The sequence below is a fragment of the Ostrea edulis genome, chromosome 5 (genome assembly GCF_947568905.1).
Source record: "Ostrea edulis chromosome 5, xbOstEdul1.1, whole genome shotgun sequence".
Lineage (NCBI taxonomy): Eukaryota > Metazoa > Mollusca > Bivalvia > Ostreida > Ostreidae > Ostrea > Ostrea edulis.
The window spans coordinates 31501321-31573409 of record NC_079168.1 but is presented as its reverse complement, the minus strand read 5'-3'; the positions used below and the strand labels follow the sequence as shown (position 1 = coordinate 31573409).

General features: G+C 35.3%; 1 protein-coding gene, 1 long non-coding RNA gene and 1 pseudogene across 2 annotated transcripts; 1 reads left to right on the top strand and 2 right to left on the bottom strand.

The window, feature by feature from the left end:
* The first annotated feature begins 46664 nt into the window (after positions 1-46664).
* Positions 46665-67991, top strand: LOC125651222 (uncharacterized). The gene is made up of 17 exons (XM_056165779.1): positions 46665-46895; positions 48010-48156; positions 49921-50117; positions 50534-50666; positions 52567-52746; positions 53456-53665; positions 54605-54865; positions 55274-55402; positions 55941-56152; positions 57009-57135; positions 58220-58387; positions 58989-59180; positions 59282-59458; positions 60702-60801; positions 61935-62098; positions 62553-62719; positions 65006-67991. Exons 1-17 carry the CDS (start codon positions 46691-46693, stop codon positions 65264-65266), a joined length of 3030 nt encoding a protein of 1009 aa, XP_056021754.1. The 5' UTR covers positions 46665-46690; the 3' UTR covers positions 65267-67991.
* On the bottom strand, positions 52681-59801 carry LOC130054843 (uncharacterized). The gene is made up of 3 exons (XR_008803177.1): positions 59540-59801; positions 57034-57122; positions 52681-52817 (listed from the first exon to the last, which is right to left on the bottom strand). It is a non-coding gene; the product is annotated as an uncharacterized LOC130054843 (long non-coding RNA).
* Positions 67992-71902: 3911 nt separating the features above from the next.
* The window catches only part of LOC125652811 (amine oxidase [flavin-containing] A-like), a 22630-nt pseudogene continuing 22443 nt past the window's right edge, over positions 71903-72089 (bottom strand).

Genomic DNA, 72089 nt, shown 5'->3' with positions numbered 1-72089 from the left:
TTGCAAGAAAGAGTTAAAAGGTAGTTTTATTTTCATTTTGAAAAATAAAGTCAATTATCAGACACACTCTGATAATTATAAACAACCTTAAACATTTTAAATTTTTAAATCTATATCTAATATTTTTAAAACTATATGTATATTGGGACTTTTGAGTATTAAAAGTTTTTCTGTGACCATCAAATTCTGTGCCATACATTTGGCTGAGATACTTAACCGAATAGTATGTATTTGGACTGTGTTGGACAAATGACACACATCTCTGTAAGCATGATGATGACACATTGGCACGGTTCAGCGATGTTTGACACATTGACACGGTTCAGTGATGTTTGACTTATTGGGAAAATCCTATACACACTACTTTCAATGGCAAGATTTGTTTTTACATCATACACGTGATACGGTCATCAACTTGATGAATGAAGTGATGGATGGTCAAGATCCCTGATGGTCAGACGTCAATCGCGATTGGTTGCACCCTGCAGGCTTCCTAAATTCTGATTGGTCTAAACCAGACCTGTGTCTGCCTACCGTTTTGTGGTGAATGGGTTATATTAAAGTTATATAATGCAGAAGCATCGTAAATATGTAATTCATATAAATTTTATCAGTTACTATAATTTTTAAATAATTCTTTGTATTTTAGACATATTTTCAAAGAAAGTTTTTTATCGATGGTACATGTAATTACATACTGCAATGCATTAGATCTATCAATGTGTCGAAACTTATCCAGCTGTCAGACATAAACTTGAAGGTATCATTATTGTGATGTTAATGATTATGTACAGAAATATTACACCTCTGTTATATTTATCGACAAATCATTTCGAATAAAACAGCAGTTACCTGGAGAAATCAATAACTGTAATTACCTATCTTAATTAAGGCGAACCTTTAATAAGGCGCTAAGAAACAGTTTCTGTTTCATCCAATATATCCTCCACTTCTATACTCCTATACGTGTATTTCAGTTTTATAATTCATGATACAAATAGTTGAGACTTTGAACTAATTCAAATGGTGTAATTTATTAAATTTGGTTGACATATTTATCCAAACAGAACACCGATTCTTCAAAAAGTCTAAATTACTTTACTCCAAATTTTGTATGAATATTCAGTATTTTCGCTAATAATTTAAAAATGTGATCTCCATTTCCCCCTTTTTTTTAGTTCAATTTTAAATTTTAAGACAAGACTTTGAAAATTAAGTGAAATTTTAGAAATTGACATTACTCCTAGTATGTCTTTTTAAACTCTCTAAGATATCATGAATATTGTTTTTCGCATATCAAGTGCAAAAACGTCATTATTTATTTCCATGACTTGTATCAAACATTTTTTTGTATCTGGTTTGTTAGAAAACATGATTATATGTCTATTTTATGTAATGATTGATTTATGTTGTGTTCACACAGCTGAAAAATCAAGTTTGATTCACAGGCAATTGCATCGCTTGGGGTCGAATTTACTATATAAAGAGTACTCTTTATATAGTAAATTCGACCCCAAGCGATGCAATTGCCTGTGGTTTGATTGAATAAATCTTGAGTCAATTTTAAGTGCAAAAAGGTCATGTTTAGAACACCAGCTATTGCGACCCGTTTTTCTTTTAAATTTCCTAATTCTCCTTCAATGTAGAAATCGAAAAACTGACATTACTCCAAATCTCAGACGCGAACCTCTTTAAACGCGCATACCTATTATTTTTAAAGGATTTATTCAAAGTTCAAAAGGTCAATTCAATGGCATCTTACCCACAAATCCTCCCTGATATTTTCAAAAATTCTTTTTGAATTTCTTAAATTGGATGCGTTTCAATTTCCCCCAAAAAATGACACAATTTGAAGCTTGATCTTTTTTTATCAATAAATTATAACATGCATGCCATAACAGCTAGGTGAAACCATGTGATTTTGCAAAAATAAATACAGATCTATAATTACAAGTATTAATATGCTAAAAACAATTTTTGCACAAAATCCATATAAAGCAAACAGGTGTAATAAACTAGTGGTATTTATGCGCATCAGACGAGATATAAGAACACACTAACACACTGCTGGGGGACCACATATGTATTTCTTTAATGCTATAACTAATGCATTCTGAGATACCGTTGCACAGCTTTAATGAAAACAACACCACCACAAGCAGTTTGTACTTGTATGCATGTATCTCGCAAACAATAAATGAGACTAAAATGGGTTGTTTTTTTTTATTTTAAAGACATGTAGAATTCAATATTTTCCGGAGGGGAGACCCTACTGAGGGGTTCTACTATATAACACCAGGGACTTCATCCCATGTCCCCAGCAGGGCTTAGCTTTGGACACACTAGATGCATAACGATAGACTCTTCAGACTCGTTGCCTCTAAGGTGTGGTTCGTTCACGCCCCCTTCCGTCTTAAGCTGTTCAAAACCTTGCATCCTTCGCCATGATAGAACATCAGATTCCTTTAATTAACTTTTGATCCTAAAGATTGGTTATGCCTAGCGAAACAGTTTTTAGCAAATAATGAAATAGAAAAACAGTAATACGACTAAATAGATGAACGAGTTCGTGAGCTTCTTTAAATAAAAAAAAAATATTATATGTAAACGCTTACTCTTTTACCAATTTGAATTTGATAGTTAAATTTGTTTATTTTCAGTTGTCTTTAAATTACAAACGGGACGTATTGTTGTTATCTATAAATGTTTGGTTTGAAATATAAAACAAGAGTTATGAGATTGATCACTGTTCGTTATCCTCACCTTTCACAGGGAAGCTAAAAGTGACGTCACACTGCACTGTTTGATTAGGCTGGCGTTGTATTCCCCCATAAATTCCCCCTTTAATATTTTAGATGTTACTGAGCCGTTTAGCACAAGGCAAATTTTATAGACAAGTCAATGGTTATTTCTAGTTCTAATATTTACCGTACTTAATTGTTTTATAGATAATTATCACTTGTCACGCCTACATGTACAAAATGACCCTCTTTAATATTACACCGGTCCTATAGACAGCCAGTTTGAAATTAGTCTGGATCATCTCTACTTTTGTGTATACGTCGACTGGGCGTGGTTGTTTTCCTGACAGATGCCCTCGCTGTATTACAAGCTTTGACAAATTACAAGCTATACCATTACTAGAACAGGTGTTATTCAACATCAAAAGCCATACAACCGTACTACTGTGGCCACCCTCTCAGAGTTTACGGTAATGAACAAGTTGACATTTTAGCTAAACATGGTGCCGGACAACAACAGGAGGAAAAACCAATGTGCCTATCAGAGATGAAAACGATCATCAAATTTCTGTACGGTCAACCCCAGCAACAAGACAGTTACCAACAGCTGTCAAGACCTGACCAAACTATCATCTTCAGACTGAGGACAGGGCACAACAGATTAAACCAACATCTAACCAGAGTGATGAAAGTTGTACCATCTCCAGTGTGTCCCTGCGGTGAAACAGAACAGTATACAACCCACATTCTACAGTCATGCAAGAACCACCAGACATTGAGACATGGTCATCCCCAACAACAATCCAGGCGAAACTATATGGAACAGTGGATGCCTTACAGAAGACCACCAGGTTCGTAGAGGAAGCACACATCCAAGTGTGAAGGCAAACGAGAAGAAGAGGATGACTCTAATATCATGTACATCGGTAAGTTCAAGACATTGAAGAATGCAAATACAAGCTGTGTCAAAGTCCAGATTAACTCATGTCTGTCAAAATACTTGTAAGTAATACAATACAACCTCGTGGACTGCATGTCTGTAAAATAGATATTAATTCTTCATCTTCATCATGTTCATAATACTAGTATATAGAGTTTTTGAATGGATGTCTTTAGCCTATATTTAAAAAAAACTACTGTTTAAAAAAAGACCGGGTTCATCATTAAACGTTTTGCTACTGAATAATTGTAGATAAAATAGTCAGAAACAAAGATAATCATTGATTATTTGAAAGCTCGAGTACTGTAAATGCAAAACATATCACGCTTGTGTGCACATCTGATATTTAGTGAATGTGTGAACGACCAGAAAATCATATCTTCCTCCTAGGCACCTGATCCTACCTCTAGTATACATGTAACCAGGGGTCCGTGTTTGTCCAACTCTCTATTTTGTATTGCTTGTAGGAGTTATGAGATTGATCACTGTTCCTTATCTTCACCTTTCATTTGACCATCGAGCTTGTATTTCTGCTGGTGGACAGTCTCTCCCCGAGGATACTTGTCGCTCGATTTAAGTTGTTTCATGAATATAAACAATATATAGCGATACAATACTAGCTGACACGTGGCCCAGTATACAAATGTGTCACTATGTGGAGTATGTAATGGGCACAGGGTCTAACAGATTGATTGGTGTCCCTCGGATTATCCTTTGAGATATCAAAGATTTGTCATGGACATCGTTCATATAAAATACCAAGTATAAATAATGACACGTTTGATTCACTTTTACGTTACGTAAACAGACAATTAGGTCCACATCATATTTGTACAATACTTTACTGTTTCATTGAGCATGGCGTATAAAACGTTGCTATATTCGATAAGCTTGTGATGTATGTTCTATGCAAGGCGAAGATAACGAACAGTGATCAATCTCATAACTCCTACAAGCAATACAAAATAGATAGTTGGGCAAACACGGACCCCTGGACAAACCAGAGGTGGGATCAGGTGCCTAGGAGGAGTAAGCATCCCCTGTTGACCGGTCACACCCGCCGTGAGCCCCATATCCTGATCAGGTAGACGGAGTTATCCGCAGTCAAAATCAGTGTACCAAGAACGGCTTAACAATCGGTATGAAACACATCAGACAGCATTTGACCCAATGCGAGGTCGTATTGACGAACTAGATCGTTATAACGACCATAGAATTTGCGAAATGCTGACTTCAATCGAGACTGTTGAAATCCTTGTACTATCAACTTGTTTGTCAGTAGCTTACCTCGATTTAAAAACTGACTATACCCAGAACAAGCTCTTGCATATCGAATCAGTTGAGATATAAAAACACCATATGCAGGTGATAATGGAATATTGCTACATAAATGTGGGAAGTTGACGATGTAGAAGCTGAAATCATCCCGTTTGTCATACAGTTGAGTTGTCAGTTTGCCGTTAATGTCTACTTTCAATAAAATATCTAAGTATGAAGCAGAAGTGGACGACTCTGTGGTGTCCTTTATTTCGAGCTCACAGGGATATATCAAATCGACATATGAATGAAAGCTATCATTGTTAATAGACAAAACGTCATCAATATATCTAAAAGTCGAATTGAAGGTCACAGCGAGAGATTTTTTCTTCTCATGTAGAAGTTTTTGAATAAATTCTGCTTCATATGAATATAAAAACAGGTCAGCTAACAAAGGAGCACAATTCGTGCCCATGGGAATTCCAACAGACTGTTGGAAGACCTGATCACCAAAGACCACGATGATATTGTCAATGAGGAACTCTAGCATATTTTTTATTTCAACTTCAGAGTACTTGTGCGTGGAATCAGAGTGGTGTTTAACAAAGTAAGTTTTTGAATGACTGATCACTAGATATGAATATTTCCGTTTTCCGTTTTTGTTGAAGAAGCAACTGTCTATGATATCAAAAAGTCTAGTCTTTAATTTATCGTGAGGAATGGCCGTGAAAAGTCATAGGTTATAATGCTATTGATTTGGGGAAAATTCTGTGATTTCAAGTTTACTAAAAGTTCTTTAGAATTTTTTGGAATCCACATTTGATTAACACCACTTCTGGCATATGTAGTCGCACAGTAAGTTTGAAGTTTCTCCTTCACAGCTGTTAACATTTTCGTGAGGAGCAGAGATAGGGGCTTGGTAGAGCACTTACTGGATCCAGCAATGTATCTTTGTTTTTAAGGGTTTTTATGTAGTTTAGGAATCCAGTATAGGTACGGTAACTCATATTCATTCGACCCATTGACTGGAATATTAAATGTGTCTAAAACTGAAGCATGGTTTTGAAGAATTTCGTCTTTTGAAAGGGCAGTTGGAGTATAAGTATGATTACCAAAAGTGGAATTAATGCCAAGTTCGTTTAAAATACAATTGTAATAATGAGTCTTACAAACAAAGACAATGTTGTTACTAGCTTTGTCAGCTGGAACTAAAACATATTCCTCATGTAACCTATCTAATTCTTTTATCACTTCTGGTTTACTGAACACAGAAGGATAGATGGTACGTACTTTTGTTTTCATGTGTCGAATGCGGGATTTTAATATCCCTCTTATGCTTTTAACCCATTCTGACAATGTATCAAGTTCATCTTTTTCATATTTAGCCCATCTATATTTTGTGATGTATATTCTATATCTTGTGATGTATGTTCAATATCTTGTGGTGTATATTCGATAATCTTGTGATGTATATTCAAAATCTTGTGATATATATTCTATAATCTTGTGATCTATGTTCGATAATCTTGTGATGTAATTGCAATAATTACATTATGGGTAATATGACACAACAGCGTTCTATTACAGTAAGGACGATTTTCATTGGTTGGAAATAACGAAAGTATCCGGTGATGCAAAAGTAACGTCTTCTTTAATATCAATGATATGAAATTGACACTGAATGAAGCAGAAAACCCTTTGCCAAAATCCTAAATTTCCTGATCGTAGAGTAGGACTTTTAAAATTGGTACCAGGGTGGGACCAAAATTGTCATAGTGATTAAATGTCTTTATCATTTGAAGGACTTCTTTAAATCTGATACTGTATAAAATTAAACAGACATATGAAACTTTGAAAAAAGCTAAATTTATGCATATATAGGAAAACAGAAAGGAATGAACCAGAATTTTGAATTTAACCCCCAGAGTTCTGACTCTGAACCACAGGCACCTGAAATATGGATACTAACCCCCCACCCCCTTTAAATAATTTCTTCTTTTTTTGGCGGTGATGATTTCTCTAGAATGTGTATACCGTTAGAAGGCCAATCTCTATAGCTTACAAAAAGCGTGAAACGATTACATAAATCGAAAGAGAGATGAGATAGGCAGGGAATCGCCGCAAAAATATCAAAAGGGAGGGGGGGTTAAGCAGTATCCATACTTCAGGTGCCTGGCCTAAAAAGTCATACAGTGTTATATTTAACATACTAGTGTATCATATTTTGCATCACCGGATACTTTCGTTATTTCCAACCAATGAAAATCGTCCTTACTTTAATAGTACGCTGTTGTGTCATATTACCCATAATGCAATTATTGCACATGCATCACAAGATTATCGAACATACATAACAAGATATAGAATATACATCACAAAATATTGAACATACATCACAATATTATTGAACATACATCACAAGATATTGAACATACATCACAAGATTATCGAATATACATCACAAGATATTGAATATACATCACAAGATTATCGAATATACATCACAAGATATTGAACATACATCACAAGATTTTGAATATACATCACAAGATTATCGAATATACATCACAAGATGTTGAACATATATGACAAGATATTGAATATACATCACAAGATTATCGAACATACATAACAAGATATTGAACACACATCACAAGATATTGAACATACATCACAAGATATTGAACATACATCACAAGATTATCGAATATAGCAACGTTTTACATGCCATAATTGAGAGTTTTACATACGTTTTTTGAAGAAGCCATACCTAGTCTATACTTGGATTTTTCAACACCTGAGTATAGACTGAACTCTATGATTATGGATGTTGCCTATCACACAGTCTCTTTAAACCACCGCGGGTCATGGATGATATTCCTTCCTACTCATGCGGCATGCGTTCCTAAAGCTCAAATTTACAATCAAAGGAATATATGTCGTCCACATAAGCAACATTCTTCGTTATAAATGTGTTCAGTCTTGAATTCCAACTTATTTCAAGTTCAAGTCTACACCCTGTATTTCTACGAATATACTTCTACTATTGCATCCAAACTTTTGTTTTAATTATAAACAAACTTTGCAGTGCCTAGATCTACACCATCTTAATATACTTAATCCACCTATGTGCTAATGTTCTTTGTCTTCTGTTAACTATAGTCCAGCTGGACATGTTATTACTGGTGATATTGATATTTGCCCAACTTTCTATTTTGTATTGCTTGTAGGATATATGAGATTGATCACTGTTCGTAATCTTCGCCTTTCATGCACTCAAACCAAATATAGGATGCGCAAAATTAGGTCAACGGTCAGAAGATACTTACAGAGACTGTATCCAAAGAAATACAGCGGGGTGCCCTGTTCCATCTCTGAGACACACAGCAGAGTGTCCGATTTTACTTACAGATGGATGTACATATAGCATACTACCCATAGTCTTCTGCTTCTCCGCACACAGAGATGTATTGGTTTGTGTGCAAACGACCTCCGGCGGAAGTTTGGTACATATAGCAGATTGACTAGTAAATGAAGCTCATAATATGGTAAAGGTTTAGCCCGTATACATCCTGGTTTGTTAATATCATGAGGGTGGAATGACTTTAGCCTGTGCATCCAGAATGTTTCCTTTTACTTTTTTGGTATCTGACCAACTTGGGTCATGGTCATTCACTATATTGCCCTCCCATCGGTGATTACATGTACTACCATTGAAATGTGTGGCTACTGGGAAATCTTTCTTGGTTGTGACAGAGGACAGGAAGTTGTTGACCTTTTCGCGAAGGTCTGGTGTTCCCCCTTCGCACTGTTTCTGGCAGACATCGCGACTGATAAGATAAATGCCAATTCTATTTTTGCAGGAAAGAATTCCCATTATAATTCCCACTGTAATTTGGCAGGATTGCTAAAGTTCTTCTTGTCTGAGCTATACTTGCATGATTAACATCTGAGGTCTGAGAAAGTTTTGAAATCTCCATTATGTAAAGGTAATGGGTTCCCCGGTCTAGTCATTACTACCAAGTCCTTCATATATTCCTCACTGAAACAAATTCGTCTGGCACGAATAGCAACTCTCGGTACACCTTTGAAAATGTGATGTGGGTGACAGCTGGCTGGCATGAAATATAATCGGCGTCGGTCAGTTTGGTATGGAGATCAAATTCAATTTCACCATTTCTAAGAGTGGATCTTGTATCAAGAAACGTATTGGTGGTATCTGAAATATCCACTGTGAAATTAATACTATGGTGAAATGAATTGACAAAGGACACAACATTGTCCAGACTTTCCCTTCCTTCGACCCATTTGATTTCCATTCCATTGATAAACCTAAGCCAGCTAAGGGGTTTGATGGGTACTAGTAGTAAAAGTTGTTTTTCTAATCTACCCATAAATTTGTTTGCATAAGAGAGTGCCATTTTAGTTATGTAATCTTTGGATGCCCAAAGTATTGACAATGCAAATTCGTGGTTTGAAAACAATCCATCGTAAACATGAATGTACGGTTGTTTGGTTTTCGTGCTTTTGGTGTGTATATATATAGTCGTGACTGAAGAAGACCGGTAACACGGTCGAAATATTTCTAGAAAGTGTTTAGAGTGGGGTTTTTTTTTAATGTTACTTTGAAAGAAGAGACTTAATATGAATATATATATATATATATCTTGTTTTTGAATTTCACGTAAATACATGAAAGGTGAAGATATCGAACATTTATCAATCTCACAACTCCTATAAGTAATGCAAAAAAAGGAGAGTTGGGCAAACACGGACCCCTGCACATACCAAAGGTGGGATCATGTAGGAGGAGTAAGCACCCACTCTCAAACGGTACACTGTACATGTATGTTTAATATGGATTGTTTTAAACCACGAATTTGCATTGGCCATACTTTGGGCATCCATAGATGACGGAAAATTACCTAGAAAGGGCGATTAGAATCTTTTCAAACGATTAAATTTACGGGGGTGAAATTGTATTTTATTATTTATTTCAATTGCAGACAAACATACAATGTATATATCGTGGCTGAAGATATGGCAACAGGATATTGATAGATTATTACAAACATGTATTTTCAACTAAACATTTCCAGTTCAACCATTTTTTTGTATTCATCAGTTTTTATTTAATACATTTTTTTTTCAAATTCATAATATGTTTTCAAGTAAGCCTACTTAACTACATTCTGAAATAGTAATGTTTTATTTTTCATTTGGAATATATGTATTTATTGTAGTTGTATATTGACAATGTCCCATAACTCTTACTTGACAAATAAACGCTCTCCAAATTCAAGTACAGTCAAGATCATGGTTCGCCTTTGCGCCAAAGATTTCTAAAACACTTCTATTAAATGTACATATATGAAACGCAATCATAATTATATCACGTGTGTGTACTATAAAATTCAATGACGTCACCCACTGTAATTAGTTAATGAATAGTTTGACTGTTCAATACTGAGCAGTTGATTAGTAAAAAAAAAATTTAAATAGTGAACAGTTTACTGTTGAATAGACAACTATTCAGTCGTTGGTTTAAATCTTGAAAATAAAAATAAAACAAGATGTGACCGTAAAACACTTTGCCTCCGACGGCAACAAAGAAACAACAATAAGCCAAAAGAAAGGTCTCGTCACAAGGAATGTATTAGTTACTCACCATTCAGAAGTTTTCAGTAAGGTTAAAATTTTAGGTTTTTTTTTTAGGGGGGGGGGGGTTGAAATTCGAGTCAAGGTTAAGGTCACAATGTAAAATATCACCATATCAAATTTAAGATCTTGTTATTTGAAATCCGTGTACAAAATAAGAAATAAAATAAAAATGAAAGCCTCATCTTACATGGATCATGAGATGTTGCCTATGTTATATTTATCAAACTCCAAGGTCACAATGTCAAAAACTTTGGTACCAAAAACGGTCGTATCACAAGGAATGCACGTATGAAATATGAGAACCCAATCACTCACCATTCAATAGTCATTAGCAAGGTCAAAGTTTCTGACAGACAGATATATTACTTCTTGGGTCTTTAAAGAGTCAGTAACAAACCTATCAAGTGTTGTTGTTTTTTCGAGGATCAATATCCCTTAGGGACCGGTCAATATTTATTGAGGGGCTGGGACCGGTGCAAAATGCAATAGGACACATATTTATTTTGACTTGCATACTAATAGGACTTCAACTTTTTTATTTTCAACACTTATAGGACAGCTATATTTTTTTTTATCAATGAACAAAAAATATTATAAAGTATTTCAAACTTTTAATTCAACTATTTTTTAAACAATAATACTGAATTGTATACATGCTTTATTTCATGTCCAAGTTTGCAATAAAATACTGGACCTTTGAAAACTTTTAATATTAAAACATGTAATTAAAAATCACAAAAGAAGTATTCAGCTGTGAATAAAATTGCAAAATCACATGTAAATTTTGCATGGAGTGTTGATTTCAATCATAGAAAATAATCAAAGTACTTAAAGTACTCGTGGGAGTTGAACATTGTGGAAATTCAGTTAGAACAGATAGCACTGGAAGGGTAGGGGGATAAATGACTGAATATTATCATGATTTTAGATACAAATCAACTGTTGTTATTTTTCAAAGCGTTACAACAGCAAACATGGATAATGGAAGACCCATGGGCCACAACGCTCCTCGAGTAACTGAAGTCGTGTTGTTGTTTTCTAGAATTTCACCCCTTTATATTCTCATGAAAAATGTGACCACATATTATGGCCCAAACATTCAAATCAATATGGTTATCAATGCCTTGCAGTTATGAGGAAGTTTTTTCCCCTGTATATATACATTCAAGTTTAATCCTAGATGTAGCTAATTCTAAGGATTCATTACTTGAAAAGGTAGTCCAATATGCTAAACTGTCACCTGAGTATACTACAGTCCTGTAGAGGATCAATGGAATGGTAAATAATTGTATAATAACTCAAAATAAATGAAATGCAAAAAAAAATTAAAAATTGTCCGGCATCGGAAATGCACAAGCCGAGTTGCGCAAGGAATGGGCATACAGGGAACCGGTAGAAAAGTTTGCAAGAATTATCAAGCAGGGAGCAAAATTTTGCGTACATAAATTTCAGCAGACTTAAATCCTTTGTGACCTTGACCTTTAACCCTTGATCAAAATCAATAGGCTTCTTTGTCTCATCAAGGGCGATAATCCATCTAAGTTTAATTGAGATCCTATAATTTGTTAAAAAATTATAGTGCAGAAAACAAAATTTTCTCCAAATTTCAGTCTATTTATAACCACTGTGACTTTGACCTTGTGACCCCGGAATCGATAGGCTTCTTGTCTTACTTAATCGATCTAAGTTTGATTGAGATCCTATAATTCGTTCAAGAGCTATGGTGTGGAAAACAAAATTTTCTCCAAATTTCAGTCTATTTATAGCCAGTGACCTTGACCTTTGACCTAGTGACCCCAGAATCGATAGGCTTCCTGGTCTTACTGAGGGTGACAATCCATCTAAGTTTGATTGAGATTGTGTGATTCGTTCAAGAGCTATGGTGCGGAAAACAAAATTTTCTCCAAATTTCAGTCTATTTATAGCCACTGTGACCTTGACCTTTGACCTAGTGACCCCAGAATCGATAGGCTTTCTCATCTTACTGAGGGTGACAATCCATCTAAGTTTGAATGAGATACTTTAATTTGCTCAAGAGCTATGGTGCGGAAATGAAATGTTGATGCGTGCCCACCTGCCCGCCCAAAGGCACTTCATCAGATCATAAGCCGAGTTCGACTTCATCGCAACTCCGCTAAAAATGAAACACTAGTCAAATAATGTTATTTATTGCCAAGGTATTTGGGATATTATACTGTGGCTCAAACAGGGGGTGAATGAACCTGACAGTATGGGAAGCATATAGTGGAATCAGACTTGTGATGCTGGAAATCTATAGTGATTAATAAACTATGCATGTACAAGATCCATAACTATTTTTTTTTTCAGTTGGTGAGGGAGAATCCTCATGTCTCTTTCATCTGTAGACAAATAAACAATGTGTTTTGACCAGAGCAATTTCCAATCCTTTTTGCAGCATAAATTCAACATTGTGGCAACTGGGTTAAACTTTGATAGTGAAGTCATACATGGCAGCACCTTATCCCATGATCTTAAAATTTCTGTTCGACACACACTCATGACATCCACTCAAACATTACAGAGTGCAGCAAAATCCCATTGTAATAGGGGATTCAAAATGGATAACTGGTACAAAATATGGTACATACTATTCAAAAAGGATAATGAATTTGACATATTGATGTGTTGGAAAAGGAAATTCTGACATCGGGGCTCTAAGCGTTTTCAAACATTGTCATTTGATAAAAGTGTTCTACATTTTTAAAAATAGAGATTAATATGTCTTTACATACATAGGTGAGAAAGTTTCCATTATTCCTTACCGAGACATACCATGTATGCACAAAAAATTCATAAACAAATATCACACTACTCACGTAGAAAATGTGGACCTTACCGTCATCAAGCGCAGCGAAACACGCCATTTCGAGATTTTCGTCGACGAAAGCTCGGTAACAGTAATGAATAAGGTACACTCATTTTGTATCTATTTTGTGACTTTCTTTATTAAAAGGAACAGTTCTCTAATTTGTAACGTGCAATTACTACGTAATTCAATAACTTGAAGCAGTTTCACTTTGCAACCGGATATAAGAAATTTTATTTCGTATTCCGATCCCAATCGAAAGTTGTTGACTGGGAATGACGTGTTTTAATTCAATATACATGTAACATCAAGCATTTTTTATATCACATTAAAAAAAAAACAAATATATACACATACACAATGTTGTAGAGTTATTTCTTGTAAATTTTCTGAGGTTTCGCCACGGTGTCAATAGGTCTTGTGTGCAGTTGTCGTTCGTTTCCCTATCAATGTTTATAGGTGACGCTGCGCTACAAACGACAATTTTCAACCTTATCTTTTATTTTTCTATGTATATCAGTATCAATTTGATCGAAATCTTGTATTCAAATTGATTTGAATACAATATCATTGCATTTACTTACATGTCAATTATCAAAATTAGATTAATTCAGAAAAGTTACATGGATTATTTAATGGCGGATGTTTATAAAAGTTTATGTTGATTTACCTAGGAGTAAATCAGCTGACACAGAACCCCCGCTGACGACCACTATACAAATCAATACAAATTACTGCGCAGAAAAGTGCGTGATGATCCAGGGAGATTGAACATAGTTCAACTCCCAAAAATGGTATATCATGTTGGTCATAACTTGAAAGATACAGACCAGAATTTAACTCAAGTCTAAACACATCTTTAATAATTTGTTAGTTTTCCATTACAACCTATCATTGGGTCAAATGCTCTCTGAATTGTTTCATACCGAGTGTTGGGCCGTTCTTGGCACACTGATTTTGACTACGGATAACTCCGTTTACCTTATCAAGATGTATGGCTCAAGGAGGGTGTGACCGGTCGACAGGGAATGCTTACTCCTCCTAGGCACCTGATCCCACCTCTGGTATATCCAGGGGTCCGTGTTTGCCCAACTTTCTATTTTGTATTTCTTATAGGGGTTATGAGATTGATCACTGTTCGTTATCTTCACCTTTCATAGAGAATACCGAGATGTAAAAAATACTTGTAAGTATACATGAGACAACAATTCAGTAAAACAGTAATTTAGAAATTTAGAAATATGCAAAATATAGCACTTTAAACAACAATTACCGGTAATTTAACAAAAAGAAAAAAAATAAGATGAAAATAATGAGATTTGTAACTTCACTAGACAAATTACCGAACAAACACGATAAAGTAAACAAAAGTTTCTCAGGGGCTTGAATCCCTCAGCTGATATAACTAGAGAGACAATTATGAAGAACTCCAGAGATTTTTAAAATGAAGTAAAAATGGAGTTTAATCATACATATTTATTTATTTATTTATTAGATAGGACACACACTTTCATTACACATCTGATATAGGACAGCAACTTTTTTGTATTTTTAGAAGATAGGACATAGGGTTTTCTTAAAAATGGAAATATGGAATGAACCGGTCCCAACCCCCCAATAAATATTGACCGGTCCCTTATATGTATATAAAAAAAGAAATACAATTAAAAAGACACTCCAATCACGTGACGCGTTTTATCCAATGACGTAGCGTCATTCTAATCCGATGCAAACAGCATGCCAGCACCTTCAGCTGCTGGACATCAAAAGATTATGCATGATTACATTTTTAACTTTCTTGATTTGTAGACACGGTCACAGAATCACTTTTTGAAACCGTTGCAACACGTGGCCATACACTGCAGTGTAGAAATCCCCTGTATTACGTCATTCAATACTTAGGTATATTCACTGCTTGTTCTTTTGCAGGACTTGACTGCATCAGAATGGTGCCAGAACTCTCTTCACAAGTCAGCGGCGTACATTTTAGTGGCTGCAGTTGCTCTTAATGAATGATTAGAGGAAAACTCCACAGCCGTCAAGCCAAAATACAAAGATGTTACTTTTCCAGTCTTTGATCTGAGAAGTAAATAGAGACACATGTATAAGAAAGACAAAATTTCAGTAGATGTGCCTTAAAGAATATACTCAGATTTCAATTTGACGTAACATGAATTTAATAATTCTTGTGTTTGATTCTGTGTAATTGATTACATGTGTTATGTTTTAGCCACATGTTCATTGTAGCAGACTTTATACAGGTATCAATATATAGGCAAGCATTCAACTAATCCAAAGGCAGAGTTACACACACCCTTAAGAATGACTTGTCACGTTAAGTTTAATTTCTTCTTGGCGTGGGTACTGGACATGACAGTTTTACATCATGTTTTATAATATACAGGCTTACATAGCTATTTTAACTACCGTTGTCAGTGAATGACGCACACATTGCAAAATATCCGAAGGCTTTTCATCAATGACGTTTTGACTCAGCAAACGTTTTCGCTGACCAATCTGGGATGAGTAAATCATATTTGTCGTAAAATTTCATAATTTATACGAGCAATGCTAAAAGGGAAAATCCCAATGAAATAGATCTCCTATATAAATCCTGCGACCTTGGTTTCAATATCAGTCCTCATTCAAAGTCTCGCCATGAAGAATTCTCTATTGATCGTTTTAGTTTTGTCCATGTTGGGACTCAGTCATGTGTCTGCTCAGAGCAGCACCTCGAACCTTCTTGGACCCCTGATACTTGGCGGAATTGCTGGATGGGGAATAAATAACTTAATGCAAAGAAACAGACAACAGGAGGCTTTCAATAACGCCATGATAGCCCAGTCTTATGGATTGACTGATCCTCGATTTGGCGGGTTTCCTGGTGGTTTCGGCAGACCAAGCATTGGACACAGAGGACCGCTGGGATACGGAAGGACCGGAATTTGTAAGTACCCATATACCTGTAAAACACTTCTTAAATCAAATGAAAAACTCCTGAGGGGATATCAAAACATGTTTCAATTCTAAAAATTGGTTTCTTTCTTATGAAGAAACCTGACCTTGGCTTTATTATTTTGAACTTAGTTTCTTTCTAATTTTGGATGCACCGATTGTTTAGCTATATATTTATTTATTTGTATTACTAATTTCAGGGTAAACTAGCGGTATATTGGCCATAAACACATCAAACACAAAATGGAAAATGTGGAACGAACTTAATGTAGGAAAACGAAAGGTGACTGTGAATACCCCCCATGTGCCAAGATTAGATGTTAGTGTGATTAGTATCTGTGATGTTTTGTGTAGCCCTAGGCTGATTGTTTAATTTATTTTCATTAGTTGTACTGATACTAGTGCTTGTAGTACTATAGTTCTCTAGGATCGATAATTTTCCACGTACGTTTGTAATGAAAAGGTGTTTTGGAATGGGCGCACGTGTAACTTTCGTCAAGATGCCCTATTATAGAGTCAATCATTGTATTGTCTCACTGTATCATAATCATTTAATCTTGAAAATAAATTACTGTAAGTTTTCGTTCCTATTGTTTTGAATTATTGTACACAAAGTAATTATAGTACAATATTTTTTGTCACATGCGAAGCATAGCAACACTTAGTAATACCATGTACAGTGAAATCTGCTTAGTGTGAACATGTGTACAGGGAATTTACTAATCTAACGTACAGCATCTTTAGTATTTTCAAATCTTTACTGTTGGTTGGTCGTTTTATTTGTTTTATGTCCCATCGAAAAATTTTCATTCATATTGAGACCTCACCAACTGTAGGTGAAGTACCACAAATTTAGACCTATGCTTAAGATGGCTCACTACACCCAGAAATAGTTTCTCAAATCAATATGAATTGATTAAATTATAAAAGATATGATGATATACAAAAGGCAAAAAATATACAAATTTGGATAAAACATGATTTTCAAAAAAAATATTTCAACACATATGAACAAAAGACTCTGTGGGATATGAACTCGACATCTGCGGTTCACCAGCCCAATGCTTTAACCACTGATCATGAGCTACGATGATAGACAAATATATCGATCGATACAAATAATTTCAAAAAACATTTAAATCGCCATTTTGTGATGTGGTGTCATACAGAGTATAAGCTTTAGTGTAGTGAGCTACCTTAACGCTCAGGGTCATAGCAATGAGGGTTTCTTATCGTGCCAACGCCTGTGGCAACCGCTTTTAAAGCATATCCGAAAAGTCCGTGATTCTCACTTTTGAATGCCGAGCGATTGGCGGAGGAGCATTCTACGTCTTAGTGGAGCTCGAATTCTTGACCTCTCGGTTACGAAGCGAACACTCTACCTCTGAGCAGCCGCGACAAGTCGCGAATTTACGGTTATAACAAAGTTTACACCCCAAATACATCAAAAGAATACGCTTGTATCCTCATTTTTCTTGAGAATCATTTTCATTCCATTCTCCTTGGTCACCTAAATTGAGCGCTTTGGGTTACTTTGTCCGTTGCTCTATAAAAACAAACTCTTTATGCTTTTTAAGAAAGAATTTTTCCCCTGTAAATCGAAAAGGATTGTTCTTTTTACCGGGATTTAAATCTTTATTAATAAAATCCGTTAATAGTTTCTTCTTCTTCTCTTTTTTTTTTTTATCAAGCAATGGATACCGACATGTTTGTACGAAAGCCAGATAGCCTCATTTTTGAAAAGTGAAAAAAAATCTAACTCGTTATAACGACTTAATTATCTCGTTATAACGAGTTAGTATCTCGTTATAACGAGATAATTATCTCGTTATACCGAATTAATTATCTCGTTATAACGAGTTAGTATCTCGTTATAACGAGATAATTATCTCGTTATACCGAGTTAATTATCTCGTTATAACGAGATAATTAACTCGTTATAGCTAATTAATTATCTCGTTATAACGAATTAGCTCAAGGGTTAAATCAGATTTTATGCGCTGTTGACTGTGAAGTTGAGGTTTCAGACTTCGTATCGCGTCACTAGTTACGGGTTGCCCTACAAGATGGCGCACGCGCAGTGTATTATGGGTAAAAGTTAGCTATGGAAAACCATCTATATAGTACTTTTGACTACAGATTACTCCGATTGCCTGATCAAGATGTGGGCTTACCGCGGGGTGCGATTGTCAACGCTCGCTACCTTTACTTGTTCAAGCTTACGTCCTTAACACTCGATACTACTTTGAAAAGAGGGGGAGTATAACCCAATATATTTTACTTTGAATTGTAAAGATAGTTTTTGAATGTAAAAAATAACGGGATATGTACGCTGTCAAACACGAGGCCAATGGACCGCATCGCTCACCCGAACCATCTTACCCCTGCCTTTGTTCAAGATCATTAGGTCAAACAACAAAGTTTCACAAGGTATATATACAAAATATGAAAGCCCTACCTAAAATAGTTCAGGAGATATTAAGTACGTCAGGTTTTTTTCCCCAAAAATAGGTCAAACTTCAAGGTCAAAAGATCAAACATCATTGTGTCACAAGTTCTTGCCAAAGAATCTATACACAAAATATGATAGCCCTACCTAAATAGTTCCGGAATTACTTAATAGCTTACGTTTTCTAAAAAGTAGGTCAAACTAAGAGTTCAATGTCACAAGATCAAAGGACATGATATGAAATGAAAGGTCTTGCCATAAGAAATGTATATAAGATATGAAAGATCAATCTTAAATAGTTCAGGACATATTGTATAGGTCAGAATTTTATTAAAAGTAGGTCAAACTTCCAGGTCAATGTCATAAGATCACACACCATGAAATCACATGAAATGTCTTTCTGTAAAGAATGTATATACAAAATATAAAAGACCTAGCTTAAATGCATGTAGTTCAATAGAGTTGTAATGATTTTTCCTAAATATATCAGCATACAAAACTTTGATCCCCCTATTGTGACCCCTATCCTTAACCCCTGGGACCATGGTTTGAATATATTCTATGTAAGGAAGCTTTCATGTAAATTACCTCTTTACTGACTCAGTGGTTCTTGAGAAGATTGTTCAAAGTTCTCCCTATACATCTAAATGTAAATTACTTTGATCCCTTATTGTGGCCCCACCCTAACCCCGGGGAACATGATTTGAACAATTTAGAATCTACTCTATATCAGGGAACTTTCAACTTTTCAACTTTTCTGACGTAGTGGTTCTTGGAAAGAATATTTTTAAAGATTATCCCTATATATTCGCATGTAAAACTTTGATTCCCTACTGTGACCCCATCCTACCTCTGGGGGCCATAATTTTAGTAAACTTGAATCTGCACAATATCAGAAAGCTTTCATTTAGATTTAAATTTTCTGGCCAACTGGTTCTTGAGAGATTTTTAAATTCATTCAATTTTGTATTATCGTGATTACTCCCCCTTTAAGGGGCCTGTCCCTTCATTAGAACACCCTTGAAATCCCTTTATCCAAGGATGCTTTGTGCCAAGTTTGGTTGAAATTGCAGTTCTGGAGAGGAAGTTGAAAATGTGTAAAAACATTTACTGACAGACAGACGTAGAGACGGACGCGGGACAAAAAGTGATCAGAAAAACTCACTTGAGCTTTCAGCTCAGGTGAGCTAAAAAGGGAAAAGCTCTCTAGTTCTACGTGCTTGCATTAGTATCGAACATATTGTCAAACCATTGTGGTATATTAAAACAATAAAATATTTTATTCATGACAATGGAAAATAAGTGTTTTTGTTGAATAGAAGAAAATATATCGTCACCTATTCCTTTGTTTGCAGCTAAAAATAAACATTTTCTTGTCATCTTCACGACGAATAAAATTGTTACATGATACATGTAGTCATCATAAAATAATCGTGTGTAAGTCAGAAATTTTATTAAGTATTCAATTTTGCGGATTTTGATAATTCATAATCGTTATGATTAATTTTTGGAAAGAACAGGCCCATAACATTTCCATTGATACTAACTCGTTATAACGAGATAATTTACTCGTTATAACGAGATACTAACTCATAACGAGATAATTAACTCGTTATAACGAATTAAAATATTTTTTACTCTTTCAAAATGAGCCTAGCCGGCTTTCGTATGTTTGAAATATGTTTATATAATTACAGTAAGAAAAAAAGTTTACAAACCTCGAGTATGTGACTGGTGAAACGGTCATGTGACAAAATCTTCTTTTTTTTAATTCCACATTTGAAAATTAAGTACTAGTATGAATCGCACTACAACACAATTCAAGCATTAGTATCGATATATCCCAGCAGAACATAACCAAAATTTTTCAGATTGAGAAATGAATTATATAATTCTTTTCTTGATGCAGGTACCATTGGGGGACAATGACAAAAAACTTCATCAGTGCGTGTAGCATTCTCCGTCTAATTTCACCTATGATACCGTCATAAAAAAAGAATTACAATGTATAAGATTCATTTTAAATCATTTAGATATTTTAAAACACTGAGTTTGAATACTAAAACATGATTTTGTTTTCATATTCGTACGACATATCAGTACACAACATGAAGTCAAAATTGGGTTTTCTTTGATGCAGAAATCAAACGAATTTTTAGCCAATCAAAATCGCCTCAACTTCATCAAGACATTTAAAAATAATAAATGATATTCAGATAACTATACGATCAACTAAAACACAGTCGGGTTCAATTAAAAATAAATATGGTCGGTCCCCACCTCGTGTGCACACACATCTAAGCAATGGCATTTAATGATCATTCAATTCATTATGAAATTTAAAAAAAATCAAAACAAACCAGGCACACGCATATAGACCTATGTACATTTGTTGCATATCTTCAAACTTTTCTAGATTATGATGAAATTCATCCTTGATTATAACACTCCATCTATTCGTACATTTGATGAGAGGGGATTTTTTGGTTTGTTTTTTTTTTTTTGGTTTTTTTTTTTTTTTTGTATGAATAAACAGGTTCATTCAGAACGCGCTATGCCTGAGGTCCTTATGTATATATGTACGATGGAAATGCAAGGGGATTTCCCAATTTTTTCTTGTAATTGGGAATTGGTTTTGATAAAGTTCCTATTAGTTTTACTGTGCTCTCGGAAGGCAGCTAAGCTGTTTGGGTTTTTTTATTTTAGGTTTTTCTTTTCTTTCATTAAAAATCTTTACAACTTGTTTTAATCTCATTCACATTGGTATATTCGAATTTTGGTTAAAATTCTTTCATATTACGTGTATCACAATATGCTTTATTCCTTCACATGAAACATTAAAATTAAAATGACTAGCATTTTCGTTGAAATTGAAATCATATTTGGTAAAAAGAAAACAGATAAGAATTACCATTACAATCTGATATATTTTTTTTAAAAAAGTGTCAGTTCACAAAATAATGCCACTGATTTTATATTTCTTTACGATATTCGTTCCAAGCATTGATACCAAACTACATGTATATAAACATATAAGTGAAGCTTTTACAAAAAACTTCATTCGACGTTAATCAAGAGACTAAGGATCAAATTGCACCATATAATTAATTATTGTAGAATTATCTTAGAATACAATCATTCTGAAATTTAGAAGAAGTCTAGAATTATGTGATATTTCCGTACCTTCCTATTGATAAGTTGGAACATAATAATTACAGACCTATAATTGGTTATGCTAATTTTTATGGAGCATTAGCTATCAATCTTTAGGCTTGATTGGTCACAAACTGATCGGTCAACGGTTATAGATACCAAACAATGACCAATTATTATCCCCCACAATTTCCGGCTTGGTCATCGCGTTCCATGTATAAATAACGAGCACACAACTTGGTACAAATCATTTTTTCCGTATCTCAGACAAAGCGAAGATGAGGAACATCCTGGCCGCAGTTCTTGTGTTGTCCATATTGGGAATTAATCACGTCTCTTCTCAGTCGAACAATAATCTATGGGCTACTTTGGCCGTGGGTGGACTCGCTGGCTGGGCGCTCAATGGTCACGTGATGAGGAACAGGAGACAGGACGCTCTTAATGATTACCTGCTGTATCGATCTATAGGAGGCGGGTACCCCTACCCCCCTCCCTGGAGGCCCTGGTATGGAAGACGATACTGTAAGTATCCCTGGGCACATTTTCTATCGCATTTGACTAAAATGCTACTATGTACTATAATTCACCAGGTAGCAACGATCTAATTAAATTACATTTTTTGATCGTACGCTCACGTAGTTCGTTACACATGATCTATAAACCTGTTCAGAGTCTCGCTACACATAATGAAAAGTGAAGATAACGAACAGTGATCTATCTCATAACTCCCATAAGCAATACAAAATAGAGAGTTGGGCAAACACGGGTCCATGGATATACCAGAAGTGGGATCAGGTGCCTAGGAGGAGTAAGCATTACCTGTTGACCGGTCACACCCGCTGTGAGCCCTATATCTTGATAAGGTAAACGGAGTTATCCGTTGTCAAATCAGTGTGCCACGAACGGCCAAACACATGACCTGATACCGTTTTTAGGGTCACGCAACACATGATCTGACAACCTGTTCGTGGTCACGCAACACATGATCTAACAACCTGTTCGTGGTCACGGAACACATGATCTGACAAACTGTTTAAGGTCACGCTACACATGATCTAACAACCTGTTCGTGGACATGTTTTACAGGATCTAACTACCTGTTTTACTAAGTTCTTTTTGTCAAGGCAACAACAAAAAACTTTTTGAATGTCCTTTTCAGAAAGTTCACAATGTAACATTTAAGGAAATATATACTTTATTATATGTAAATAAAACCAAAACTACAGAGAAAATATATTGATTATATGTTGCTAATTTACAAGAAACACAGATTTCTCTGCCATGTAAGGGTTAAGGCCATGTCAAAGGGACCTTTTTTGTCCGCCAATTAAATCACTGCTGTAAAAGTTTAAACATTTCAAGCTTTTTCTTCACTGCATATAACACCTCGGATTGTTTCGATAGTCTGCAATATGCTCTACGATTCGATTCCTTATAAGTGAGGGATTTTCGAGGGAGACGTTAAACAATATTCAAGCAATCGATCTACGATTCGATTTTGTTTACGAGCCAACACATCAGAATGACGCGTTCTTGTATCATTGTTTGCAAAATTTTCTTTATATAATTTAATGTGAAAAAATCCCAATAATTTCAATGTATAAGTACCGGAATTATAGATCTGCAAACAAAAAGGAAAATTAATATGCAAGTTAGTTAACATAATATAAGCACAAAATTAAGACTTTCATAACAGTCCAAGTAAACCGTGCTGTTATTGGCTACGACGGTCACAGGTCGTGGGTCACCAAAATGTGCCTCCTTCCAATGCGATGTAGTTAGCTGTCAACTAATTCGGAGAGTCTAAGTTTACAAAAAAATATCTTATAGCAATCTCATCCAATTTCGCAACAACAAAAATTAATAAATCTAAGCGAAAATTTACAGATTTACGTATGGTACCTTTAATTCATGTGAATTAATTTAATTGGTAATTTGTTGATTTTGATATGCTGCGAAAACTTTTATTTGCAATTTAGAATGCTAAGTTTCCATGTTCTTGTTAAAAGATAAATTAATCGTTTTCTGTTTACAGGGTAGACCACACGAAGAACGTCATAGTACACTGAAGAACAAGGGAGGGAATAAAATTAAGGGCCGAAGGAAAACAAATATTTATATCGGGAAAAAATCTGTGTGTCATCAGCAGAATCATATCATACATTTCATGCCTATGTTTTACTCCTAATTTCTGTATCACCGCATCAAGAAATGTTTTTAATTGTTTTGTTGTAATGTGAAACTCATCAACTTGATTGTAGTAACGACCGATGAATGACCGAGATATGTAACATTGGTGCTCAAATAAAATGTATATTTATATTCTTTATATACATATAATTGTTCTTTGATGTCTGCAACAAGCTATGAAAGAGAGAAATATGAAAGACAAGCGATGAGAGAGAGATAGAGAGAGAGAGATGAAATAAAAGTACTAGAAAGAAAGAGTTGAAAAATAAGCGAATGGAGAGAAAAACAGATCGGTAAAGTTGTCTACTAGTAACCAGCTACTAGTAACTGGCTACTTAAAAAGAGAAAAAATTGGCTACTAGTAGCCAGCTACTTGAACCAGGAAAAGTTAGCTACTAGTAGCCAGCTACTAAAAGTAAGAAAAGTTAGCTACTCGTAGCCAGCTACTACAAAATATAAAAGTTATAATTACTGATAGCTCGCTACCAGATAACGGTTAATGAGTGTGAAAATTATTATCTATCAGATTTATTTCTAAAGAGGACGAGGAGTCGTATGAAATTTCAAGCTCAATTATCCCCAATTACATAACGTTGCAATGCAAAATACGAATAAACTTTTTCAACTGAGTGTTTACTTTAAAAGTGATACGGATTGAATTCAGAACTTCAATCATTTTGATATACTATCCATTTTGAGATATCTGCTACTTTTACAATTTGATTCGAGTTACCCTGAAATTTCAACATAAGTGTGAATACCGTAAGAAACTTTATGTTTGACTTTATGTTTGTATTAGATATCTGACGAATCTACGACTATACATATGGCAAGAAGTGATAGATGGTGTTTTGGTACGCCACGAATTTTCAGATATCGCTCTTTAGGAAATCAATTACTTATACATTTTGATTATCGGTACAATGAAATTTCAAGATCCGTGTGAATACCTTAAGGAACTCCGTGTTTATATCATATATTTAACTAACTTCCAACGATACGTATGGCGAGTAGTGATATTGTGTATCGTGATATGTCATCAATTTTCAGATATCACGCTTAAGGAAGTCAGCTACTTATACCTTTTGATTGCAGGTAACCTGAAATTTCAAGTTTTTCACAAATATCTTAAAGAACACCTCGTTTGTATTAGATATCTGACTAATTTACAATTATCAAAGTGAAGAAGAGTGATATTAGGTATCTTGATATGCCATAAATCTCCATATATCACGCTTAATGAAGTCAGCTACTTGTACCTTTTGATTCCTGGTATCCTGAAATTTCAAGTTTTTCATAAATTTCTTAAAGAACTCCTTGTTTGTATTATATATCTGACTAATTTACACCTTCCATATGAAGTGGAGTGGTACTAGGTATCTTGATATGTCATCAATTTTGAGATATCACGCTTAAGGAAGTCAGCTACTTTTACATTTTGATTGCAGGTAACCTGAAATTTCAAGTTTTTAGAAAATATTTTAAGGAGCTCCCTGTTTGTTTTAGATATCCAATTAATTTACCAATGCACGCATGACAAGATGTGATATTAGGTATTTTGATATGCCATAAATTTTCAGATATACGTTTAAGGAAGTCGGCTACTTATACCATTTGATTCTAGGTAGCCTGAAATTTCAAGTTTCCTTAAAGAACTCTGTATTTGTATTAGATATCTGACTAATATTAAGTTTTCCGTACACATCTTAAGAAACTCTGCGTTTGTATTAGATATATCATTAATTTACCATCTCACATATGACAAGTAGTGATAATACATATCTTATTATGCCATTAATTTTCAGATATCACGTTTAAGGAAGTCAGCTACTTATACCTTTTGATTCCACGTAACATAAGGTCACATGAATAGTTGTAAATTAGTCAGATATTTAATACAAACAAGGAGATCCTTAAGATATTTATGAAAAACTTGAAATTTCAGGTTATCAGGAATCAAAAGCTATAAGTAGCTGACTTCCTTACTCGTGATATCTGAAAATTGATGGCATATTAAGTTACTTAATATCACACCTTGTCATATGTGCATTGATACATTAATCAGATATTTAAAACAAAGACGGAGTTCCTTAAAATATTTGATAAAACTTGAAATTTCACTTTACCTGCAATCAAAAGGTATAAGTAGCTAACCTCCTTATCCATGATATCTGAAAATTGATGGCATATCAAAATACCTAATACCACTCCATTTCACATGGATAATTGTAAATTAGTCAGATATCTAATACAAACAAGGAGTTCTTTAAGATATTTATGAAAAACTTGAAATTTCAGATTACCTGCAATCAAAAGGTATAAGTAGCTGACTTCCTTAAGGGTGATATCTGAAAAATGATGGCATATCAAGATACCTAATACCATTCCACTTCATATGGATAGTTGTAGATTAGTCAGATATCTAATACAAACAAGGAGTTCTTTAAGATATTTATGAAAAACTTGAAATTTCAAGTTACCAGGAATCAAAAGGTATAAGTAGCTGACTTCGTTAAGTATGATATCCGAAAATTGTTGGCATATCAAGATACCTAATATCACCCCTCTTCACGAGGATAGTTGTAAATTAGTCAGATATCTAATACAAATACAGAGTTCTTTAAAATATTTATGTAAAACTTGAAATTTCAGGTTACCAGGAATCAAAAGGTATAAGTAGTTGACTTCCTTAAGCGTGGTATCTGCAAATTTATGGCATGTCAAGATACCTAATATCACCCTTCTTCACTTTGATGATTGGAAATTAGTCAGATATCTAATACAAACTCAGAGTTCCTTAAGATATTTGAGAAAAACTTGAAATTTCAGTTTACCTGCCATTAAAAGGTATAAGTAGCTGACTTCCTTAAGCGTGATATCTGAAAATTTATGACATATCACGATACACAATATCACTACTCGCCATACGTATCGTTGGAAGTTAGTTAAATATATGATATAAACACGGAGTTCCTTAAGGTATTCACACGGATCTTGAAATTTCATTGTACCGATAATCAAAATGTATAAGTAATTGATTTCCTAAAGAGTGATATCTGAAAATTCGTGGCGTACCAAAACACCATCTATCACTTCTTGCCATATGTATAGTCATAAATTCGTCAGATATCTAACACAAACACAAAGTCAAGCATAAAGTTTCTTACGGTATTCACACTTATGTTGAAATTTCAGGGTAACTCGAATCAAATTGTAAAAGTAGCAGATATCTCAAAATGGATAGTATATCAAAATGATTGAAGTTCTGAATTCAATCCGTATCACTTTTAAAGTAAACACTCAGTTGAAAAAGTTTATTCGTATTTTGCATTGCAACGTTATGTAATTGGGGATAATTGAGCTTGAAATTTCATACGACTCCTCGTCCTCTTTAGAAATAAATCTGATAGATAATAATTTTCACACTCATTAACCGTTATCTGGTAGCGAGCTATCAGTAATTATAACTTTTATATTTTGTAGTAGCTGGCTACGAGTAGCTAACTTTTCTTACTTTTAGTAGCTGACTACTAGTAACTGGCTACTTGTAGCTAACTTTTCCTGGTTCAAGTAGCTGGCTACTAGTAGCCAATTTTTCTCTTTTTAAGTAGCCAATTACTAGTAGCTGGTTACTAGTAGCCAACTTTACCGATCTGAGAAAAACAGAGATGAAAGACAAGCGACGAGAGAAAAATAGAAATATAAAAGACAAGACAAGAATGAGAGAAGAAAAACAAGAAAGAGAAAAAACATCATCAAACAGTTCATCATAGTTTTATTTCATAAGAAAGAGTTCGGCATGCCGTTTTATGCTTCATTGATAAACTGTGTTTTCATCTGAATACGTCAAGAGCAAAGCAAATTGATGAAAGAAGACATGTTTTTTAAAATATGTTTACAAAAAACTAGATGAAGACTAGATCGATTGTCGTGCTTATGAAGGACAACAAAAGAGAAACGTTTTATCGTCATATCTTTGTGTTGAGAATGTGTTGATAATGTGTTGAGATTTCATTACAGTACTCTACCGTTATATTTATATACTTACATTTCTAATGTTTTTGATATCTTTACAGACTGTAATGATAGCCATTCCTACTGAATGGGTTGCATGCACAGTTGAACCTTGATCAATATAGTTCTTCTATTTCAATGAGAGAAAATTCCAACAGAAATGAAAGTAGAATGCGAATATAAGATATAACTTTTAATTCTGAAATTACACGAGTATATGAACCACAAATGCGCTTCATGAAGTATCCCAGCGTGAGGTGTTGCAGTACATACCCTTATATTTATATTTACTTCTTAATCCTTAATAAAATGCACTAGAGAGTTTTAATGATATTTGCTTATAGATAACTAACCGAACCACCAATGTCTGTTAGGTGTATGAACCACCAATGTCTGTTAGGCGTATGAACCACCAATGTCTGTTAGGTGTATGAACCACCAATGTCTGTTAGGTGTATGAACCACCAATGTCTGTTAGGTGTATGAACCACCAATGTCTGTTAGGCGTATGAACCACCAATGTCTGTTAGGTGTATGAACCACCAATGTCTGTTAGGTGTATGAACCACCAATGTCTGTTAGGCGTATGAACCACCAATGTCTGTTAGGTGTATGAACCACCAATGTCTGTTAGGTGTATGAACCACCAATGTCTGTTAGGCGTATGAACCACCAATGTCTGTTAGGCGTATGAACACTGTCGAGCATGTCGTCTGCATCTCTTGTTGTCCACAAGAACCGTTAATTTTGTAATATTAATAGTAGGGATATATACCATACCACCCAATGATAAAATTATTATTACCCCTTATTAGGGGGTGGTATAGTATAAAACCCCTACTTTTATTATTACAGACAAAATTACCGGTTCCTGTGCTCGACCGCACGTGTGTTGCCCATTCCCGTCTCAGACTAAAAAAAAAAAACAACCCCATTCGATGCCTAGAGAAGTAGATCTTACCTCTATCGTGGTTAATATCATCAAACAGTATAAAAAATATCATTTTCCAACAATTCTTCATTCAGAAATTGTACTTATAATTTCTCAAAGTGACAACATGGCCGACTGGCACCTATAGTGATAATACCTACACTGTTTATAATTAGATAAATTTGAAATTACATGAAGTGTTTAAATCTCGAATTGTACACATTTTTAATAGATTGATGTTTATGATATCGAATTGAAAATCATTTCAAGAATTGGAATATGAATTTTTTTCAGCATTGCGCACTCTATTCTTTAACGTTATGACATCACATTTTGTTGTTCCATTGTTGTTTCGTTAAACGCTACTTACCCAAAGAACTAGGCGGGGAATTTAAATTTTAGATTAAAAATGCACACATTGAAAAAGGTTTTAAACGTTATTCAATTCATATGCACAAAAATAATAATCCATTGCTTAAATGTATTTTCAAACATGGAGTTTATTTCTTGAATAATTTACTATAGAATGTGTTGGTTTACTGAAAGCTTCTCATCCTATTTTTATTATTACACCACATAAATTCTTCTCAACAAAAAATATCATTCTTTACATATCAAGTATAAGTGTATATAAACTAAATTCAACAGTTTTAAAACAATTTAAAGTATTCTATGTACTGTAAAACAACCAACAGTACTCTGTGTGTTATAATTTAAAAACAAAGTTCGTAAAACAATTAAAACTTTGTCAAAGACGGTACAACCGCCAAAACATTCTATATACTGTAAAATAGCTAAACTTCTCTGCAGACCAACAGTATTCTATATGTAGTAAACCAACCAACAGTATTCTGTAGTAAACCAACCAACAGTATTCTGTAGACAGTAAACCAACCAACAGTATTCTGTATACAGTAAACCAACCAACAGTATTCTGTAGTAAACCAACCAACGGTATTCTGTAGACAGTAAACCAACCAACAGTATTCTGTAGTAAACCAACCAACAGTATTCTGTAGTAAACCAACCAACAGTATTCTGTAGACAGTAAACCAACCAACAGTATTCTGTATACAGTAAACCAACCAACAGTATTCTGTAGTAAACCAACCAACGGTATTCTGTAGACAGTAAACCAACCAACAGTATTCTGTAGTAAACCAACCAACAGTATTCTGTAGTAAACCAACCAACAGTATTCTGTAGACAGTAAACCAACCAACAGTATTCTGTAGCCAGTAAACCAACCAACAGTATTCTGTAGACAGTAAACCAACCAACAGTATTCTGTAGACAGTAAACCAACCAACAGTATTCTGTAGACAGTAAACCAACAAACAGTATTCTGTAGACAATAAACCAACAGTAATCTGTAGATAGTAAACCAACCAACAGTATTCTGTAGATAGTAAACCAACCAACAGTATTCTGTAGTAAACCAACCAACAGTATTCTGTAGACAATAAACCAACCAACAGTATTCTGTAGACAATAAACCAACCAACAATATTCTGTAGACAGTAAACCAACCAACAGTATTCTGTAGATAGTAAACCAACCAACAGTATTCTGTACACAGTAAACCAACCAACAGTATTCTGTAGACAGTAAACCAACAGTATTCTGTAGACAGTAAACCAACCAACAGTATTCTGTAGATAGTAAACCAACAAACAGTATTATGTAGACAGTAAACCAACCAACAGTATTCTGTAGATAGTAAACCAACCAAGAGTATTCTGTAGACAATAAACCAACCAACAGTATTCTGTAGACAGTAAACCAACAGTAATCTGTAGATAGTAAACCAACCAACAGTATTCTGTAGATAGTAAACCAACCAAGAGTATTCTGTAGACAATAAACCAACCAACAGTATTATGTAGACAGTAAACCAACAGTATTCTGTAGACAGTAAACCAACCAACAGTATTCTGTAGATAGTAAACCAACCAAGAGTATTCTGTAGACAATAAACCAACCAACAGTATTCTGTAGACAGTAAACCAACAGTAATCTGTAGATAGTAAACCAACCAACAATATTCTGTAGACAATAAACCAACCAACAGTATTCTGTAGACAATAAACCAACCAACAGTATTCTGTAGTAAACCAATCAACAGTATTCTGTAGACAGTAAACCAACCAACGGTATTCTGTAGTAAACCAACCAACAGTATTCTGTAGACAGTAAACCAACCAACAGTATTCTGTAGTAAACCAACCAAAGTATTCTGTAGACAGTAAACCAACCAACAGTATTCTGTAGATAGTAAACCAACCAACAGTATTCTGTAGTAAACCAACCAACAGTATTCTGTAGACAATAAACCAACCAACAGTTTTCTGTAGACAGTAAACCAACCAACGGTATTCTGTAGACAGTAAACCAACAGTAATCTGTAGATAGTAAACCAACCAACAGTATTCTGTAGACAATAAACCAACCAACAGTATTCTGTAGACAATAAACCAACCAACAGTATTCTGTAGACAATAAACCAACCAACAGTATTCTGTAGACAGTAAACCAACAGTAATCTGTAGATAGTAAACCAACCAACAGTAATCTGTAGATAGTAAACCAACCAACAGTATTCTGTAGACAATAAACCAACCAACAGTATTCTGTAGACAATAAACCAACCAACAGTATTCTGTAGACAGTGAACCAACCAACAGTATTCTGTAGACAGTAAACCAACCAACAGTATTCTGTAGACAGTAAACCAAACAACAGTATTCCGTAGACAGTGAACCAACCAACAGTATTCTGTACACAGTAAACCAACCAACAGTATTCTGTAGTAAACCAACCAACAGTATTCTGTAGACAGTAAACCAACCAACAGTATTCTGTAGTAAACCAACCAACAGTATTCTGTAGTAAACCAACCAACAGTATTCTGTAGACAGTAAACCAACCAACAGTATTCTGTAGACAGTAAACCAACCAACGGTATTCTGTAGTAAACCAACCAACAGTATTCTGTAGACAGTAAACCAACCAACGGTATTCTGTAGTAAACCAACCAACAGTATTCTGTAGACAGTAAACCAACCAACAGTATTCTGTAGTAAACCAACCAAAGTATTCTGTAGACAGTAAACCAACCAACAGTATTCTGTAGATAGTAAACCAACCAACAGTATTCTGTAGATAGTAAACCAACCAACAGTATTCTGTAGACAGTAAACCAACCAACGGTATTCTGTAGACAATAAACCAACCAACAGTATTCTGTAGATAGTAAACCAACCAACGGTATTCTGTAGTAAACCAACCAACAGTATTCTGTAGACAGTAAACCAACCAACAGTATTCTGTAGTAAACCAACCAACAGTATTCTGTAGACAATAAACCAACCAACAGTATTCTGTAGATAGCACACCAACCAACAGTATTCTGTAGACAATAAACCAACCAACAGTTTTCTGTAGACAGTAAACCAACCAACAGTATTCTGTAGTAAACCAACCAACAGTATTCTGTAAACAGTAAACCAACCAACAGTATTCTGTAGTAAACCAACCAACAGTATTCTGTAGTAAACCAACCAACAGCATTCTGTAGACAATAAACCAACCAACAGTATTCTGTAGATAGCACACCAACCAACAGTATTCTGTAGATAGTAAACCAACCAACAGTTTTCTGTAGACAGTAAACCAACCAACGGTATTCTGTAGTAAACCAACCAACAGTATTCTGTAGACAGTAAACCAACCAACAGTATTCTGTAGTAAACCAACCAAAGTATTCTGTAGACAGTAAACCAACCAACAGTATTCTGTAGATAGTAAACCAACCAACAGCATTCTGTAGATAGTAAACCAACCAACAGTATTCTGTAGACAGTAAACCAACCAACGGTATTCTGTAGACAATAAACCAACCAACAGTATTCTGTAGATAGTAAACCAACCAACGGTATTCTGTAGTAAACCAACCAACAGTATTCTGTAGACAGTAAACCAACCAACAGTATTCTGTAGTAAACCAACCAACAGTATTCTGTAGACAATAAACCAACCAACAGTATTCTGTAGATAGCACACCAACCAACAGTATTCTGTAGACAATAAACCAACCAACAGTTTTCTGTAGACAGTAAACCAACCAACAGTATTCTGTAGTAAACCAACCAACAGTATTCTGTAAACAGTAAACCAACCAACAGTATTCTGTAGTAAACCAACCAACAGTATTCTGTAGACAATAAACCAACCAACAGTATTCTGTAGATAGCACACCAACCAACAGTATTCTGTAGATAGTAAACCAACCAACAGTTTTCTGTAGACAGTAAACCAACCAACGGTATTCTGTAGTAAACCAACCAACAGTATTCTGTAAACAGTAAACCAACCAACAATATTCTGTAGTAAACCAAACAACAGTATTCTGTAGACAGTAAACCAAACAACAGTATTCTGTAGACAGTAAACCAAACAACAGTATTCCGTAGACAGTGAACCAACCAACAGTATTCTGTACACAGTAAACCAACCAACAGTATTCTGTAGTAAACCAACCAACAGTATTCTGTAGTAAACCAACCAACAGTATTCTGTAGACAGTAAACCAACCAACAGTATTCTGTAGACTGTAAACCAACCAACAGTAATCTGTAGACAGTGAACCAACCAACAGTATTCTGTACACAGTAAACCAACCAACAGTATTCTGTAGTAAACCAACCAACAGTATTCTGTAGACAGTAAACCAACCAACAGTATTCTGTAGACTGTAAACCAACCAACAGTAATCTGTAGACAGTAAACCAACCAACAGTATTCTGTAGTAAACCAACCAACAGTATTCTGTAGTAAACCAACCAACAGTATTCTGTAGACAGTAAACCAACCAACAGTATTCTGTAGATAGTAAGCCAAACAACAGGTTTTAAAACAAAAGTATTCGATTCGATATACTGTAAAACAGATACAAAACTTGGTACTCAAAAGATTGTTTACTATGTAGGTTCTCTTGAAATATCATATCAATACCGACAACATTGAACAATTCGAATGCATCAATTTGCCCTCAAATGCGCTTTGGTCATCCGGAATTCAAAAGTTTCTTTATGCTGACTTTGAAGTAGTATAACTCACCTCCATGGCTGATTCAACTAAGTGGTCAATGGAGTGCACCGAACTCATGAGTGCTATGGGGGTGTTCGGGGTCAACGGAGTGCACTCGGGAGCGTTATGTGGGTGTTCGGGGTCAACTGTACTCGGGGAGTAGTATGGGGATTGATCAACGGTAGGCGAGGGTTGTGGCGATACGGTACGGGCCGGAGCGCTATATAGTTGATGTAAACTGGTGTCCCGTTGATTTTTGCTACACATAAACAACGGGTAACCGGTATACTTTGATTATTCCAAATGTCCCTTGGGGATCCGGGTTAGAATAGGTCCTCAGTACCCCTTGCTTGTCGTAAGAGGCCACTAAACAGGGTGGTCCTTCGGATGAGATAGCAAAAACCAAGGTCCCGTGTCACAGCAGGTATGGAAAGATAAAGATCCCTCCCTGCTCAAAGACCATAAGCGCCGAGCACAGGCCTAGATTTTGCAGCCTTTCACAGGCAATGATGACGTCTCCGTATGAGTTAAATATTCTCGAGAGAGACGTCAAATAATATTCAATCAATCAATCCAAATGAGCTGACTTCATTGGTCAACTGAGTTTTTATGTAGCATTAGATAGATTCCGAATGGTAGCATCGTTGTAGCCTCCTCGAAGCTCGCGCTTTATGCTTCGCCGTACATAATCGTAACGCAATCCAATCTCTACCCAGAGTTGTCGTTCCTTGCTCTCACTCGGTCATTTGCGTAATCGCTACGGAAAAGGACGAGCGTGTGATCCGATTGGTACAATCGTAACGACTCGGCTATTTCCGTAACCGCAAAATGAATTTCGCATGTGGATCGACGCCATCAGAGTCTGTTGCCATGTGTACACCAATCTAACTATGACATCACAGTTAAGTTACGCGAGCTTTCAAATGCATCCTAGATATCATACATATCTAAGGTATTCTACCACTATCATTTTCCTTTCATATGTTTATGTATTAGAGTGAATAAGACGTTTATGATACCAAAACTGAATTTATAGTGAAAATATGAGTATAACACATTATACAGGGATTCAGTTCTGACCTTTTAACCTCATCCACAGGCGCGCTTCCGGCGAAGAAATGCATCGAATAGATGCAATTCTTGCGCCGATCCACGTCCGAGTCTTCCTACCGGTTACGGAAAAGGTTGAGCGCGTGATCCGATCGCCGATTGGTAGTTAGCCTTAGTACGCAAGTCCTCGAAGCTCGCACTTCATACTTTCACCACATATCGTAACGTAGTGCAGTAGGCTGTAACGTCATAGCTAACTGGTAATCGTAACTCCTCGAATGTCGAGTGTGCGAGACATTCGAGGAGTTCCGATTGAGTGTACTAGACTGTGACGTCATAGCTAGCGTCGTTATTGTTTTGAAATGAACTATCGTTATACGCGTGAGATAACGATACAGCCCAAATCCTGGCTGTCAAAAGTTGGCGTTTACCTCTTGAACTCAAGAGAAGCGATGTCAACAGCTGTACCAGTTTATAGTTGATGCACTCTTGATAGGCACGTGTCGTGCTAGGGGAAAATCGATAGCGATATGGCGTAACCGTACGGTTATAGTCGAGTTCGCTGACGACAAGCTCTAAAGAGAGCATTGTAAAGATACATAGTGTTCTATGAAAATTTGCTCCTGTGCTTCTGAGCACATCTGCGCAGAATGCTACAACTAAGTATTTAGTGGTTCAATACTGATCCCATTAGTGCAAACATATTACACATCTGTTTACTATCTATTTAGTTCTGCTAACACATCTATTGAATTTAGACCAAGAATATTAATTGTAAACATGTACGGTATGCAGGGGCGAGTTATCTCAAGATGGGGGACGATTTGTCGTGAGATGGGGCGAGTTGTCCCAAAGAGGTGGCGGATTGTCTTGAGGGCGAGTTTTCTAGGGGCGAGTTGTCCTGATACTCTTGAGTTATGTACGATCTGTCTGATCCGGTCTCGGGTCTAAAACAAATGTTGAAGTATTTAACTAGTACTAAATTATTCTCAGCGTATTATTCTTTTTCATCAGTCCCCAACAAAGGCAACAAGCTTAACATGGTGGCAGCGGTCTGACGTGTAAATCTACGTTAACCATGGATAAACTGAATGCACCGAAAACACTGAATTTTCATGTAACTAATTTAGCGCACACATGGAAAAAGTGGAAAGAAGAATTTTCGATTTATGTGGACCTAGCAATGAAGGATAAAGACGAGGAACAAAAGGTAAAAATGTTTAAATACCTTGTTGGAATAAGGGGACGAGAAATGTATGACACATTGACATTCACAGAGATTTCCGAGTCACATGACGCTATGGAACTAGAGTTGTGTCCGTACAATCCTCCCACTGAGACGGGATTTTATAACACTCCCACTGAGACGGGATTCTACAACACTCCCACTGAGACGGGGTTCTACAACACTCCCACTGAGACGGGATTTTACAATCCTCCCACTGAGACGGGATTCTACAACACTCCCACTGAGACGGGATTTTACAACACTCCCACTGAGACGGGATTTTACAACACTCCCACTGAGACGGGATTCTACAACACTCCCACTGAGACGGGGTTCTACAACACTCCCACTGAGACGGGATTTTACAATCCTCCCACTGAGACGGGATTCTACAACACTCCCACTGAGACGGGATTCTACAACACTCCCACTGAGACGGGGTTCTACAACACTCCCACTGAGAGACGGGATTCTACAACACTCCCACTGAGACGGGGTTCTACAACACCCCCATGACTAAGGAAGATTTTGCCATCATCTCAACCACTTTGGACGGCATTGTTAACAGAATCAACATCCTGAACAATGAGATCAATAATCACATCGGCATCCTACTCGCACACAAAAAAATTAGGAACTAAAAGGTGTAACAAAGAAACCAGCAGCCACTAACCCGTGTTATACGTACGATAAACGGGACATTGGTCATCAGATTGACCTCAGAAAGTGGAAAAAAACCAAACAAAAGGATCCCTGTTACAAGTGTGGGAAATTCAACTGTCCAAGGGATGAAGAAGAATGGACTGCTTTGTTTGCTGAGGTACCCAGCACAACACCCGACACCCCCCTCTGTAACAAGACAGCACACGCCTTACCAAAAGTGGAAACAAGAACACCCTAAAAAGACAACCGACGGAGAACCCCCGATAAAGAAGCTGAGCAGGAAGAATAAGGAGTGAACGTGTTTCGAATCTGTGGACTTGTACAGGCTTAAAAACTGTGTTTAAATTGTGTGTCCTTTAAAAAAAATTTAAATGCTCTAAAATAAACAGTCCATTTCAAATCATGCTTCATTCTTCAAAACACTGAGGATTCTTAACGATTTTAAAAAATGCTCTCTCTGAGCTCGTCGTCATAGCGATCTCGACTTTAACCTTACTGTTACGCCATACCGTTCTAGCTCGCACTCCTAGCTCTGTACGCGATCCAGGCTATAGCTTGGCAGGCGCTTCTGGCTTTACTCCTATTATGACGTCATAGCGACCCCGTGCACTCCGTTGACCCCAAAAGTGCACTCAGTTGACCCGGCCATCGAGACACGGTATACTATTCTCGGACTTTTAAATGCATCTTTACATTACGTGATTTTAAATGACAGCAAATGTGTGGTGTAGAAACTTACTTTTAAAAATAAATGCCTCTTTGAGGGTCCACACTCGCAATTACCTTAACGGAAATCCTTTCATGTTCCTATTGACCAAACAATGTTTTTAAATTAACACGTGACGTTTTCAGATAAGAATAACACTTACTTTTTAAAGGGGCTTGGACACAATTTGATTTGAAAATTTATTTTACCATATTTAATGTTTACAATGCTTAACTAAGGCACATGCAATAAACCATACTAAGGTATTTCTAATGGTCAACAAAATTTGAATGCCAATTGAGATAGAACATTCGCATATCTTTGTTATGTAAATAAGGCTCTTGCCATGTTTGATAATACCATGTTTAAACAAAATGAGATGTGACAAACAATTCCAAATTAACTTGTAAATTGAAAAATCTGCTTCAAGCAAAGCAAAACTAGTATAGGCCATATATATACTTATGTAAACAAAAACATGGCGCGAGCCTTGTTTACATAAAAGAGAATTAGTGAGTGATGTATCTCACTTGTAACTGAACAACTAACATTCAAATCTTTGCTGACTATTAGAAATTCCTTAGTATGGTTTATTGCATGTGCTACATTGTAAATTTTTAGATAATAACATAAAAAGTTTAACGGCCCAAAAGAGGCCTTTTTTGAACTACACTGGTGACGTATCAAATAGATATAGAATATTCAAACTTTTGGTCGCGTGGGGATCCGGGTTAGAATAGTTCCTCAGCACCCCTTGCTTGTCGTAAGAGGCGTATAAGACCGTAAAAACTGAGACCCCGTGTCACAGCAGGTGTCGCAAGATAAAGATCCCTCCCTGTTGAATTGCCGTAATCGCCGAGCATATGACAAAATGTTATAGCCCTTCACCGGCAATGGTCTCCAAATGAGTGAAATAATCTCGAGAGGAACGTTAAACAATAATCAATCAATCAAACTTTTGATTAACATTTCCAACTGTTTTGTACGGAAGCCGATAGGTGCCAGAGTATATAATTAATATTTATTTAACTGGCGCCCGCCACTTAATTTAACTGGCGGTCACCACTCATTTTCTGGCGGCCGCCAGTTATTTATATGGCGGCCACCACTCAATTTAAATCATTTATATGGCTGTCACCAGTTATTCAACTCCTCTCTCTCTTTCTCTATATCTCTCTCAAAATAAAAGGGGTGCAATCCCTCCCCCAATTCTTAGTAATATGTATGTGATATATATATATATATACAATTAAGAGCATTAAATTATTGTTTTTCGATTGTATTGTTAAATACGTAGAACCACGGGGCTGACCCTCCATTTTTTGACAACGTTCAATTTCTGTTATTTTCACACATGCAAACTAAATTATTTTCTCATGTGAAATAAGATTAATTGGCGGATTGGCCCCCACCCCACTCTTTTTGGTGGTAGTAATGAATGGTAAAAATGTAATAATGAATTAACTGATCAATTGAAGGATGTTTAGGAGTACGAAGTTTGGACAAAAGAGCCATTTTAGGTTCCTTTTCTGCTTGTCAACAATTGTAGAAGACAATTTCTCCGACGACTGTCCCTATACAATTTGAAAAACGATGCTGCGTGTTTGCGTACTATTCTAAATCTTTCCAATATAATCACTCAGCGATACGAATTACATTGTTTTTGCAATTGGCAGCCGCCATATATAAATTAAGTGGCGGCCGCCAGTTAATTTATGTGGTGGCCGCCAGATAATAAGAATTACATTGTTTTTGCAATTGGCAGCCGCCATATATAAATTAAGTGGCGGCCGCCAGTTAATTTATGTGGCGGCCGCCAATTAAATAAATATCAATTCTATACCCTGGCACCTATCTATGGAGCGCCAAATTAACATAAACTCAAATAATTGAAGATATCTTCAATTATTTGAAGATATCATCAATTCATTTGATGCGCGCAACAATTGAATTAAAGATCTCTTCAAATAATTAATGATATCTTCAATTCTTAATTATTGCGCGCATTAAATGAATTGATGATAGCATTAATTCTTCTGCTGAATTGATGCGCGCTTTAATTAAATTAATGATCTCTTCAAATGAATTAATGATATCAACAATATTGAATTGATGAGCGCTACAATTCAATTGAAGAGAGCAATAATTGATATAATGCGCGCATGAAATATATTCATGAGAGCAATAATTGAATTGATGCGCGCATTAATTGATGAGAGCAATAATGGATTTAATGCGCGCATTAATTCAATTATTGCTCTCTTCAATTGAATTAATGATAACTCTAATTCATTTGAAGAGAGCAATAATTCTTTTAGAGAGAGCAACTATATAATTAAAGATATCTTCAATTCAACATATCCACAATTGAATTAATGATCTCTTTAATTGAATTGTTGCTCTCTTTAAAAGAATTGATGCGCGCATTAATTCCTTATACAAAAGCATTGTAAATAATTAAAGATATCTTCAATTGAATTAAAGAGATCATCAAATTATTTATATCGAGCTCTAAATCAATTATTGCGAGCAATATTTCTACGAAATTGATGCTCTCATCAATTGAATTGAAGAGAGCAATAATTGAATTAATGCGCGCATCAAATCTATTATTGCTCTTATTAATTCAATTGATGCTCTCATCAATTGAATTGAAGAGAGCAATAATTGAATTAATGCGCGCATTAAATCAATTATTGCTCTCATTAATTCAATTGATGAGCGCATTAATTCAATTGATGAGAGCAATAATTGAATTGAAGCGCACATTAATTCATTTGATGAGAGCAATAATTGATTAAATGCGCGCATTAATTCAATTAAAGAGAGCAATAATTGAATAGATGATATCTTCAAATAATTGAAGATATCTTCAATTATTTGGGTTTATTTTAATTTGGTGCTCCATACCTATCGGCTTCCGTGGTTTTGTCTGTGATCACCCTATTAAACTACAGCGTATTAATTTCCTTGTATATGCAACTTGTTTAAGCAATTGAAAGATTGTCTCATAATTGCAACTTGAATTGATTTTCGATCAAATCTCAAAAACATCAAATTATTACAAAAGTTGTACAATCTGAACTTAAAGCGTGCATATATTTATGTAATTATAAACAGCGTATTTATTATCACTATAATGTAGTGAACTGGTACCAGTCGGCCATGTTGTCACTTCAAGAAATACTGATTAAAGAATTGAAAAAAATCCCACATTTGGATTAATTTCTTGTGTTTGGTTGGTAATATTAGCCACATTATAAGTACATGTAGAATATACTTCTCTAGGCATTGAATGAGGTGCATTTACGTTGTCTGAGACGAAACTTTCTACACACGTGGGATCAGGATGCAGGCGTTGAATCAAATACAAGTAACCTAGCTAGTGTCAGCAATTTGATCTGGGTGGTTTTCGAATATATGTAATCCCTTGGGCTGTCCTTCTAAGAAATACATCTGACGCGTGATAAAACAAAACAACAGCCCCACGGAAACTCGTATTTACAAGAGCAAAATTCAAACATCTTCAGTCTACACGATTTGACGTCATATTTACTAATTTGATGTAACATAGGATAGTGCGACGTTAAATGGGTATTGTCACTTGTAAATCAGCATACAGACGCACTGTACAATAGTCACACATAACAAATAGAATTATATAATGACCCATGTAAACGTGCTCTTTTGACATCTGGAAAGAGTGACGTCATATTTAATGGCATATTGATTGCTAATGCACAGCGAGCATTGGTCGTCGCCAAGGTCACAAAAATGTCCAGTTCTGACCAATACAACAGACACACTTCACGACAGTGGTTCCGCTTCGGTCATCCGTTCTCTCTATATATACTTACCAGGCAAAGCATAATACACGTTCAAACACTGACAACAAAATGAGGAAGACTTTGGCTCTGATCTTTGCCCTCTCCATCTTGGGAGTAAACCACGTTTCGGCTCAGACGAACAATAACAATTTGAATACGCTGGCAACATTAGCAGCTGGGGGTCTCGCCGGATGGATGTTGAACAGACACGTGCAGAGGAACAGACGACAAGACTCTATTAACGATTTTCTTCTGCAGAGGTCTTTTGGGGGTGGTTTCAATCGGTATCCTTACCACCGTGGTGGATTCGGGGGTGGGTTTGGAGGAGGATTCGGTGGATCACCATGGATTGGAGGTCGAGGTGGAATATGTAAGTGATTTCAACGTTTAGCATTTTTAACAGTATAGAAAACAGTTAAGTGTCCACGTGCCGCTTATGGATGAGGCACTTAAGGAGGTACTCTACATCACCATAATGGCTGACATTCTTTTAAAACGTAAATGAAAATATAAATAGCATCAATGTTTTTCTTTTCATTTCAAATATCATTACATAACTGAGAGCTCAGTAGGTTAGCACGTCGACTGCTGAACTGTAGGTCGAGAGTTCAGGGGTTTTAATTTTTTTCAGATTGCTTTCTACTAAAACTGCAATGCATTTTTTGACTAAATAAAGTAAATTTGAAAGTTTTCAATTTCAAAATATTGTTGTACATATCCTCCACTTTTCATCGATATTAAATTTCTCTGCTGTAACATCCCTCCTTAACAGGTATATTAGCACAACATTGTATTCTAGGTACTAAAAGTCACGGAACGTGAAGTGGTATATTTTTAATCCTTCTGAAGGACAAGATTAATGATATATGCAATTTGCCATACCCCCCCCCCCCCTTCTTCAAACCGTATTACCAAAAAACGCTCTCATGTAATCTATTATGTATCAAATAACTGAATTTCCTTGAAATGAGCAATGGTTGCTGTGATTGTAAATCTCCATTGATGCTTAAAATGTATATTGTAGTTCTTTATCGGGAATCTAAATAAAAAAAACCGTTACCGTCCACATGTATTTACTGGATCGGAAGTACAAAAAGCTGGCTTTCTCTTCCTTTTCCATTTATCATTGACTGTTGCATGCGTTTTCATTTTCAGTTTAACATGGCGTCCATACAGTTGGCCAATGATTCGTACTGACAACATCCTACGACTGAACACTACCCCATGTTAATGAATGCAAACTGATATTCAGCAAACTATGTCCAGTGATGAAAATGTGACCTGTGAGTGGTCCTCGTCATAATCAGAGACAGCTAAGCAGACGACACGTGAATTGTGATTGTCCAGAAATAAACGCATCCATATTTATGAATACATATATCATATACTGTATAAAAAAAGCACCTGCCTGTTGTTGCCAGTAGTTATTTATATGAATGTAAACATATCATTATTTTATACTTGAAAATGTTATATTTTTGTTATATCAGTCTTGTTATATTGCATTTTAATAATAAATATTTCTATGAATACGAATACACAAGTTCATAGTTTGTGCAAACTCTTCATGATATCGATATAACTTGGTACCAAAAAAAAAAACTGCTTTGTCAGGAGATCCCAAAGCCGTGTAAAGGTGAAGTCACAGAGATCGATTATCCGCTTATGATCGATGATTTAATTGCAGATTCCCAAAATAATGCCTAGGGGTGATTTGGGACAACTGCCGGGCCTGATAGCATCTGTCACCTAGTACAATAAAACAATAATGAATCGCTGTAAGATTACCACGCATTCATCTGTAAGATATGCATGCACGGACACCGAAGACCAACGATTGAAGTGTTTAAGATATGTATTGACGAAGTACCAAAACAATGCTTTAATTATGATAAACGTCACGCTAAGGGTTCCTGGGATTGTTCGTCACAGTAGCCATACTTAAGGATACCCAACGTTGAACCTCAGGCAACAAAGTAGCACGGACCTGCCTCTCACTTTGGCGGGCGTGGGTGAACTTTGAGTAAGCACGTGCAAAGAAACCGGAGACGGGACCCTTGCCCAGGTCTGTCTGTCCTCGGGGATTGATGTCACCCCAACCTTTCATAATGAGTAGAAGCTCGTTCAAAAGTTTACACCAGAATACTGGAGGATTTTTTTTTTTAAATACTGTAGTTTTAAATAAAGATTTGGGTTTGATCAAGATTATAAACTATGATTAAGAGATGAGTGATAAGCAAATAAATAACCAAGATAGCTGATACTCATGCCAGCGAAAATTGTATACAAATAAATGTGTAAAATTGAACTTGTTCAAATATAGGTAACCAACCACGTTTTACAAATGGAGGTGATATTCTTGTTCTCGTTGCTCGCTTTAATGCGGTTTAAATGTGAAGAATTAAGGGGCGCTTTTCAGACTGTTAATAACTAATACTTGGAAATATACTAGCATTGTAACAGTCAGAAATGTTTTGAGTAATGAATAAATTTTGCTTTAGAAATTAAACCCAATGATTTTTCAGTACAGTATACAAACATTTTCAATAGGATGATGAGAAATTTTAATACCGGGCACCTGTGTATTTTTCAGTACGTTCTCAATAGGATATCAGGCAATTGACATCGAACACCTGAGTTTTCTCTTATGTGTATTTCTACCCATGAGCATGCATTTTATTTTAGATGGATTCAAAATCATTTGATTCTGTGAGCATCAAAGTTTAACTTCACAAATGTCATTCTGAAGTAAATTCTCAATAGATGATACATTTCTGTCATTGGCGAAGAGGTCTAGTTGACAATGTGTAATATGCACTGCTAGATCATTGATATGCAGAATAAATAATAAAGGTCACAAAATAGAACCCTGTGACACTCCTGCTGTGATAGATAAAGATATTAAAAGACACTCAGCACTTTTGTACATATTGAAATCTGTTGAACAGCTGTTGAATAGATCTGGCTCAAATAAATGTATTGTCATCGGAAGCTTTTCAGATACAAGTATCGATTTTTGTTAACCAAATATTAAATACTTTACAAAAGTCGAGAAATGTAACACCAATTAACTTGATCCATTGCTTGCAACCACAGTTTATTGGGGGGTGGGGGGTTATATTGAGTGAATGCTGTTTGACATGAATACTGTGAATGTGGTAGTTGGTCATAGATATATGAAGAAATCATGGACTTGATTAGCAATAATTCTTTTTATTTAGACATGACAGGTACAATAGAAAGCATGCCCGCACCTGACGATGAAAATCAACAAACTTCATCATTGTAACTATGTTTATGAAAACATTTGACATCAAATGATCGTGATTAATTTGATACATTCTACGTTTCAATTTGTGAATGGATTTCAATGAATCATTACAACAGCGGAAAAAAGGCGGGGGGGGGGGGGGGGTTGCCATGCATTGTGTGAATGCTGAAATATTTAATTATTGCGTTAAATTAAACTACGACATTGCTACACTCTGTAGATGAGTCTTATCAGATCATTTTAGGATACTCCCCGACTTTCCATTAGATGGTGATTTAATGATTTTTATTATCCCATTGTGCAGTTTTCATTACACTATTTTCTTTTTAATCGCATATCTTAATTCCATTGGTTGAGGCAATGTCAGACGTGCATATACATGTATATACGTGTATATGGGTGGGTGGGGGTGGGGGAGGTGGAGGGTCCGGTTCCACCACCCCTGGGCTAGATAGAAAACATATATTAGTCTACGAAAGGTGAAGATAACGAACAGTGATAAATCTCATAAATCCCATAAGCAATACAAAATAGATAGTTGGGCAAATACGGACTCCTGGACACACCAGAGGTGGGATCGTGTGTCTATCTGTATGCACTTCCACTTCTAGTTGTAAAATGCTACATGTTAGTCCGTACTTTCAACTGTCCAGAATGAGGTGGAACCACTTCCGGGGGGGGGGGGGCTTTCTGGATCTGTGGATCCGCTCTTTTATATGTAGCTGTCCTCACTCTAACAGCAGGTCCGTCAACATATCAACGATGGATTTAATGGCCATTTTCCTATAATTATATTGGTTGGTGGCTGCTAGCTTCAACCTCGTTATGTCATCAACATCATTGTATTTAATACGTCCGTGTCTTGATTAGGAAATGGACACCCCATCTCCAATTTAGGATTTTCATCTTTCGGGTTGAATGAAATCTATAATGGTTTTGTTTGTATCTTTAAAGAGAGTGTAAATGAATTACATGAATTACTCATTTACAAGATACAAAATCGTTTCCTTCTTCCAGTTCATAAAACATCTCATTTCATAAAAAATCCTTCCATTATCTTTTTTATTATTATTATTATTCGGTAATTGCAGCAAATTATTCAAATGTTTTAATATGTTGATAGTACTATTATAACTTGTATGTCCATACAGTATCGTTACAAACTAAGCCTAGCGCTTCTCAGTACTTTGATTTTTATTTTGGCAGGAACATTCACTAGTCGTAAAATTCTTTCAGCATATATGGGTTGTTTTAATATGTATAAAACAATTGAACTTGAAATAAAAGTTTGAGGGGTAAACGAAAGAAAGGAACCATAAAATCAATGTCTAAGGAATATTATAGGAACGAACTATCTATATCTTACGCAAGTTGTCAACAACGCCGTTCGAATGTCCTTTTTTCTGGAGAAATATGTACACTTGCTGGGGTATGTACAAAGCACATATTTCATTTTAGTTGCACACAAGGAGTGTTTGTAACTGCTCAAAAGTCGTTCTACGTACTACGTACATCAAAACAGGGTTGTTGTTGATGAAACAATGCAGAGAACTATATTTATTCTGAGCTTTATCTAGGGCCTACTCGTTTGATCATGTCCCTAACACTACAGCCACATTTTCCATTTCATTACTTTTTTACTTTGCCATTATTCAAAACATGCTAAATCCATTGATCCGTTTTATGTGATTCTGTATTAGTTTTTTTTTTTTCTCTTCCCAATCCAACAGTATAGCAGGATGTCCAAGGACAACGTCTCCATTAGAAAGTTTGTCTACTGGCCAAACTTTGAACTCAGCGAAGATGGTAGCAACATAGAGGTGGGAACAGGGGCCGGTCTGGATGTCAAGGTTACGATCAGTAATAGCCTTGTTCAGTGTGTAGGACAACCTCTCACAGAAAAATGTCGCTGGTTCAAAATGAACATCGAATATCTGGCTGCAGGTACATAATTGTATATATATGTTGTAACATTAGGTCTTAGGTATTTGATTTATAAATTCATGTAGGTGTGAAAGCAGAGCTGCCCAAGCACGAGTAATGTATACCTGATGTTTATAAAGGTTGCAGTTAAGTAGAAGTATGTGTGAATACAGTCAAACTTCGTTATTTCGAACTCGATGAGACTGAGAAAAAACTTCGAGATATATGAGGATTCAAGATATCGAGGGTAAAATACTTTTTTCTTGTTGTTTATTTTAAAGAGTAAAAAGTGGTTTTGATTTCCAAATCACTTCTACACAATTCCATGGTATTTGAGATATATCTCAGTGTTCGAGATACCAACGTTCAGCTGTATTTTTATATTGCAGACTGTGTTTTTTGGTTTAAATAATCCATAATGTTCTCAGTAAAATTACATTTTGAAAAAACCACCTATTAGTCATTAAGGACACATGCAACAACTTTTTCTCTGTAATTACAATTAACTATATGACATACATTGTATTTTGGCAGTTACAGACACTAGGGCATCTATCATTTTAATCAACAACTGAACTCTTCTGTCTGTGTGATTCCCTAATCAGGAAATCACAATGCACGTCAGCATATTGTGACTGTAAATTGTAAATATCAACTTGTTTTGCAAAAAATTCATATCCTCAATTTTAAGGAGGAATGCTACAGCAAAGAAATTTGATATGGATGAAAAGTGGAGGATATGTGCAACAATATTTTGAAATTGAAAACTTTCAAATTTACTTTATTTAGTCAAAAAATGCAGTTTTAGTAGAAAGCAATCTGGGGGGAAAAAATGTAAAACCCTGCTGGACTCAAACCCGCGATCTACATTTCAGCGGTCGACATGCTAACCTACTGAGCTACTCAGCTAGGCAATAATCTTTGAAATGAATAAACAAATATTGCTGATATTTATATTTTCATCCATGTTTTAAAAGGAAGTCAGCCATTGTGACGATGTAGAGTACGTACTTCCTTAAAAGTGATAATTACATATTTACTTTTTATACAGAGGTACAACTAGATTTTTAGGAATTGCATTAATTTGCTTATAGTACCTGTTGAATTCTTACAATTTCAATGTATATCATTCTAGGTTCCTTTATAATGCTTGGGCTGAACCCAGGCTGTTTGACGGGAATTCCTGAGTGGGACAGATACAAGTCTGTGAGATACGTCAGTGACACAGGCGGGGTCCTTAGTCAGGGGGTGGGGGAGAACACTCACGTCAAATTTGGTGCAGGTAAGATAATCAATTATACATGTATATGACAGGTAAGATAATTGATTATATATGACAGGTAAGGTAATTAATGTGCTCAGTGGACACCCAAAAGTCTAAACAGTGATGGAATCTGAGGATTTCGAACCTGAATCTCTAGTCAGCTGGTCTACCAACTGAACTATCTGGCCACCGGTGATCAAACCCGGCTGACTGCCAGATTCCTCCCTCTTTAGATGTCTTCACACACTCGAAGACATCAATCCAAGATCTTCATCCCCTGGCAGGCCTTTTTTGTCAGTTGCAGGGGCTGGTCTACAACGTACACCATATGTAACAGGAAAGGGAGAAAATACAACAGACCAGATCAGGATTTGAACCTGGGCCCCCTGAATCTCTAGTCAGGTGCTCTACCAATTGAGCTATCTGGCCAATGTCGATCGAATCTATCTGACAACCACACATTATCAAAATATTATTGAAGGAAATGTCTGTGCTGAACATCTGATTTTCACTGTCAATCAAAGAGACAAACAGCCATAATGATTATATAACTATATATCAATTTGTGTATCAGACCCTTGAAATGAAAACCAAAATAAAACACTTACACCATGAATGTGAAGTCTGATAAAAAGGTACATACTTATTGTATTAACTGATACTTCAAATCCGGGGGAAGTCTGTCAGGTTATTTCAGTTCCACTGTGAATCTCATTCATTCAGATTTTATGGTAATACATTGAGCATTTGTTTAATATACCAACTCACTGTATACACATTATCCATGGACTTTTCAAAGTAATGTAGTGGTCTGCCGCATTCGATCACACTGGTGGCCAGATAGCTCAGTTAATAGAGCACCTGACTAGAGATTCAGGGTGCCCAGGTTTGAATCCCAGTCTAGTCCATTGCAATTTCTCCCTTCCTGTTACAGTACAATATCAATAATTGGATCCAGCTACAATTGTTGTCGCATTGAATAAAGTGTTAATCTGATGCGACATCCACCTTCAATAAGCTAAAGTTATGATTTCATACCACTGTTATGATGATATACATGTAATCAGAAAGTGAATATCATAATTCATAAAGCCTGTAAAAAGGATTGGTGAATATAAAAGCATAATTTCTGGTATGTCAACTGGTAATTAGTAAATGAAAGTTATTAGTCATTGCCGAGATTGATATACATCATTAATTTGTGATAAATGCATAGTAAAAACCAGACAGCAATTCCTATCATGTGATCAAACAGATTTAGAAAATCTTAAGAAATTACTGTTTGATGTAATTTTGGAACACTGATTATAATTTCTCTGCATAATGAGTGTGAGCATTATTGTAGATAATAATAATAATAATATTTATTTATATAGCACCCTATATGACTATAAATAACCACTCTAAAGCGCTGCACACAATAAAAATGATACAGCATGTTATAAACGTAGTAAAAGGAAATTATGATAGCATTTAGACAGATAATATCATTAACAAAACAATGCTAGCAAAACATCAATAATGTGAAGTAAAATTACTAAAATCTAAAACATGATGTGCATGAAAAAAGTTGCACGCTATACAATCAAATGATATAAAATACAACAGTCGAAATAAATATACAATTATACACTTGAAAAGGTCATGGTAAAATGATGGTAAAGAAACCATAAAGATTTAACCACCTATAATACTAATAATATACAAGTCTAAAAAGATGTGTTTTAAATAATCCAGTAGAGACTCTTATATGAGTGTATATATCATTGTATTAATTGATAGGTGATGAGGTGGTGTGCTATGTAGAGAAGTTTTTCAAAGACAAGTGCCTGGTTAATTTTTTCACCAATGGGAAGCTTGTTTATCGCCACTGGGGGTACATGGATAAAGACAATGTGTACGCCACCATTGGAGTGAAGTTTGGTCCAGCTCATCTGATTGTTCAGTGGCCCAAACCCGGAGATTTCAAAATGGACACGGCAAGTTTCATTTCTACGCAAGTGTCATCAGGTTTTTCCTGATTGTATATCCGTGTATGTAAATTGATTGATTGTATATTGTTTAATGTTCCTCTTAAGAATTTTTCACACATATGCAGACGTCACCATTGCCCGTGAAGGGCTGCAAAATTTAGGCCTTATATGCTCGGCACTTACAGCCTTTGAGCAGGGAGGGATCTTTATTGTGCCACATCGGTTTTTATGGTCTCATTTGAAAGGACTGCCCCATTTAGTTGCCTCTTACGACAAGCAAAGGGTACTGAGGACCTATTCTAAACCAAATCCCCATGGAATTCCATGCATGTAAAAGTGTTGCACTGTTGCTTCTGACACAACATATGCAACTTTAATTTGTATAAGAGCTGTCTTTATTTATCATGACTTTGACATTGCAGACATCTCTAGAAAACTGGATTTGTCCAAGAGCTGCCATCACCACTAAGAATGACACAAAAATCATGGAACTGACAAATACCATCGGCAATAAGTCCTGTTACTCTGCTCAAGGACCCAGGCCATTGTCCAAAAGTAAGTAAGAGAAAATTGTCTAGAAACCTCGAGACAGTCTATGAAGTAACATGAACAACAATGATTTCCACACAGACAAATTTTTTTGAAAAAATATCGATATCATAGAGCAAAATATATTGACAGAAGCTCATTTTAGAGATTTTATTATTTGTTTTGTAAAAATCTAAGTTTACCATAGACATTTATATCACTTTTCAAGTATTCATTAGGTAAAATGTGTTCTTAAAGGTGACTGTGCAAAATTAAGATGCTTTATATTACAAAATTAACATAAAAAGACTCGAGTCTTTAATTTATTTACATAACACAGAGTTAAGGCTAAAATATTGCTCCTATTTTTGCATTCAGAAGGTAAAAATTTTGGCTATCAACATTAAATGAGTTATATTTTCAATGTTTAACATCAAAAATGAAAAAATATTTTTTTCAAAAAACCATGAACCACAAAATATATCAATAATTGATATGATACATCAAATTGAATAGATTTTTTAAAACAAAATATATCGATATTTTATCAGATGATAGGTAACAATAAATCAACCATAAATATACTGAATTCTTCAAAACAAAATATATTGATAAATCTCTTAAGGTGGGTCCTTAGTCCTGGATTTTTGGGGTTTAGGTAGCATTTTTTTGTTTGGAATCAATAGATTAACATGCAGAGTAATGAGAAAAGGCAAATTAGTTAAGGATTTTCAGATTTATTTTCATTACAGACACTACTTAAGTAATGTACCCCTATGTAGATTTTTATGAAATTCATATTGGAAACAGTTATCTGTTATTTTAAAATAAAAACAACAACAAAAATTTTAAATTGCATTTATTTATCAGGAAACATGTCAATAACTAAAACACATGTCATTTTCAATATGTTCATCAAGTTTTAGTATAATAAGTGGAAAATTATTGAATTAGCCTTATTCTCCAAAATGTTGAAAAACAAACAAATATGGACATAATTTCCTTATAGCATCGTTTACATATCATTTTTTCTGTTTATATTAGTAGATGTACATCTGTTATAGTTATTTATGAAAAAAAATCCATACCTTTCCTTAATAATTTCAAATCTATAGCTTCCAGAGTATGTATACCCCCCCCCCCCCCAAAAAAAAACCCTTAAGTCTGGCACCATACAACTCAGCTATTCAAAACCACTCCTGGATTAAAATTTTATGTAATTTCATGAAAAGACACAGATAATAATTCCTTATCACCTTGGTAAAATGTTTGAAAAATATAGGAAATCTATTGCATAATGGACTTGATAAATAATTTAATGAAAACAGAGTTATTGTCCTTGGAGTCAATATTTTGAAACGCATCATTGACTATTCAAATATAACTAAGACTTTTGAAATATTTTATGGCTAACAAGATTTTTTACAATAACTATTGAAAAAGACTCCAACAAAATTTATGTTCCAGTCATTAAATTATTGACTTTGCACAATCTTATGACGTCACAGGAGTGTGGAACTACGTTAAAACCAAAATAATTGATATGATTATTAAACAAAATATATCAATCTCATAAAAACAAAATATATTGATATAATTATTAAACAAAATATATCAATCTCATAAAAACAAAATATATTGATATGATCATTAAACAAAATATATCAATCTCATAAAAACAAAATATATTGATATGATTATTAAACAAAATATATCAAAATCATGAAAACAAAATATATTGATATGATTATTAAACAAAATATATCAAAATCATAAAAACAAAATATATTGATATGATATTATTAAACAAAATATATCAAATTCATAAAAAAAAAATGTGGAGAACTTATATAGAGAGGCAAAAAAGGTAAAATGACAAATCATATGAAGATCTAGACTAATTTATATTCTTCTTTTTTTTTTTTAGATCCCAGTTATTTTGAAATCAAAATACAGGACAAAAAGTCGGTGTGTCCAGCCATCGGACTGACCAGTGCTCTGCTGTCCACCGGAATGTTCTACGCATGTGGCTGGGGTGATGAGGATGGGAAACCCACCTTTGGTTACCATGGGCAGGATGGCTGCATGAAGAAAAACATGTTTGATGGTATGTTCTGGGTTTGTAAAATAATAATCACGGACTTTCCCTTGTCTTGAAGTGATAACTTGGTTAATCATCTGAAAAGAACACATTGATCAGAACTCTGCATCTATATACATACTGTAGTTACTAAGGAATGCTATGAAGTCCCCAAATCTTTGATTTCTTTTACAACTATCAGGGTGAGAAAGCACTAAGTAGACCCCCCAGCCCCCACCCTATCTATATTTCCCAATATTCAGTCAATAACATTTGTCTGTATAACCCAGGTATAGTATTTACTGTAAACCAACTTTTCAAAGAAATTGTCTTTAAAAAAGCAAGAACCTAATCATCACAAATTTTTCTCACCGTGAACCAGTCCATAATGTCTGTTGTATTTGTTTAAGATTATTTCGGTCGCGAAAATTAGTTACCGTGAACCAGTTCATCACAGGTAAATCATGAAATAAAGTTGTCGTGAATAAACATTGATTTACAGTAGTCAATAACATATCTGTAATACCCAGTATATAACTTAATACAGTGAAACATTACCCGGAGTTATCTAGTTCATTTTTTTTTTTACTAGAATAGATTGAAATATTACAAAATCATTTTGGTTTCGTTGGGGAGTGAAGTTTATTTTTCTCTCCAGTAATATATTGATCACTAAACCTTGTCGAGTTTAAACTAATATAATGCTTTACTCTCAAAATGTAAAATTGTTTTTCAGGTTGTGTTGCACAGAATACGGATTGGAAATGTGAAAATGGGGATAGAATGGGATGCGGAGTTGTGATTGATGACAGGAAGCTGTCCACCAGACACCCAGATGAGACCCCGGCTTATATTTTTGCTACAAAGAATGGAAAGGTTATACATGTACAGGGGGATATCCTTCCTGAGGCTGGATACTACCCAACCATATCATTTCTAGACAAAGGTATTACCTTTTATTTCATTCCAGGAATATAATAATAACAATAATGATATTTATTTACATAGCGCCCTAAATGACTATAAATAACCACTCTAAAGCGCTGCACACAATAAAAATGATACAGCATGTTATAAAAGTAGTAAAAGAAAATTATAATATACAGAGTTATCACCCTTCTCTTCTGATACAGTAGTCGTGATGATAGTTATCCAGTTGGCTTCTGGACCTTTATAGTTTGCATGTCTGTTCAAGACATTCTGTAACAGGGCTAGAAATGATTATTTTTATTCACCGGTTACTTGAGCTACCAACTTAAATTTGTAATGGTCAATTGAGAATGTTTACTATTCCTTTGAACCACGTACTGGATATGAAAATGACCGGTCCAAATTCATGAACAAGAGAGTTTGATCAAGAATAGCAACTTGACTCTCCTACCACGAAATCTTGAAGGCCTCAAGAACTGATGAAGCTTTTACAAATTCATGAAAATCTGATAATAGGAAAAACATTCTGTGGACTGTGTAAAGAGGGTTATTTTTTCCTCCATGTTGATTTTGCCTTCAATCTACACTTGCAGACGGTTTTGCTACAGTTTAAGTTTGCAATAGAAAAGTCTGTTCAAAACGAGCATTAAGACTGAACTAAACTAATATTAAATCTTACGTTGCCCCATATTGCACTCACTTTTATTATAATTTCAATATGTATAGACATTTTGTTTGTTATTAACTTTTGCAGTTTAGTTTTAGTATTAATAGTTTGTATTTTATTTACATGTAGTTTTCGTTTCTATGTAAATATTAATTCTCTTGTCCTGAAGAAGGGACTGGTTGTTCTGAAAATTTGACAATTTAATATTGTTGGTGTCGTTGGTCATCTTTAGTGCTTTTTATGTATGTATATAAAATTTCACGAAACGGCTATTTCTATCTGGAACAGGCAGCTGTGTAACAGTGAAGTATCCGGCTGACCCTCCAATGATGGACCTTGATATGGAGAATCAAATCAACTTACAGAGAAGCATCTTAACAGAATTCAAAATGTCCAACCGCATAATGTTCGAGTCCTTTGAGAACTACCGAGGAGCTAAATTTTCCTTGGTGATACATGAAGAAGATGATAATATTCTCAGAGGCATCATGTGCTTGAGGAGGGCCTTTAAGCAAAACGATTACTTCCAGTTAACCACTAGTCAACCTCGTATGTGGGTTTTGTGTCGGAGTTTTATTTGTAATTGATGTCCCAGGTGTTTTACCAAAATCATATTAATTTCTCTAGTTTTACCAACATTACATAACTAACCAGTCTGCCTGTTAAACTAAATTTAGTCAAACTTAATGAAATCACTACAATTTCATCCTTTTTTGATATAATATACATTGTATGGATGATGAGAACTCAATATTTCATGTGGATTCAGTGCAGTGGGAATGTAGATTAAATTCATCATAACGGACCATATTTTTTGTTCATGTTTTAGGTGACATTATCAGACATTTGTTGGAAATCTTTCTCGTACTCTTTCTAACCATTTTCACACATACGTCTTGCAATTAAAAATGGAAGTCATGTATAATATCAGTATATCTATTACGTGATGTTTTTCAGGAAGTGTTCAGATGGGTTTCATGGAATACAGTTCCACGTGGGATGACAAAGAGAATTGTCTGTTAAGTTTTGATAACAGCAGCATTACACATAGAGAATATCTCATCAAAACCAAGAACATCAGCTCAGGTAATGTCTGCTTCAACCATGTCACACATAGCGCGGCTATATAGATCGCGTATACCGGGTATGTTTGTTATATAGATCGCATATACCAGGTATGTTTGTTATATAGATCGCGTATACCGGGTATGTTTGTTATATAGATCGCGTATACCGGGTATGTTTGTTATATAGATTGCGTATACCGGGTATGTTTGTTATATAGATCGCGTATACCGGGTATGTTTGTTATATAGATCGCGTATACCAGGTATGTTTGTTATATAGATCACGTATACCAGGTATGTTTGTTATAATTCAGGGTCACACATAGCGCGGCTATATACATTGTAGATCATGTATACCGGGTATGTTTGTTATTCAGGGGGGTGAACTGGGGAGTCCAGCAACACTTAAGATCATTATACCAAGCAGTACATTTTCTATCATACAGCCCGATCGATCCAACTGCACTGATTTTTTGAGAATGTTAACTTTGTACATGTATTACTAACCTTTATTCAATCAAACTTTTTCAGCATTAAAAATCCTGACCTATTTTTAGGTACCTCTATGATATCAGCCTTAGTTTGGAAAGCCTATGACAAAAATGCAGTGGTGCTGTTCTTTGAGGGTGAAGTCCTTGATAAGAGACTATTGGGCCGCTGTGTGATAGAGAGCTCAGCACATCTAGAAATCTTCCCTGCCATCGCATTGACAGAAAATGCAGACTTTGAGGTTGAGTGGGATGAACGGGAGGCGTTGGATTTCAATATAGTAAGAAATACCAGAAATACTTTGTTATGTATACAGTAATACATACAGCCAACCTCCAGGGCCAGGGAAAAGCTGTTTGTTATAAACCAAACTTTGTTATATCCAACAAAATTTTCATTATTTTCCTCTTTTGGGGGAATAAATCCTTTCATTTTGCAATAAATATGAATTCATTATAAGTGTCTTTGTTATAAGGGTGTTTTACTGTAGCAAATGTTCATACATATTAGATAAGTAGACTTAAGTTGTTTATAATGCATTATTTTATATTTTGATATTTTGTCCGTAGGGATTCGAATTATACAGTGTACCCGAGCTTTTACCGAGCCAAATATAAAACCCTGGGAACTACTTCAACTCAATTAACTAATTTGCTTGATGTATATAGTTTGTTCAATCAATACAACTTTGGGCAGTACAGCCCCTCAGCATTTTAAAATGTAACAATAAGATGATACAGTTATCACTTAAGGAGTCTAAATGGGGGGGGGGGGGGTCAATATCAATCAAGTATTCCACAGTTTTGCATAATTGGAAAGTAGTACATGTATTAAACTATAACACTAAAGGCATCATACACACACATAAATATTAAGGCAACAATTCAGCATTACGTGATGCAAGAGCATAATGAAGATATTTTCCTAGAGCAAGTGTGTGTTGTGAGCCCAACAACTGAAGAAATTTATATGAACTTGATAATTTGTAATAGTATTCTTGAAGGTATTTTTTCCTTTAAATAGGAGTTTTTAGAACATTGAAGGATAAAATGAAATCCATCTTCAATTTGTTGGGGGTCACCTCACATAATCTATGATGCCTGTTCTCACCCTGACACTGTTGTATGTTTGTACAGGAGGACTTAGAGACGTGGATTTTACCTGACAATAGTCTGGTGGTGAAGGGAAACACGATATCGGTGATTGGTGAGGTGGAGTCCCTCCCAGTGTGTGCTCTGTCCTCAGAAAACCTGAAAAAGGAAGGTTTGTTACACTAAACTTTCACTAATTTACTCCATTAAGGGGATGGGATGTTTCTCAAGTCACTGCACAACTCAAACGAACTTAGGTCATTATTGTCATGACATACATAGGTTATGATTTTGAATAAGGTGTTATAAATGCCTGTTTATGTATTTATACACATTTTTGGATCTACCACTGCTAAATTTTGGCATTATTTGGTTTTTCAACAATGGATAGTTTGGAGGTTGTTTCCATGGAAACCAATTCATATATACCTATATAAAAATTGTCATTTTCAAAACAGGAGAGACCTGATCCTTTATATGATTGAATGATTTTGATAAAAATCTAATTACTTTCATCTCAGCCTCATATTGAACACTTCTCAGAATTGTTTGGCATGTAGAAGTAACAAGGTAAATACACAGACAGAAATCATTGATGCAGTGTATTAATTAGCATTGGACTAGCTACAGTTAAAATTCGATATCTCGAACACCGATATCTCAAATACCGGGGATATGTCAAAGTGATTCGGAAGTCCCAACCACTTATTCTAAATCTTTAAGTATTTTAGTTACCCTCGATATCTCAAATTCTCGGATATCTTAAAGTTCAAGATAACGAGGTGTGACTGTATTTGTAACAAAAGTGGGTACATATGTGCATGCATTGTAAAAAGACCCAGACTTTGAAGAAATGCTAAAGGAAAATTAAACAATGCCCATTGATAAGAAATTGTCAATCTGCATTCATACATGTAGGTCAATATTCTTTATCCAAGGTCAATATTCTGCATCCATGGGTCAATATTCTGCATCCATGGGTCAATATTCTGCACCCATGGATCAATATTCTGCACCCATGGGTCAATATTCTTCATCCATGGGTCAATATTCTGCATCCATGGGTCAATATTTTTCATCGATGGGTCAATATTCTGCATCCATGGGTCAATATTCTTCATCCTTGGGTCAATATTCTGCATCCATGGGTCAATATTCTTCATTGATGGGTCAATATTCTGCTTCCATGGGTCAATATTCTGCATCCATGGGTCAATATTCCTAATCATAATCCCAGAGGGATCAATCTGTTTTAGGGAAGTCCTACTTTGAAGTGACTCTGATGGAGACCTCTGGTCACACTTTCCCTGGGGTGGGCGTGTGTTCGGCCTCCTGTCCCACAGATGCCCTGGTGGGATACAGAGTCAACTGGATACAAAACATAGCACTCTATCTACACAAAGGTCATGTGCTTTATGGACAAGGTAAGTGTACATTTGGATATCAGTCACCTCAGTAGTAATCACTTTGACATATTGCATACTTGATTCCTATAAAATCCGGCCAAATCGAAAACTAAGCCCGGGCATTACCCAGGGACGCGCCAAGAATCAAGTGTCTCTGCAAAAGTACAGTAATAAAAATGTTCCCTTTCTATTGTATAAACAATGTTTGACATAGAAATGTTTTAGGATTTTTAAAGATCATATTTATTTCATCAGTGTATCTGAATTAAAAGCATTATGTCTTAGAATAAGTCACTCTTGATACAACTGTCTACAAGGACACCATTTTGAAGCCGCCTGAACCTATCAAATTTTTCCGGCTCAATCTAATCACCCAATGGGATGCGTGCCCAATTCCGGCTCACAATCAAGTGTGTTGCCGGTCATAACCGATTTACCCGAGTGTGCCAGCTGATTGTTAAAATCAAGTATATACTAATAGAAAGAAATCGCATAAAGAAATAGTAAACTGAACTCTTAAAGTTAAAGTCACCCTCGTGTGATGTCATGAAATTTTGCAACACAAGATAGTGCAAGATTATTTTGTATATTTTGTAATACAAGATATTTGATTTTACAGAGAAGAGTTTTGAGTGGACAGAAGAAGTGAAGGTAGGAGACACTGTGGGATGTCAGGTTATCTTCCCTGACAAGACAGACAAACTACAGAGGGCACTGGTCAAATTCTTTGTCAATGGTGTGTTTGTCTATAAAGAGGTGATTGGTGTCAACCCATCTGGACTGTTTGTAGCCTTGTGCTTTGAATCAGAAGGCATGTAATTTAGAATATCCAAACAGTTTTCACTTTCTTAAGCTACATAATATTTACTGGTGTTAATAATGGTACATTTATATCTTTCTCCATAACTATAGGAGACATGGTATCGATTGACTTTAACAAAGAGTCTCCAGCTGACATAGAACTCAAGAGGGATCTTTCCTTAGTCTTCAACAATTACCAAGAGGAACCAAGGAAGGTTCAAGAATACCATACTCTGTCTCGAAAGAAAACCATGTACGTCACACAACAGTCATTTGGACATTCATACGGTAAGTCAAAACTTTAAAATCAAATTTTATACATAGGCCATTCTTGGCACACTGATTCTGATTACAGAGAACTCCATTTACCTGATCAAGATATAGGGCTCACGGTGGGTGTGACCAGTCGACAGGGAATGCTTACTCCTCCTAGGCACCTGATCCCACCTCTATCCAGGGGTCCGTGTTTGCCCAACTCTCTATTTTGTATTGCTTAAAGGAGTCATGAGATTGATCACTGTTCGTTATCCTCGCCTTTCAGTGTGCTGTTGTTAAAATATAAACCCTAAAGTGAATCTTTGATCTTGCAATCTCACTAGTACCAGTAAAGATGAAATATATATGTATTCTAATCTGAAGTGTTTTCATGCTCTCACTAGTACCAGTAAAACATGAAATATACGAGTATTCTAATATGTAGTGTTTTCATGCTCTTGTAACGGTCAGCCGGAATCGATCGCCGGTGGCCAGATAGCTCAGTTGGTAGAGCACCTGACTAGAGATTCAGGGGGCCCGGGTTCAAATCCCAGTCTGGTCTGTTGCATTTTCTCCCTTCTAGTTACATTTGGTGCTGTAGACCAGCCCCTGGAACTGACAGGTGAAAATGCCTGCCAGGGGATAAAGACCCTGGGTGATGTCTTCAAGTGGGAAGACATTTAAGGAGGGAGGAGTGTAGCGGTCAGCCGGATTCGATCGCCGGTGGCCAGTTAGCTCAGTTGGTAGAGCACCTGACTAGAGATTCAGGGGGCCCGGGTTCGAATCCCGGTCAGTTGCATTTTCTCCCTTCCTGTTACTCTCACTAGCAGGGATATTTTTACCCCTTGAATCCAGGGACCAGAGCCTTCATTTTTGGGAGAAATAGTGATATTTGATTAAAACTGGGAAATGTGTTTCATAAAAAAAATGAGAAATGAACAAGCAAAATGTTAACCATTTGATATTTTATTATCAATGTGGCTGGCTTAAACAAGCTTTAATTTCTGGTTTGGGCAGAGAAAAAACTGTCACAAATTTTTTGCAACAGAGTGGCACTGATGTTGGATGACCCCTCATGGCATATTCTAATCAAAGCATCCATCATTTGGGAATTTTTTGGCATCATTTTGGGAAAAACACCTGCTTTTCAGCATTGGGAATGGGGCCGAATTTCAGCCCTCTACAGACCCTAGAAGAATCTCTGACTGACTAGTACCAGTAAAACATGAAATATACGTGTATTCTAACCTGTAGTGTTTTCATGCTTGTTTTACAGGTACTAAAACAGGTATCCCCCGTATCAGGGACCGCCCTATTTATGTTTATGTGTCTCACACGAACAGAGAAGGAACTAAGGCCAACACAATCTTTACTGAGTAAGTGAAGTACTGTACGCATAATTAATTATTTAAGCGGGATTCAGATTTCAGCACCATAAGCATTGAAGCAAGAGCTCTTAGTTTATGGCTATGCTAAAATACAAAAACAAATTATTCATTATCAAATTTACAAGAAATAGTGCATTAGCTCAGATTACGCCCAATTTTAAATATGTCAAAATAAGTACGCACACTTACATTACATTATTGCTAGGTAAGTTAATGTTGCTAGTCCAATCATTCAAGTCTTCTGATTTCTATTTAAGGTTAAAGTATCTCTTTTTATAATGAGGACTTCACAGTTAAGGAATTTATAGAATTTTTTTATGCGGTATACTTACATTGCATGTTGGTATTATATACTACATGTTTTAATTATATAACTTTGTTTTGTGTTGTATACTTATGTTTGCAATGTTTTGAATTGTACATGTATACCTATGTTTTGCATAATATGCCTATGTTTTGTATCCCATACCTATCTTTTATATCATATACCTATGTTTTGTATCCTATACCTATCTTTTATATCCTATACCTATGTTTTGTATCCTATACCTATGTTTTATATCCTATACCTATGTTTTGTATCCTATACCTATGTTTTGTATATTATACCTATGTTTTATATCCTATACCTATGTTTTGTATCCTATACCTATGTTTTATATCCTATACCTATGTTTTGTATCCTATACCTATGTTTTGTATCCTATACCTATGTTTTATATCCTATACCTATATGTTTTGTATCCTATACCTATGTTTTGTATCCTATACCTATGTTTTGTATCCTATACCTATGTTTTATATCCTATACCTATGTTTTGTATCCTATACCTATGTTTTGTATCCTATACCTATGTTTTGTATATTATACCTATGTTTTGTATCCCATACCTATCTTTTATATCATATACCTATGTTTTGTATCCTATACCTATGTTTTGTATCCTATACCTATGTTTTATATCCTATACCTATGTTTTATATCCTATACCTATGTTTTGTATCCTATACCTATGTTTTGTATCCTATACCTATGTTTTGTATCCTATACCTACATTGTATTGAATGCTGACACACACTACAAGAATCATGATATTGATATGAATTGATTCTCAATGCAGATTGACGTCCAGTGGCTTGTTAGTCGAGACGTCTGCATGGAATGCTACCCCAGCTGCCAAGCATAAGAAAATTAAAGATTGCGACATCGTGCTCATCTGTGTCTCTAAAACTTCTCTCAAGGACTCGGAACAGGGGATAGAGTGTCAAAGTATTGTAACAGAAAGTAAGCACTATTCACAATTAACTTTTCGAAAAATTAATGCAGACATGTCAAATCATCATATTTTTGTGGTAGACTTTTTCTCGTAATTATTTCCATGCTGTGGATGCATCCAAAACTTTTTAAAAAATCCTCTGGGATGGAGATCCCAAGAATGATAACTCTTTAACCATGAAATCATGACTCATGAAAATAAGTTAATACAAATTTATAACAGCATCAGATTAATAATAACATATCACATTTTGTTTCCTTGTTATGGGAGTGTAAACATGTTTTCATTGTTACACAGGCAAATAAAAAATGTCAAGTGAATTTCACGTAAAAATAGCATCAAATGTGAATTCACACGAAAAAATTACACATGAGGCTTGATTTTGCCTGTGTAGGGGGAATGTTAACGTATTGTGTTTTAACTTTTAGAGGATCGAGTGAACATATTGTGTTTTTATTGTAGATAAAAAACTGGTACCTGTATTGTTAGAAGAAATGAAATGGCCACCAGCAGGGAACTTCAAGTCCCACAACAAATTTTTTGCCAAATTTGAAAATGCGGTGTTCCACTTTGATCACACGATGGACTTTGCAAAGCTTGTGAATTACATCTGTGAATACATTACACAGGTCTGGCGACATCTTTGTTTGCTGCTTTATAAATATTTTGATTTGTATGCACAAAAAAGAATCTATAGCCTGTATTTAAGGAGGTATGTTACTTTGTGAATTAAGAAGGAATGCTACACCATTGAAAATTGATATGTACAAAAAGTGGAGGACTTGTACAACAATATTTTGAAATTGAAAACTTTCAAATTTACTTTATTTAGTCAGAAAATGCAGTTTTAGTAGAAAGCAATTAATCTGAAATTATTTTAAAACCGGTCAGCCCCTGCTTTTCTCGAACCCACGATTTACAGATCAGTATAGTCAATGTGCCAACCTACTGAGCTTAAGTCAGCTATAGGCAATGACTTTGAAATGAATAGACAAATTTTGCTGATATTTATATTTTTATCCCCCCCCCCCCCCCCCCCCCCCCCCCCCCCCCCCCCAAGAAGAGTGGCATATTGCTTTCTGCAACTGTTTGTCGTTCGATTGGTAGACCACATGTTGTCTGCTCAATATCTTGAGAACCATTCACTTGATCATAATGATATTTCATTTGTGGGTTTGTTATGAGTAGAAGCTGACCCTTATTGATTTTCAGGTCTAAAGGTCAAGAGTCAATCCACTGTGGACATAGGATTTAAGATACTGTCCACTCAATATCTTGAGACACCTTTCCTTGACAGACATCAAACTTGGTACACCGAAACATCTTGAGTAGTATATGACTCCTATTGATTTTGAGGTCACATGGTCAAAGGTCAAGGGTTAAACTGGACATAGGAATATGCTGTCCATTCAAATCTTGAGAACCCTTTGCTTGACAGACATAAACTTTGTACACTGGTACTTCATAAGGAGTAGATGACCCTTATAAAATTTGGTTCATATGGTCAAAGGTCAAGGGTTAAATTGGACACAGTAATATATTGTCTCCTATATTTAGCCGAGTTGCAACGAAGTTGAACTCGGCTATTGGTTTGGTGATGCGGGCGGGTTGGTGGGTGGGCGTCAACAATTGGTTTCCGGATGATAACTCAAAAAATGAACAAACTAATCAAATGAAACTTTGATATATTGTTGGGTACCAGGTAAGGAAGACCCCTATTGATTTTGGAGAAAAATGGTCAAAGGTCAAGGTCACAGTGACCAAAAATAGAATGAAAATTTCAGAAAAATTTGCTTTCTGGATGATAACTCAGAAAGTTTAAATCCGAATCAAATGAAACTTTAATATATTGTTGGATACCAGGAAAGGAAGACCCCTATTGATTTTGGAGAGAAAAGGTCAGAGGTCAAGGTCACAGTGACCGAATATAGAATGAAAATTTCAGAAAAATTTGGTTTCCAGATGATAACTCAGAAAGTTTAAATCCGAATCAAATGAAACTTTGATATATTGTTGGGTACCAGGTAAGAAAGACTCCTATTGATTTTGGAGAGAAAAAGGTCAAAGGTCAAGGTCACAGTGACCGAATATAGAATGAAAATTTCAGAAATATTTGGTTTCCGGATGATAACTCAGAATTTTAAATCCGAATCAAATGATACTTAAAGATATTGTTATGTACCAGATAAGGAAGACCCCTATTGATTTTGGAGAAAATAGGTCAAAGGTCAAGGTCACAGTGACCGAAAATAGATTAAAAATTTAAAAAAAAATTGGTTTCAGGAGGATAACTCGAAAAATTTTAATTTGAATCAAATGAAACTTGGATATATTGTTGGATACCAGCAAAGCAAGGTCCCTATTGATTTTGGAGAAAAAAGGTCAAAGGTCAAGGTCACAGTGACCGAAAATAGATTGAAAACTTCAGACAAATATGGTTTCTGGACAGTAACTCAAAAAGTTTAAAACTGAAATTAGTTCTTCACAATTATAAATATGCCACATCATTCCCGACTTTACAATGTATCCCATGCAACTCGGCTCATGCACCCCTGGGTGCATATATTGATATTTTAAGAATCATTTGCTTGATTGACACCCAACTTGGTACACTGGTACAGTATAAGGAGTAAACGACCCCTATTGATTTTTAGGACACATGGTCAATCCACTTTGGACATAGTTAGATATTGTCTGCTCAATATCTTGAATTGGTTTTGCACTACTAGCAATTAAATGCATGTGTATAACCCTTTTCAATTTTGCAACATGGGATGGTGGGGGGAATATATGTTTTACAAACATTTCTTGTCATTCATGTTCTAAAAGAAAGTCAGCCATTATGACGATGTAGAGTACCTCCTTAATACAAGAAATATTTAATCTTGCAATTCTGTTCTTGTCCATCTCTGCAGGGAGACAATGCAGCACCAAACCAGGAGGTGGTGACACTCATCCCAGGCATCAACTTTAGCAGAGGGCCTTTAGCTACTGTTGGACCCACACAAACACCACCAGGAAAACTCGCCAATCAAAAGGAATCTAACAAACCTGCTACATCTAAACCAGCCAGCCAGAAGGAGCCTTCCAAACCTTCAAAATCTGCAACAAAACCCAGCTCCAAGGGCTCTGAACCCAAGACGAAGTCCAACACCAAAGTCTGCCAGATTTTATGATTTGATTTGTTATTTTTATGGGAGTACTGCAGTTCTGCATTATACACCGTGTCAGTATTTTCAAAAGCTACACATACACATTTATGCAAAATGTACACAATATTTGCTTTTTACATGTTTTGATACTTTTCCCATAGAGTTCTACAGCAAATATCCAAGTTTTGCTGAGCCATAAAAACCTGCACTGTAGAAATCCGAGGACTATGAGATAATTCAATTGTGACATCACATGTTTACATTACTCAATGACTGTGATGTCACATTTGTTTACAAACAACGGAATCTTAAACACTTCTATCTGTAAATTTGTGCTTCTAGAATTAGAAGTGCATAGAATTTGCAGATTATGTAATAGAGGGTTTTGGAAATCCCCCCTCCTCAGTTGTTGTGTGGAAGCAGACCTTGCAAGCTCAATTCGCTTCACCTTGTAACAACCTCAAGCAGACGAATTTCCCTGATATTCAGTCAATACCCTATAAATAACAGTTATATGTAAACCAAGTATCACTCGTGATGACCTGATTCTCCACAGGGCAGAACCAAGACGTTTCATTCCAGCTCTCTATTTTGTATTGCTTATGGGAGTCGAGATGTTTGTTATCTTCAACTTTCATCCAGGACTTAAAACCTGGTTTAAAGTTTTTGAGTCCATATTCAGTACCTTAAATATTATAATTGTAAACATGATAAATACTGTCTGCGTTGGTGAACTTAGTTTAGCGATATCTGAAGAAAAATTTAAGTATTCTAAATGTAGCAAAATTGGATCCAATGCACAATTTGGCATAATCATGATTTTTTTTTATGCAGACTAAATATGTAATGGGGATAAAACAAAGACTTTCATGTTTTAGAGCAAGCATATGTTAGTGTGAATCGTTTGCTTCAGTAGTGACACTAAAATATGACCTCCGTCAAAACCAGGAAAAGTCATAGAGAGTATGTACAAAATACTTTAATATCTGTATTTTTACACGTTTTACTATATTGCTGGGTAATACATCATCTACTGATATTTATATACTGCTATATAACTTCATATAACTTGTATATTTAATGTTTTTATTATATGTTTACAGTGATTAATCTATTAATACATCATATTTTGTCTGTGATTTATCTATCAATACTCTTGACAAGTCGGCTGTGATATTTATTTTACCAGTATAGTCCACCGTTTTTTGAAAGAATTTTGCAGTGATGTTATTTTTCGGTGGTTATACAATTATTTTACAATTAACATGTATACCGGTACATAACTAATTATATCTAATGTTAATTGAGTTTTAATGTTAAACTTATGTTAATTATTCTCAGACTGGTGTTAAATCTATAATAATTAAATGTTTCTAAGCACCATTACCTGACAGTGCATAGGACACGAAAATTTGTTAAATATGTATTTATTTAATTGTCAATCTTTTCCTTAAAATGTTCTTTGTTAAAAACTATTTAACCAAAATCTGATATGTGATATAAGCCTTGTTGTACTGTACTTATTTAAGTGGTTTATAAAAGAGCCAAAAGTTGCTTTACATCATGAGTAGAAATTACAATGTACTTTCATTCCCTATAATTTAATGTAGTAAAACATACATATGTAATTTACGAGAGTATTTCTAAAGAAAATATGAATTTTATATGATACAGAGCAAGGAGAAATATTGCAAAATGGAAACGGGGGGGGGGGGGGGGGGGGGGGGGGGGGAGCTAAATGCATTGTGACATCATTCCTAAGACATATGGCGTGAATTAACAACAACTTTGTTAAAGAATGTTGATAGCATCAAGTGAAACAATCAAATTATGTTTAATTAGTAAAATTAAAATATATAACAATGTAAATATACATCATAAATCATCTCTTTACATAAGCATTGAACTGCTAGTCTATAAATTTAATATGCTTCAATATTATCCATGTATGTACTGGCTAGTAACTATCATTATCTATATTTGTTTTATTTTTTTAGCGATATGTATTTATATGAAGTTTATACAAGGTAACTACACATTTTAATCTGGAGCACATTTCATGTCACTAAACCAGTATTTGTAGGCATTAATCCAATAGAATGTGTGTTTTGTTTATTTATCTCCATTAGTTGCCATTAGCTGCAATAATGTAGCCCTATCCGATTTGTTTTATTCTGATGTTCTCTCCCCCCCAAAAAAAAAAAATCTGAGAGGGCTACATTATTGCAGCTAGTTGCCATGGATACATGTGATACAATAATTTGCCTCATCACTTGTCTATTAACAGATCCATTAACAATTTCAATACTGCTTCAGTTCATTTTGTCTTATAGTCAGTAATTATGTTCACTTGTTTTTTGTTGTTGGTTTTTTTTTTCTACAGGTGACACTTTGTACATATATGACCTGTAAAGGGTATTACTGTGCCAAAACTCTTCCCTGCCTCATATTGATTATTCAGTGAAAAAAGAAAGAAGTATCTTATATATGAATATACAGTCAAACCTCATTATCTTGAACTCAATGGGACAGAGGAAAATCTTTGTGATATCCAAGGATTCGGGGGTAAAATACTTAAAGAATAAGTAGTTGGGTCTCCTGAATCACTGACATATCCATGGTATTCGAGATATCGGTGTTCAAGATACCAAGGTTCAACTGTACTTAATTGCTAACTTTTCTGTTCCTTGACTTTTACATAAATTTGTAAAGTACATGTACTTGTCAGAATAAACTATGAATTTAATTCCTTTCTACGTGTTCTTGTTTGTGGAGAGCCTTCCGTACGAATTAGAAGTTCTCAGATGCTTGACCTTCACCTTGATGTGGTGCTTTTCATTACCTCGACAATACCTGTAGGCATCACTGATAATGAATAGTGTGCTGCCAAATAAGCATTGCTGAGTTTGTCAGTGATATTGACGGAAAAGACCCCATGAAAGATGCAAGTTACATGTAGCTGATTGTGAAGCATGGGGGTATGAAAGATGCAAGTTACATGTAGCTGATTGTGAAGCAAGGTGGGTACTTCGCACACAATGACAAAATAAAGAACATTGGTTGCCGTAGAGCATTCACGTTGTAACCAATAGGTTACAAGTTTGAGCCCTGCTCACGCCATGGCCGCATCAAACCTAAAACATAAATATAAGTAGGGATTGCTCCTTCAACAATCGCTCAACTTTTAGAAGTGAGAATCATGGGTCTTTTGGATATGACCTTAAAAATGGGGGTCACATCACAGCAGGCTTTGACACATTATAGCTGCAGAACTGTAGCTCTGAGAAAATATTAGGACAGGTCAGTCTGATCTATTTCTATATTTACTCAGAGAGCTACAGTTCTGCAGCTAGATATGTTAAAGACCCCTCACTGATACAGCCCTGGGCACTAGGTATAGACTAGTTTAAGACCCCTCGCTGCTACAGCCCTGGGCACTAGGTACAGACACATTAGAACCCTCCCTGATATGACCCTGAGCATGTTAGAACCCTCCCTGATACAGCCCTGGGCACTAGGTATAGACTAGTTTAAGAACCCTCGCTGCTACGGCCCTGGGCACTAGGTACAGGATATATGTGATAGCAGTTTGAAGTACCAACTCAATCAAAATTTGTCTAAAGGCAAAGTTACAAAAATGCAAATTCATCCAATTTTTTCAAAACAGGAAAAGTTAGAAATCTTTGATATATTCAAGTAGGCTGTTTTATTGTGCTCAGTCAGTAATATACTGTACTACATATTAAACACTTTCATAGAATCACATTTACATTCAAACAAATCCATTTCCTGATGCAGATAGTTTTATTGTCAAATTTTACAACACCTATTGATTAGTTTATACTTTAAAAGACGGGGTGTTTTTTTTTTATTCCAAACAACCTCATTCATATTTTGAACATTTATATACAAAAGAACCATGTAAACGGATATAAATTTTCTATTACAGAAAGCATACAAGTTTTTAAAGTTTAATCAAATGTAGCATTTCATAACTATCACAAAGGTGGATTCCAAAAGGAGGGCCTTTTAGGCTATGTCTCCAAACAGCTAAATGTTTGATCCCCCCCCCCTTTTTTTTTTTTTTACAAATCAAATGAATCTAATTCACATATACATGACAAATCGCTATATAATATAGAATCCTACACAGTAAAACAATCACTGTTCCAGGAAGACATTTGTTTGTATGGTAGGGACTACGCCCACCTATTTCAGTCCTCCATAAACAGGAAAACACTGAGCTCAATATAAGTTAAAAAACCGTTCAACCATGAAATTATTTCAACCATGAACATTGTCCTCTGACATAAAAACGATTAACAATGCAGTAGATGAAATAAAATAAACATAAAAGGTAAAGGATCAACTTTTAAAGGAGAACAATTTTCAGCTATATCAAATTTCATGGGGATTTCTTTCTTTTTTTTCTTTTCTTTTTTTTCGTCATATAAATTAAGTTTCAATTTTTCAAATTTAACACTTGAATCTAAAAATTATTTGCAATGCTGAAAGTAATATTCAAAGTTCACCTAAACGGCATTTCACCTATTTCAGTACCATTTTGGCATGGACTTGTCCTTGAAGTTCCTTCAGGGAAGGCCTGGGATGAGTTTTACTAAACTTCGTAAAGTTCAAGATTTCATCGTAACCTTAATTTACGATAATTATCCATTTTATTAAACATCTTAACTTAAGTTACGTTAAAAAAATCATCGTAACTCCACGACAGCCTATGGGCTATCGTAAGTTAATATTTTTTTTGTAAGTTATTGTCAACTAAATAAAAATGGCTGCCCTCATGCTGTTCAAAGTTCAAGAACATTTTGAGACAAAATGAAAACAAACCTCTGCGTCCTCGTTGAAATTTTAGTGACAGAAGCAAAGTTCTCACACTGTGACAAATATAGAACTCATTGAACGCTAGGCTATAAGTTTCCAAAAACGTAATCAATTCACCTCCAAGATACTTTTTAGGACACCATAACCATATTTTGACACGGAACATCGAGTTCAATCTCCACACAATAAATAATAACATGTGACGTCATGTTCTATGTTTTGACATCATAATGCAAATGATGAAGTGGCGGATCTAATATTGAAGAAACAGTAAACATAAACTACAAACCGCATTTAAATTCAAAGGAGTAACCGTTCACTTCGGGTATTCAATTTCAATCCCACTTGGGCGATCGTAATTATGATAATATCTAGGAAACTAACTCTCTTGGATGCTGTGCATCTGTTAAGTAAAGCGTGGAAAGATGTGAAAACATCCACAGTAGTAAAGTATTACAGAAAAGCGGGTTTTGTTCAGGAAATTGTGAATGAAGAAGAGAAGAAATAGACATACCAGAAGGCTTAAATAGAGAAGAGTTCTTGAATTATGTGGACAGCAACATAAGTCTTGAATGCCATCCGACTACCAACAGATGAAGATACCTGTGCACAATTTATCTCAACGAATAGCAAAGCAAACACACCTGAAGACAAACAGTAAAGAAAAAGATCAGATCCAACAGCCCGTGTCATCATCTGAGGCAAAAGATGCATTAAGTGTCTTGCGACATTATTTAGAGGATAATGAATGCAAGGACTTCAGTGACCCTATATTCCCTGGAGAGAAAGATTGACTTCCCTGCCACCCAGCTGAAGAAACAGAAGAAAATCACCAAATTCATTAGCTGGATTCCATAGTGTGTGAAAGTGTAGACATTGTACAATGTAAATAAAGTTGCTATGTTATTCAGCTTTAATATTTATGCGTGAGACGTAGTGCTTTGAGTAGTTTTTACACTATTTTCTTGTTTAAAAATAACAAGAAGTGTTTGTGAAACACAAATGCCCCCGATAATGGCCAATTCCGAAGATGGCCAAGGTCACAAGGGCAAATATCTTGGTACCAGTAGAAAGATCTTGTCAAAAGAAATGCTCATGTACAATATGAAAGCTCTAATATTTAACATTTAGAAGTTATGACCTATGTAAAAAAAAAAATTTAAAATAGGTCAAATGTCAAGGTCAAAAGGTTCAATACCTACAGAAAGGTCTTGTCACAAGGAATACTCATGTGAAATATCAAAGCTCTATCACTTACTGTTCAAAAGTTATTAGCAAGGTTTAAGTTTTCAAAACGTAGGTCAAACTCCAAGGTCAAGGTCACGGGGTCAAAAATGTTGGTACCCACGGAAAGGTCTTGTTACAAGGAATACTCATGTGAAATATCAAAGCTCTATCACTTACTGTACAAAAGTTATTAGCAAGGTTAAAGTTTTCAAAAAGTAGGTCAATCTCCAAGGTCAAGGTGTCAAAAATGTTGGTACCCACGGAAAGGTCTTGTCACAAGGAATACTCATGTGAAATATCAAAGCTCTATCACTTTCTGTTCAAAAGTATTAGCAAGGTTAAAGTTTCAGACAATGACAGACAGGACAAAAACATCCCCCCCCCACCCCCCACCCCCGATCTTCGATCTCGGGGGCATAAAAAGAATCATAAACTACGACTTCATTATTTTTGTTTATCAACTTCATTTATTATACTGCAATTTAAATCCGGAAAAACTAGGGTTGCATTGTAATTTCTGTTCTTTGTAAAAGCGTTGTACATCCGGTTCAAAATGGCAGCTGTTCGCAGTAAAGCGAACTAATATTGAAATTCACGATTGGATAGTTTAATAAAAGTGAAATGACAATAAATCAATATGGACGGAAAAATAGTTATAAATACTTATGAATAAAACGTAATGATATCGATAATATAGTTCGTTGTAATATTGCTGTGAAGAATTGTAGTGTGAAAGTTTCAAACCCTTCAAAGAGATCAATATGTATGAAGTTTTGTG

Bases quoted from the DNA above. Each gene is read 5' to 3' on its own strand.
- LOC125651222 (XM_056165779.1), top strand. From the start codon at position 46,691: ATGTCCAAGGACAACGTCTCCATTAGAAAGTTTGTCTACTGGCCAAAC. The intron at 54,866-55,273 runs GTATGTGGGTTT...GATGTTTTTCAG, and splicing joins GTTAACCACTAGTCAACCTC to GAAGTGTTCAGATGGGTTTC. The intron at 59,181-59,281 runs GCATGTAATTTA...CCATAACTATAG, and splicing joins CTTGTGCTTTGAATCAGAAG to GAGACATGGTATCGATTGAC.